This window comes from Neolamprologus multifasciatus, chromosome 9 (genome assembly GCF_963576455.1).
Source record: "Neolamprologus multifasciatus chromosome 9, fNeoMul1.2, whole genome shotgun sequence".
In the NCBI taxonomy this organism is placed as follows: domain Eukaryota; kingdom Metazoa; phylum Chordata; class Actinopteri; order Cichliformes; family Cichlidae; genus Neolamprologus; species Neolamprologus multifasciatus.
The window spans coordinates 1,404,738-1,476,826 of NC_140447.1; the positions used below are offsets into that span (position 1 = coordinate 1,404,738).

Consider the following 72,089-nt stretch of genomic DNA (forward strand, 5'->3'; position numbering starts at 1 on the left):
GGAGGTATTTCTTGGCTCTTGACGGAGGTGGTCGCTTTTTTCTCCTTCTCCCTCTCCCTCCCTTGTCTTTCCTGCTTGGCTTCTCCTGTCTTTTGTCCTGCATATCTCTAACCCTCAGAGAGTCTGATCAACTGGTCCCATAATAAAATGAGATGTTTGCTGCCGGATACTCGATGGTCGGTTGCGTCATGTGTCTGGACACTCTCGATGGAGAACACTAAACAACATCTACCCGTTCGGAACCATGATAACAGAGTTCTGGCTGATTGGAGCTGGCTCGGACCTGGCTTATCGAAGAACAAGAAGCGGCTACAGCTGTTCAAAATCCCACAAGGCCGGCCGACAGGATAGACGATGGGCAGGGCTGTGAGTACTTAGACTGTGTTTATTGAACTCAATATGAATAAGATCTTGAAGAAGAAGAACAAGAATTGAGAGAATTGGTGACCAGTGATGGACATTAGACCAACTGTAAAAATTGGATGCAGTTGTTCACACTAAACCCAAACATTCAACATCCTGGTCCCTCTGGCACCAGCTGGATGCTCAAGGCAAAAGCTAATAATAACAAAATTCTCCCTTGAATAACAAGAGTGTTGTTGTGACTCTCTCCCCCCCTCCTTCAAGGCCACCCGCGTTGATCGAATTGTATTGTATGTACGGTCGGCAAGGTATCTATCTTAATTGCCGCTTGGGGATAAATAAAGTCTCTCTGACTCTGACTGTATCACTATTGGTCAAAAATAAAATAAACAAAACAACACAACTGTCATGGTTGTGTGTATGTGTGTGTGGCCAGAAAGGTTTTCAACGTGGAGGTCTGCCACACCTGTCGGCTATCCGGTCTCACCAGCTTCCACCGATCATCTACATCAGCGGCCACTACTTTACTGAGTGGCTGACCTTCAGTCGACAATGGATAGTTGAGTTGTCGAGTTAGTGAAGCTCCGAGCTATAAGCAGTTACGTTGTTTCCTCGTGTTTTGTGAGTACGTCACTGATCTACCTGTTTTGTGGTTTAACCAGGTTTTGGAGAGGAGTGCATCATGGGAGTGGAGCGATTATGGAATTTTGCATTAGAACTGCTTACCTGGCACGGAGTGGGAGTGGAGAGCATGCCAAGGAAACCAAGGCAACCACCTTTTTGAATTGTCGCGCATTGTTCACTGCTGGGATTGAACCACCAACCTTCTAGTTAGTAGTTGACCAGCTCTACCACCTGAACTATAACCAGATAAAGTTGCCCAAGTTAAAATTATGAGATATGTCTGTCAGTATTGGGAGTAAGAGATGCTCTTCTCTCAAAAGGAGGAAGCAGAGTGTGTTTTTTATACTGTGGAAACCTACACCCATGTATTGCCAATCTGTGATGACCCAACCACACCAACTGGGCACTTGCAACACAAAAGATAAATTCAGCTTACCAGCCCAACAACCAACAGATCAGAGAATCCCCCAACAGGCACTAATAGCGTGTCACAACTCAACATGGAGCATCTACTTGGTCATTTATTCAACACTGTGAGTTCCATGTTAGCATATTTATTTATTTATTTCCTCATGCCCTTCAAAGAGGATTGACCAGATGGAAGTGGCTATAAATTAGAACTTCACACCATAGTTTCAAGTTTGAGAGATCAACCCTATTATCATATAAATCTAAGCCCTCACGGCCTTTGTTGCATCCAGACTGGCCTCCACAAAGGGGTCTGTGGGTGCCAGTAGACAATGGAAAGCTCATTTACTTCTATGAAGCCTCCCCTTGCAGGAAATGAATATCTCATTAGCCTGGTTAACCCCAGAAGTAAATTGTTTTATATCCAGGCAGTGCCATACACATTGAATAGAGCAGTGCTGGATTTGAGCTGGACCATTAAAGCATGGAGTCCAGTTTGCTATCAATTTAAAATGATTGTTCACAGAGAATAAAAGAAAACCCAATTTATTTTTTATTTACGTGTCTTATCGATTTCATATTCGCATGGTTAACCTGGCTACACCTACACTAAAATTAAAATGCTGTTCTTTAAAATTAATTATCCTCTCAGGGATTTGAAATATTCTACAGTGTTCTTTTCATGTCTATAGAAAGTCCCAAGCATGATTTTAAAAAGGTCTTTTGAGAGCAAATCAAATAAATGAAATAATGGGGGGAAAGAAAAAATTGATGATTCAGGTTGTACTATGCTTGCACCAACAATGGGTGTGTATGTAAATGACTGTAAACCACACATCTATGGCACACTAATGAACTGAACACTGCTCAGGTCTATCATTCTACAAAACTAAACAGTTTTATCCTCATTGCTATCATTATCAATTTTATCATTATTATTTATTTATTATTATGTAACAAACACCAATTCAGGGGGTGACAAGCTCGTGGTACCCCTGGTCCCAAGCTCGGATAAATGAGAAGGTTTTTATCAGGAAGGGTATCTTGATCTATCCACCTTAGCAATGGCATGAGAAATAAGGATACAGCCTTCTTTTCTTCTATTAGTCTTCTATTATTATTATCATCATATATCTGTATGCAGTACTATTTATTCATGTGTGTACAGTTATTACCATTATTTCATTAGGGAAAATCTCAGGGATCAGTTTTCGCAGCTCTGCCACAAACATTTACATACAGCAAAATGAACTGAAAAAATGACACATCGATCGTTCATGAAATCTGAAATGAAGTAAAAATAAAAATAAAAAACAAAAACTTCAAAGCTATGGAAACATAAAATGTGCCAGTAAGTGTCATTTCAGGTGAATCAAGAACCTGAAATAATCTCACCTCCAGATCAGTTGAAATTGTGGACCTTACTGACAGATGTTAGTAATGTTAAATAATGTAATAGTTGACAATTTAGTGAATGGGATAGTGTCAAGAGTACTGGTAAGCAGAGATGGGCAATCCGATTACCTTTTTCAAGTAACGAGTAAAGTAAGGGTTTACTATTGCAAAACGGTAATTAGATTACCGTTACTTTCCCGTAGGAACGCTGTGTTACTCCGTTACTAAAACCGTGATTTTTTTTGCGAGAACGTCTCATGACAGTGACGTAAGCGAGTGCGACGTTCGTGACAACAGCTGTGTGCAGATCAACAATGGATCATATATCGAGTGCAGAGAGAGTATGAGCGTGCAGCGTTTAAAGCGTGGAAGTACTGACCTTACTTTGAGTTTGATTCCATAAAAAGTGACAAAAACATTAGTGTCCGTTGTGCGTGGGAAGAAAACTTCTTTTTACAGTGAAAAAAACCCCTAAACTTCCAAACAAGCACCGAGTAGCTACGACGTAATGGGAAACTCACAGAGAAACTCGCGGATTCTTCCACTGACCGCGGCACACCTGCACCAGGGTAAACCTCCGCCTACCCCACTCCTGCTTTACAGGTGAAAATAGAGCAACAGGACCGCTAGTCTTTGACTTTATTTATTTTCTGCTGTGTTTTACTTGCATCTATTTGAAAGACTGAGTGTAAACACAAAATATTTTATTTTATGTGCTGGAATGTGCAGAAAATAGGTTTAAATGTTAAACTAATTTCTTCCAGTCAGAGAATGTTGCCGATAATTACATTTTTGCTTGATGCATAAAGTTAAAAGATTAAAACTAATAAAACAAGTTTTAAAAAGAGACTTTTCCATTTGATTACATTTTGTATGATGATTATGTAGAAAAAGTAGAATTGGGCTGAAAGATCTATCGCTTTATCACCTATTCAGGTTGTAAATCGTGTTTTTAAAATGTAACTAAGTAATTAATTACCTTTGAAAATAAGTAATCAGTAAAGTAACTGGATTACTTTTTGGGAAGGTAATCAGTAATTAGTTACTGATTACTTTTTTCAAGTAACTTGACCAACACTGCTGGTAAGTGGGGTAGTGGGCCTATTGACTATGAAATATCTATGAATTATTGCTGCTCTAAATATAACATTTTTAAAAGACTTCTGAAAATCAAATAAACAAGTGAGGGTTTTAGACTGCTGCATTTATAAGAACATTATAAACCATTTTTTAAATTAAATAACTGATTCATAGACTTTATCTAAATGATTAATTCCCACATAACACTTCTACGCCAGGAGTCATTTAACTTCAATATTAGGTATGAGATATTCTTATCCATCCAATAGCACACTGCGCTGTCAAAGTATGAGGAAAAGATTGCTTTTCGACTGCCTCTTCTGCTTTCTTGAAACAATTCTCGGGTTCTTGTGAGGGTTCTCGTACTCTGCATCCTTTTCATGTCTCATTCATTTTTCCAGGACATTTATGCTGAAACAGACCGTTTGTGCTCGGTGGCATTTTTAAAAGTCACACATGGATTGAGGTAGCTGGATAATCACCTCAGATGTGTCATCTCTCCTGGCATTTCTTGTTTTTTAGTTGTTTGCTGTTTCAAATTGCAAATTAATATTCCTTATGGTATACTGCATGGTATATGAGACATAGCATTTATCAGGAAATTTCAGCCAGCTACTAAGAATTTGATAGTGGTGGTAACTTTCAAATATATTTGAATGATATATTTTCATTCTAAGAATAACCGGTCAAATAAAGTTTAAAAGTAAAATTGTGTTAATGGTTAGCTAAGGAATCCTTAAAAGTGTCACCCCAGTCAGTGACTACAAATTTAGAAACACGGCTGCAAATGCAGGAGGGTGACAAAGGAGGCCAGAAATTGGATTAGCCAGTTGGATGTGATGATAAGCCAGCGAGGACGGCCGGTGCAGCGCCTCGTGGCCCCTCTGATAACAAAGCTAATCCATCCATCTTAACCTCCTGGCCTCTGCTTTGATTCCCCTCATCAAACATCCCACTGCCCTATTGTTAGTGATGTTTGCTGCCTGTCCTGCTGCGGCACTCCGGCCATAACTCTTCACTCTGCAACGCGGTGAGCAGGTCAGCTATTAATTTAGGTGAAGTGCCACTGTGTCTGTGCCTGCTGTTCAGCTTAGCAAGGCGAGCTGAGCTGCTCAGCTGAATGAAAGAGACATGCAGCCATGTCATCGTTCACCTGCCTGCCACCTGTGCTCCTCTGGGCCTTTCTCACATGCACTCATCTTCCAAAAGTGCCCACCGTGACCTGCAAGACAAATTATGATATTATGGCAAAACTATCAGCAGGACATTTACTGTGGCCAAGAGTTAAGCTGGACTCATAAGTCAACTGTAACAGACAGTCGTCAAAGGATGAAAGGGAGGTGGCAGGGCAGGGAAATATGTAAGCTGTAAGAGAAACCTCTTTCAAATGCATGCATGTATATATATGTATATATATAGAGATAGATAGATATAGATATATACAGATATATATACTTGTTTCTGATTGGGCAAATTTGCCTTCCTTTCTTCTTCATTTCATACATCATGTGGTCTGACAAAATCAATAGAACATACTGCTGTGCTCACGAGAAATGTTGTAGCGCTTCATGCCAGTTTATATCTAATGGCAAAGTCAAACTGTATATAGCTTTTAATTGAATTACAATATAAGGTTCAATATTTCACTTTTACTGGAATAGAAACCTTTCTTCTGTTTGTTAGTGTGGTGGCAGATTTCTTTTCTCATGTATTAATCACATATTTATGTTTAATGTCACATTAGTTATAGTAATATCACTTTCTCGCTTTACTATAGTAAGAGCACTCCTGTCACCAGTTTACATGCATGTGGAAAGTTAACACAGTGAGGCCATGGGAGGTTAAACAGATAGTGGGACGCCACGCATAAAACAAGGGAGGAGGTATATAAACCCCCCCCCCCCCCCCCCCCCCCCGTGAGAGGGGCCAACATGCAAGAGTTTGTGGATGTTCTTTGTCTGTGTCTCTGTATATGAGACGTAAGGGCGGTGGCCACAATTCAGAGATGATCCTGGTGTTTCACTGGGATGCTCTCTCCACATTGCAATGTGTTTATTAAACCCACTTCAAATCAAGCTCACTGGGTGTGCTGCAGGTTGTTGTTAAATTTTCCACAACAATTTGGCATTGTCGAGCAGGATTCCTCAGGTGAGTTTTGCTGAATCACAGGCACGCAGTGACTGGCCATCCTGAGGTAAAATTGCCTCAGTCCCACCGTTCCTTTGTTTTCAAAAGGGGGGAACCGCGGGGTGTGCTTCAGCGACTCACACATGCAGGAATTTTTAAAAGAACCAAGGGAGGCATTGCAAACGATCTGCAACGGTGAGCTGTTTTGATTTGGGAGGATTTTCAATCAGACCGACAGGGAAAGCCTCGCTTCCTTACTGCTGCAATTATCGGGTGCAGGTTACTAGAAACTCAGTTTGGGTATTCTAGTGGGTATTCTTTTTGCAGGATCTTAGAAGCTCAACAAGTTGAGCATTGTACTGTATGGTTTTTTAGCACTTTTGCACCAGCAAAAAAAGGCAGAAAGGCTGGACAGCAGACGCGCTTGTTCGTACAATGGAAGCTGGGCCCAGCAAATGGGGGAGTCCCTACAGGTGGTCTGGGTGAAAACCCCATTTTTATTTTTATTTTTTAATTTTATTTTAATTCTCTGACCGTAGAGTTTGGTCTGGTTATTTTTTTGGACAGACCACTGGGAGGGAAACCTCAGGAATACGATGCCTGATTTCAGGACTGTCATGGGAAAGACTCTGTCCTTAGTCTATGGTGTTTAGCACTTTTGCACCAGAAGGAAAAGGCTGAACGGTGAACGCACTTGTCCGCAAAGCTGAGCTCAGCAGTACGGGCAGTAAAGCCGTAGGAGGCATCCCTCCGGGTGGTCCGGGCAAATCCAGGTTTTGATTGCATGATTTTTTTTTTCTCTTTCAGAAATATGGGAAAGAAAACATGGAGTATGAAGTGTGTAGAAACTGAGGAATGCAGTAAAGAGAATATATATGAATATTTGAATATATGAATGAATATTTCACAGCTTCACTTCATGTACATTTTAACCTGAACAACAAGCTTCGAGGACAATCAATCTCTCCCTGAAGACAAAATGCAGTTCGAGAGCAAAGGCGTCAACTTCAAGAGTCAACAAGGTGAACAGAACGCAGCACTGCCCTAAACCCTAAACCTTAAAGGGTTCAGCAGCATTTACCAAGTTCCATAGTGGATGGAAGCATGCGCTCCCGATCACAACCTGAGAGGTTCACCAGCAACATCACTATGTGTGAATGGACTTGAGAAGGCTGTCTGAGTTTCACATTTGCCATACTGGGAGTTCAACTGGCAAAGGAAGTGACTGAAAAGAGTAAAAGACAAAAGGCAAAGCTGAAGAAGAACGGCCCCCTGGGTCTCTGACACGCCACAACCGTGAACTGCTGCAGATGTGGGAGAGAGACCGAAGCTGTGAGAAGTGGGAGCATGGAGGAAAAGGAAGGGTGTTGTTGTTAATGTGAGAGCACATGAAAATTGGGTTGGAAAACGGTGGCCGACTGTCTTGTGGAGGTTGAGAAAGAGTCCGTAGGATCGCAACAAAGGTAAAAATAAAATGCACACAAACACACATAAACAGAGAAATGTGAAGGAAAGGCAGCTTTAAGGACTTTAAGCTGAACTTGCAGCTCCACTGCACACACATCCATTTAACCTTCCTACTAACACACACACATGCAATGAAGATCAGCTTGTTATCTCTCATCAGTGTTAAAATAGGGTAAGTTTAACAGACACTTGTTATCAAACGCTGAGTGTATCAACTGCTGACAATTAACTCTCCAGCTTGCAGGACAACAGTTGAACTCTTTTGAAAGGGAAAAAAAGTTTCTGGTTTGAACAGCCAGTGATCAGACAATACATTTAGTTGTTAATATAGTGAATTATGAGATGCTTTCTGCTTGATTGGTGCAGCACCAGTAATTTCCTGTATGAACCAAATTCTCTTTTGAGATAATATTTTGAACATGCATTTCTGTTGTCCCGTCAACTTAGTGGGTTATGAGCTGATATGCAAATTAGTTAATTGTTACTAGATCAGGGAAAGATGACTGGATTATAAAACAAGTGAATAAGATGCAGCAGAGGGTTGAAATGAGTTTCATGTTTCTGATGTATGGGTGAAGCTTGCACCCAGATATACACTCTGAATACATAAGGACAAACTTCCATCCATCCATCCATTCGCTTCCGCTTATCCTTTTCAGGGTCGCGGGGGACGCTGGAGCCTATCCCAGCTGTCATAGGGCGAGAGGCGGGGTACACCCTGGACAGGTCGCCAGTCTGTCGCAGGGCCAACACACAGGGACAGACAACCATTCGCACTTACATTCACTCGCATATTCACACCTAGTGGCAATTTGGATTATCCAATTAACCTATCCCCACAAGCTGCATGTCTTTGGACGGTGGGAGGAAGCCGGAGTACCCGGAGGAAACCCACGCAAACACGGGGAGAACATGCAAACTCCACACAGAAAGACCCCGGCCTGATGGTGGAATTGAACTCAGGACATTCTTGCTGTGCGGCAACAGTGCTAACCACCTAAGGACAAACTTGTTTTGTGAAATACATGACAACATGTTACACGTTTACTTTTGGAGGAAAAAAAGGAGAAAAGCTAAATGAAATGATCGGGTCTGTGAAAATGAAAAATGAGTGTAAAAAGCACAGACCTGGGGAAGAAATTCAGATTCCAGTGATGAAACTCTGCCATGAAGTGTTTAGGAAGCGTTTAATGGTGAACATTAATGTTGCATGAACTGTGCAGCTGCTAATAAAAAAGGGGAAGAATTTCTCTGTGTATTTAGCAGGTGGAACTATGTTGGTTGGCCCCAGACCTTCCAGAATCGTGTGATATTCTGGAGCACTTGTGGGCAACCAGTAAATATGATGTGGGGAACATGAACAGAAGCAGTGACTGCAGCACATGGCAGGTTCTAATCCCTACAGCATGTTGTGTCACCAGAAAGCAAAACTTTTCCTGTGATTTCTGGCAGATTTGGAGTTTTTTTGTTTTAGTACCAGGCTGATTCTTCCAGTTAGATTTGGTTTGTTTCCTTTTTGTAAGAGAAAGACAGGTTTATTATATATATATATATTATATTTAGACATGTCCTTAACAAGGCCTAATGTGTTTTTTTTCTAACAGTGCACTTAGGAAAAAACCTGCCAGGTATCATCCCTCTGGGAGTGATATTTTGTGTGTTGATGATTTAAAAGCAGGCCTGCAACACTAGGAGTAAAAGTCGCGGGCTAACGTTAATATTTATTGAAAAAAAAAAAATCTTCCTCCAGATATAAGAATGAATCTTTTCTTATGGACTCAAACAAGTTTTGCTGAAAAACTGAATATGGAACGAGCAAAGCTTAATACTAAACAATATATATATTAGCTAGGACGCTGACCATATTAGATGGTAAGTCCTGTGTTTAAAAGGATTGTAGCGATTCAATCCATTTCAAAAGCAATAAGAATTGTTTTTATTTTTGGAATGACGTAATATTGCTGTCAGTGGATACTTAAATTCGTGCACGGCTTTCCACTATCAGCAATGATTGGTACGATTGCATGTGACTGGATGAATGCACATGACTGGACTGTGACTGGACTGATGATGTGGACTAAGTGTGATTGACTTGAGATTGAGTCTAAGGAATGCAGTTATTTTAGGATTAGTCACTTCTAATGCCTAATCCACCCCAAAACAGTGAAAAAAGGGTGGATGTATGTGTTTTAGTTTGCTTGTTTTTGCAGGAGCAGAAGGATGACGGAGACCAGAGGAGGGGGGACTGTAGGTTCACGTGATTGTGTGTGCGACCTGCAGACTTAACCCTTTAGATAGCACTTTTCTGTGTTACTGATTTTTGTGTGAAAGAAACTGCGGTTTTACTGGCTGCTTGTTGGTTATAGTATCACACTGTATTGTTAGAAAATGTTAAATGTTACAGTGGGAAAATGTGTATTCAGTGTGAAACACATACTGTGTTGAAATCAGCATCACTTCTTTCACAGAAAAGGAGGGTTGACCACATGATTTACAGCAGCACCTCTGGAATCTGTTGATCCAGACCTGACCTCTGGACGCTCCGCTGCTAATGTTTTTTTTGTGGAGGATTCGGCACAGACACAGACAGACATGAGTGAAGATGAAGCGGGATTTGCAGTGAACACAGAACACTGTTGAGCTCATAGTGTGAAAACAAGTGAGTGACATTACTTAAGAAAAGTCACTGGTTACAGTAGTTTTGATTAAACACATGAGATGATCCATGGTTTGGGCAAATTATGGCAACAGTAGTGTTTCTAATGATTTGGGGGAATAAACTGCGCATGACACACTTGTGTCTGTTGTGTTGGATGCCTTATTACTCCTACGACCCCACAGTTGTTGTGAAGTTTGTATTTACTCACTGATTTTGGTTTCTAGGTAATTGTGGTGTGGATGCAGGCTCCAGGCAGAGCCAAGAGTTAGATACACTTAACATAGTTTGGATTTAGGAGACAGACACTATCTCTACTTTTAAGATTAGGCTTCAAACTTTCCTTTTTGCTAAAGCATATAGTTAGGGCTGGACCAGGTGACCCTGAATCCTCCCTTAGTTATGCTGCAATAGACGTAGGCTGCCGGGGATTCCCATGATGCATTGGGTTTTTCCTTTCCAGTCACCTTTCTCACTCACTATGTATTAACAGACCTCTCTGTATTGAATCATATCTGTTATTAACCTCTGTCTCTCTTCCACAGCATGTCTTTATCCTGTCTTCCTTCTCTCACCCCAACCGGTCGCAGCAGATGGCCGCCCCTCCCTGAGCCTGGTTCTGCCGGAGGTTTCTTCCTGTTAAAAGGGAGTTTTTCCTTCCCACTGTCGCCAAAGTGCTGCTCATAGGGGGTCATATGATTGTTGGGTTTTTCTCTGTATCTATGAAGCGCCTTGAGGCGACTTTTGTTGTGATTTGGCGCTATAGAAATAAAACTGAATTGAATTGAATTGAACATGATATTAATACTAATTTTATTCTCTAACACAGGGTTTACAGGGCTGGAGCGAAGTTACTCCAGAGGAAAAGCCCTGATGTTGTCTGAGAAATGATCTAACTAACCCTTTTCTTTTGTTATTTTCCTAGTTCTGATGAGTTGACTCATGGGAGAGACCATGTGTCAAAAGAAGGGATTCCAGGTTTAACATGAAACAATGTTTTCTATGTTTTCCATGAGTTTTTTCATGGTGATTTTTCCATGGCTTATTTGTTGGATTAACAGGTCATATACAGGTATTAAACCAATACAGGTGGTACACCCATGTTCAGATGAGGTTTTGATAACCTATAAGTAAAGTTCACTAAACTGAAAGGAAAATGTGGATTGATGTTGGCTGTTATAAGTTTTCCAAATGGTTATAAGTTTTTCCTTCTATTGCTGGAAGAAATTGCTGGAAGAAATCATCCCAAGCCTGGAATCTCCTGACGGAGACTCGGTGCTGATCAGAAGTCTTCAGAAACTCAGCAAGAAGCAGGGACCATTCATAGCACAGCTAACAGGCCAGGCAATGGTTGAGGTCAAAGGTCGTGCAGTTTGGGACCCTACCAGCCATCATGAGAAGATTCCAGAACCACAGCAATAACCATAAAGCTGCGTTGGAACGAGAGGGTGAGGGGTGAAAAAAGCGCCCTCCTCCAACAATGGCGTGCCAAGCTCCAACTCAGCGACTGCAGAGCAGACTCCGTGGCACCTAAGAGGGATCAGCGAATGAATGCAGATCACACCTGCTTAAACAGCCAATCAGTTTCCCTGGAAAGCTTAGTATGTTTTTAAGTTAAGGAGGTCGTTGGTGTGACGTTAAAAATCATGTTATAAATGATATGCATTTACATGACTCTTTGAACATCACAGACTCTGTTAGAGTCCTGAGCCTGAGTAAAAGTGATTGGAGTAATTATAGCATGCACGTTTTACAGCAACTTAACTAATAATTGCTTGTGTATATTTTGTAGGGTAGCTAGACTGATTTTCTAGCATGTCAGTTCCTGATGCTTAAGTGCATTATAGGCCCTCATTGTCTGAGTAAACATAGTAACAACAGTTGTGAGTTCTTTTGACATGTGTATGGAACTTTGACACATTGTTTGACTCCCTAAAGGTAAAGATTTGGGTTCATCACATTTCATTGAGGGATTTTGATAGGTCTCAAACATGCTGGAAGCACCTAATGTTAGGGTCCCTCGGTCGTCGACCCAGTGTTTTGTATTTTTGGTTCTTTGATTTTGTTATTTCATTATATTGTAGCTTTGCTTTAGTTTTAGGATTATTCTTAGTTTAGGTTCTCCGGGTGGGGTTTGGTTAGAGTTTTAGTGTTCTGGTTTTCTGTCTGTGTTCCATAGTTGCTGTCTCCCCTGTCTGCAGTATCCCCACACAGCAAATTCAAAAGTGTTAAATGTTTTGGTGTTAGTAGTCTTAGAGTTAATTTTACTCTAAGTAGAGTCACATGCTTTTAATGTAACTCTGAGGTGTAAAATGATAGTAGTTAAAATCGAGTGTTAAAAATGAGTGTTTCTATTTCAAATCTGGAGGTGTTACAATGGAAACATTAACTCTTGACCTCTTAACTCTGAACTCCTACAGGGGCTATGACACCAATAGAGTAAATTCACAGACTCCGCCCCCAGCACGGCTCCAATCGAAGCTGAAGTGAAGCCGTTTCAGAACATTTTGCTCTACATATTTGAGTTGTTTGCCATGCTTGGTAAGTCATGTTTTCAAAGATTGTTTCAATTATTATTATTAGCTTTTACTTCTGTGGCTCTTTGGAGTTGAGACAAAGCTGTGTGAAAGGCATTAGCCATGTTGCTCGGTGATAGCATAATATTCTGTTTTAGCTAGCTGAAAGGTATTGTTTGCGGGCAAATACCACAGCCTTGGTCAAATACACTTAAAACAATGTCTAGAATGTGAAATGTTGATATAATGGTGCTACTTGAAGCCTGAAAACTATCTCCCATAAAAAACGAGCAAACAGCAGTAGCAGATGTCCTGACTGGTTCTACGTTAGCGTTTAGATCCCTCCAGAGTTTTGTGCACACGGTTTAGGTAAAAATGAAAAAGGTTGAGGTTTTACATTTAGTTCAGTATTACCTGTTGTCTGTGTCCTTGTCTTTTGGGAAAATACTTTACACAAGTAATGGCTCAAAAAGGATTCCTTTTTTTTTTACTGTGCTGCAATTGATTTGTGCCATTAATTAGTGTCAACTAATTTTTATTCAATCTCCACATAGGATATGCTTGTGAAGATGGAATATGGGGGAGAGCAGAAGTGCGCTGAAGTTCCACAAAGTGATGAATGAAGGACATGCATATTGTATTTTGTATTTATTGAAATAAGTGATGAGAATGCTGTTATTTGCATTTACCAGCTCACCTATGTCAGACCTTTTGATAAACAAAATTCTAATGAAAGTGAGAACATGTACACTGTTACATCTTTCAGAAAATGTTTTGAAATTGTGGTGCACAGTTCAGAATAAATGTTTTTCAAAAACCAGTGCGTCTTTTAGTAAATGTTTATTTCCAAAAGAAATTTCTAGAAGTTCAGAACAGTAAAATTCCCGCTTTTTAGAATTAAGTAGAAGATAACTCTTACGTAGTTAAACTAAAATACTCTTTGAGAGTTGTGTTAAAGTGTTAAATTATCAACTCCAGAGAGATTTGGTGTTTAACACTAAATCAGAGTTAACATACCAACTCTCCAAAAAGAGTTAAATTAACACTCTCTGGTGTGGACCCATATAGACACTTTAAAAGTGTTGAAATCAAATCTGACAGTGTTAATTTGGACATGCTGGATTTGCTGTGCACGTCCAGTCAGTGTCTGTGTCTGCCCTGGTCCCACGTCTCTGTTCCCTTTGTTATAGTGCTTGCCTGTGAGTCTGTGTTATGTTTCCTGTTTTACTTTGAAAGTCCATGTCTCATGTTAATGCGTCTGGTTTTGCTTCCCCTTGTCTCGTTAGGCCTGATTTGCCCCAGCTGTGTCTCCCTCCTGTTGCCCATTCCCTGATTGCTCCCTCTATGTATTTAAGCCCCGTGTTTCAGTTTGTCAGTGTCACAATCTACTCTTATCTACGCTCACGCGTGCTATATGTTTTGGTTTTCCTGCCTGCGCTAATGTTTTTACTATGGAAGTTTGTTACTTTGAGTTCAGCATTAAAGCTGTTTTTTGAGTTCACGTCTGTCTCCGGAGTCTGCACTTTGGGTCCTATTCCTGTCTGCACACAGCCGTTCCATAACACCTAAAGAATGAGGTAGTTCTTCCAGAGTTAAATGTGGTTGTTTTGGTTTCCCCAATCACTGATGTGGGCACAGTAAAGATAATTGTAAATACCTTTGAGAGGGTTTACACTGTTTAAATGGGTCGATTGCCCTACAATAGTAAGGAGTGCAGTACTATGCATAGATAGAGAGGCAAGATCTATCAATCTGTTGTAAAATTTAGCTCAGAAGTGTTTGATATAGGTTGGCTGTGTGGAAATACATGGTTTTACTCTAGAACTCGAGAAGCACTAACACCAGTGTTAGTATATGTTGTATTAATTTACCTACAGGTTCAGACATTCACTGTCCTTGATGGCAAACATCTGGACAAGTAAAATAAGAATGGCACAAAGGAGTGCGTGTGATGTTTGGTGAGGCATGTGTGCCTCAATCCCTAATAAAACTGGGGATGAGGGTTTTTTACAGAAACAGTTAATAAAATGGGAAACATGGGTTGAATGGATTTAATGATAAACTGGGAAAATATATCACACACTGAAAGACTTCCTTATCTAAACAACAGGTTCTTATGAAAGAGCAGCTTGATGTAACTAAGGTGGAAGTTTTCTTTTGCAGATGAAAAACAAATGCTGTTTCATTTCTGTATATGATCTCATATTGTGTTTTCTTTTGTGATATAACTGCCATCCTTCAAAATTAGGGTGGAGACTCAGATGAGAAGATGATCATAAAATGTGAATTTGTTTTTTCCTTCTGACTATAGGGAGGATGCACATTGTGAATTCTTTGAGTACGCAACAGTGCTGATGTTCAGTAGTTAGACAAGAAATCTCCATGTGTTTTTATGTGATTCTTAATTATTTTCAATTCTTATTATTTTTTCATTTTTTGCCTGTCCCGTTTGGATCTTTAACCATCAGAATTGTTGTCTGAAGGCCAAGAAAGATGCCAAGCAGATTTACTTTACCAAGTGGATCATAATGGCCTTGCCATATTGGTCCATTTGATCGACCTTTATTATAATTATGTATTTATTTGATTTCCGGTTGTAACAGAAAGGACAGAGATGACTGGGGGATAAGATAAGGGAGAAAGAAAGAATGAAAGAGAGGGAGAGAAAGAAAAATAGAAGGGAGAAGGGATGGTGAGAAGAAAAAACAAAAAGAAAAACAAACAAAACACCTGGATCACCTTTATGGAGATAAAAAAAACAGAAGAGAAAACAAACAAAAAAGAGTAACATAATAAATACAACACCATCACAATAAACTAGCTAACAGTACATACTAAATATTAAATGTTATTGTGCAGCATGCAAGATCGACAGCGCACAATGTGCTTTGAGGTAGCAGCCAAGAAAGGTGTAGTTTGTGTCTGTGAACACCCGTGTGTACACCCGTGTGCACAATTGTGTGGATCAGCATGCTTGCATTAAAAAGGTTTCTCCATGTAATGAACTGCTAGGGAGTGTGGGGAGCATTGACTGTAGAAAACATGGACGACGCGACCCCGCCTCCTACCATTGTGCAAAAATGAAGCCAAAATACCCCGCTTGTGGAGGCTGCCATCTTGCAAATTTGGAGCCAGAGTCTGCGCAGTAGTGACTTGAGGTGGAGCGACTGTGTAACGCTCCCGCCCACACACCCGCTGGACATGACCGCAAACACGCCCCCCTACACTTTTTACGGAGCCCGGCTGCTCGAGTTTTTTGGCTGGTTTACCGCGACTGACAACTCGTTTATTTAAGGTAAATACAACCATGTCACTGTTATAAAAAAGACACACAGCTTATCATCTTATAGTTCTAAAATCACTCTGTTGTTAATTCGTTAGTTAGATTAGCCGCTAGCATACGCACTGTGTTGGAGGCTTGTTGCTAGCTAGTTAGCGATGCTACACACCTGCTACTCTTAATAGTCTTCAACACTTATGTTTTTTTTTTATCCATTTTTAGACAGCGATGAGATCATCTGCACACTCTACAGAGGCCCAGAGTTACTGTTAATATCAAAAATATAATGCTGTCCTTTGAGATTTTAACATAAGACTGTGAGTGTAATGGATCTAAAACTGTTTAAATCTTCAGAGCCCTCTACAGCCTGGTAACATGGAGACTTTAAAAACATCAGCAGAACGTTTCAGTAGTGTAGTCTAATTTGTTCTTTTCATTTAATAATAGAGTCCATATTATATCAACAGCTTCATTCACCCTGGAGAGAAACTAGTGAAGGAGACCATCAGGACCAAGCTGGGTTTCCTGGGTCCAGAGGTTTGGAGAAACTTCTTGCCTTTCTTTCATCACAGCTGTCTTGTGCCATAAGTTCTGTTGACCCGCTGGAAGAGGCATCATTTAAGAAACACCAGGAAGACTGAAGCTCATGGTATTGATCAAGCAGGACTCATGATCTTCACCAGCAGCTCCCTCACAGGGAAATCTTCAGCACTCCTCCGTAGGCCCGCCCCATGAGATGATAAACCCAGCATTTCATCAACACTGTGATGAGACCTTTGGTTTGTGTAATGTTATAAATACTCAGATACTCCCCAGAGGCTCCGGACTTTCACATAAAGATATTATATTCAGTCCTGTAGAAAGTTATATATTTAAAAATATGTGATCCTCTCTGGTTACACTGGTATGAATAACTCTGAATCACTTTATGGTAAATAACACACTATGTGTAAAAAAAACTGAAAAAATTCCAGATGACAAGTTTGTAGTTCAACATACAAGTGACGACCTTTGACCTTCATCAGGTTTTATTTAATTGTGTTAGAGAAAATCTCATATGCTCTTCATGCAGCTGAGTACATCAAGTGTTTAAAAGGGAAGCTGTGCAGGTCTGAGATCAGCAGTTCTCTGAAACACCAAGGTCCTGTTAATGCTGATGTATAGTGACACAGTTACATGAGTGATTAATCCTTCTGTTTTTTTGTCTTTAACTTTATCAATAAAACAGCTGCAGCTTTCACTACAGCACGTGTGGTACTTTAACCTTTGTACTGTTTTCATCAGTTCATTTTGCAGTCAACATGTGAACATGTTGGATGATCTGTCTGCTGTCACTCGATGGGGCTGAGGTCTGAATCTGAGGGCAGCTCCTGTAATCACAAAGACAACAGAACCATCAAACTCAGATACAAATTTATCCCTCAATATTGAAATAAAGCTGATTCTTCTGTCCTCACACACTCAGGATCTGAAGTTCTTCTCTTACATTTTTTTCAGTATTACAGTACACTACAGTACTTTAATCCATAGTTCCTGATTAATGAGGAGTTACTGAAGTACAAGCTTTTAAAAATGGTGTTACTGTCTTTACAGATGTGGCAAGAGACTGAAAACATGTTGTTGTTTGCACACATTTAATATTCAGCTCTGCACAGGAGCTGAAGCAGGGTGCAGCCTGTTGCTTTAACACTATAATATTTGTAATAAAAGTACAGTAACAGTAATTAGTGACTGAGCAGCCCGGGGCGTTTCTCTAGATTTCTTTAGTAAATTCATTCACCTGCACAGCTAAACGAACCCTGACAGCCGAGTGCTCATTTTAGCTAGCTAGGTCTCAGGAGCGAGCTAAGGACGGTAGTTACGGATTAGCTTACAAACACGTTTAACTTACCGAAAAAGTGCAGCGGGGCCTCGGGTCCTTCTGTCGGGTAGTCCAGTTTACTGAAGAACACTTCAGGCTGTCAGGTTAAAACACTCGGTCGTGTTTTCGTAGCGTAAACGCTGGGTGTCCTCTCAGAGCCTACGCTCTATCTGCTATTCGCGAACAGAGATACGCAAGTTTCTCTGTGACTGCAGCTGTCAGTCAAAGCTCTTATGATGACGTTTCACCCCAATTTAACATCACCGCGGTAGGAATTAGAATCAAACTTATGGGAAAGGAGACCACTTGAACATCAATCAGCGTGATGAGAACTATTGAAAACAAAAGAATCTTTGGAAAAAAATTATCTAAGGAGAATTAATTTATATTAGTCTGACCCCAGTCCCACCCCGCCTCCTCCTAACATGGAGGAGGCGGGGTTTATGACCTATACTGCAGCCAGACACCAGGGGGCGATAGAGACGTTTTGGCTTCATTTTTGGGGAGCTGTCGCGTCGTCCATGTTTTCTACAGTCAATGGTGGGGAGCCAAAGCCCCGTCCCCCAGGGCATGAAGCAGAAATGGAGGAGATCCAGACCCCAGACATCCAGAGGCCCCAGAGTACAAGAATCCAAGGAGGACCATCAGAGGGGCAACCGTGCCACCCTCCTGGGAAGAGCTGAGGAGAGCCCCAAACGAGAGGTGTTACGACTGTTGTCATAATTATATGTAAATTTGAGTGTGCAGGTGCTCCTCCGTGATTGGTGCATCCAGGGTGGATGGCTCGCACCGATTGGCTAAGGACCGCGAGGCAGCGGATAAGAAGACACCGCCAGGGACTGCCAGGTCATTCATCCTCGGCCCAACCCAACCGGCAGACCGTTCACTGTGTCACTGTGTTGGTTAATGTAAGAGCACGTAGGGGTGGACCGCCTTTTTTGTTTGATCAGTTTTCTCCTGTTTTTGTTAGGCAGGGAGGAAAGTGATTGTCGTTTGAGTTAGTTCTTTTGAGTAGGTAAGTTGTATTTATTCCTGAGATAGGCGACCTTTTGTTTGTTGTTTTGGCCTTGGGTTCACCCTGAAGTTACGATATGCTCCCTTCCTTTGTTTAACTGCACTCATTGTAAATAAATCACTGTCACAAAGTATTAAGTGTGTGACGTGCTGCTTGGGGTTGGACGGGGATGGATCACCCTTTATGTTGTGGTCTGGCCGCGCCTAGACGGGCCATAACAGAGGTCACCCAGCAGCCACGGAGCAGAGGCCAGAGGGGGTTGCAGTGACGTGCCCGCGGGCTCTGCCGGCAGCCGTGCCAGAGGGACCGAGCCCCAGGCCGAGAGGCTGAGGGCACCCCACCCCCGAAGTGGCCCGAGCGAGCCCCAGGCTCCAGGCCCTGACAAGCAGCCACCAAGGAGTGAGCCGGTGTGGTAGGTAGTGTTACCCTTTTCCCTGGGGTGGAGAGAAGCAGACCGCCCCGACGCCTCAGCAGCAGGGAGGCCTTGAGAGTGTGAGTAATGTGAATGTCTAAGTTGTGGGATAAAATTGAGGCACAGGCAGCCAGAAGGGGACAGAGGGGGGGATGCCTCCCCTGCACCCTGGTGACACACCTTTACCCCAAGGCCCTGCATGTGTGGGTGATTGTGGTGGAGCGGGAAGAGGGAGGCAGCTGGAGATGGGGAGGGAGGGAAGGGAGGGGTCCTAGGGCCAGCTCCCCCGCTGACCCCAGTAGGCACCCCCATACTCTGCAACCCACCAGGGAAAGGGGGCCCAGGCCCATCTGGACCGGGGCCCAGTTCAGCAGCGCCGCCTGGCCCCACAGAGCCCGGGACAGCCCACCCGACCCCACCACAGAGAAAACTGCACCCACCCCGTCATCCACTCATCTTCCAGACTACACAAGACAATAGACGCCCAGGCCCATGTAACAGCCTCCCCCACCAGTTGAAGAGCCCCCCAGGTGGCTCGATGCACTGGCGGCACCCTGCGCCAGGGCTGGGCCCCCATACACCCCCCTGCCCAAAACCCCGGCAACACACCAAACAGGACCTAAGCCCCAGAGACGGAGCACCCCCAGAACCCCACGCCCGTCCAGGACCCACCCAGGGGCAGCCAGGCTACCAGGTCAGTAACCCACGTCCATCAGCACAGACCCTCCCCTAGCCCCGCTGCACGCAACCACGAGGAAACCGTCACCTAAGAGCCAACAGAGCCCTTAATAGGCCATGACCGCAACCCCGGGTTGAGCCCTCCAAGGAAGTTGCTCCTGGGGAATCCCCCGAAGCCCCAAGCCTGTTCCTACCCCCACACCAATCACAACAGCGAAGGTGGGACCAAACTATGACCCCCCACCCCCACTAGGTGATGAAGCTGATCAAAGGAGCCCAGAGCAATTGATCTGATGTGGTGGCAGAGGCTTTATCAAGACTAATGTAATCTAATAGATAATTTCTATATTGGTTAGAGTTAAGATTATTTTTATTTTTCCAGTTCATGAGGACTGTTTTCTTGGCTATGCATAGGGCAGTGAAAACCATATGGGCTATATTCTTTTCTGTAGTGACATTATCTAAGCTGCCCAACAAACACACTAAAGGGGAAGTTGGAATGTTACATTTCAGACACTTCGATAGGTCTTCACATATCTCGCGCCAAAACTTCTGAACTGGTGGACAGAACCAAAGAGCGTGGATATAATTGTCCGGTGAATTGGTTTGGCAGTGTGAGCAGTTGTTGGTAGACATAAAGCCCATCTTGAACATCCAATGACCTGTATAGTGCACTTATCCGATACCGGTGCCAAAACGGTACTTTTGAAACGGTGCCGGTGCTTAAACGGTGCTCGAACCGGTGCTTAAAGAATAAAGAACACAAACTTCGTCCAAAAACCTCTTGTGTTTTTTTTTTTTCCCAATAATTTTTTTTAAGCAAAATTATAACAAAGTTAGCCCTTTCTGTCAATAAAAAACGTCTTTGGTTGGCAGTGTTGGGAAGGTTACTTTTAAAATGTATTCCATTACAGAATACAGAATACATGCCCCAAAATGTATTCTGTAACGTATTCCGTTACGTTACTCAATGAGAGTAACGTATTCTGAATACTTTGGATTACTTAATATATTATCATGCTGTTTACAACTACATGAATGTACTATTGCTGTGATTTATTACTGTTACTGAAGGTCCGCGGCTCCGAACCGTAGTAAAGGGACCTCTGGCTAATACGGTGGGTTCATGTCGGGCTCGTAGCTGAAAACTAGCTTTACTTTGTTGTCTGGGTCAACTTTGCTAGCGAGAGACAGAGAGAGGCGTTGAAAGGCTGCTCCAACAGAACTTATTGTTTTTGGAGGAAAACACGAACACGGTGTACAGTCGAGTCTTAATAGCTTACTTACAACTGGGCTCATCAGGCTCTCTTCTTGGCTGCAGTGGTTATTATTATATTTACATGCTTCCAGCTCCCGTTTTTGCTCGATGACAGCTCGTACTTTTCCTTTTTCTCCCTCCCTTGCTCACAGACACATAACGTGTATGGCAGTCCATTCTCCCTGCAGCACGGACTACACTGCCTATGATGCTACATTCTTTAGAGCTATACTTGTAGCATTCTGCCTATTAGCTTAGCACAACAACAACAGGCGCTGTCTCACCCAGGAAACACGCAGAGAGAGAGAGAGCGTCACCCTGTAACCATGGCAACCGTAACGCTGCCGCCTGGAACAACAGAACGTAGCTGTCAAACAAAACCCAAACAGTCCTGACCCGCCACAATATGAAACAGGGAAGTACCGCCGTGTAATCCATTTATTTCAACAAAGTAACTGTATTCTAAATACCACCTTTTTAAACGGTAACTGTAACGGAATACAGTTACTCATATTTTGTATTTTAAATACGTAACGGCGGTACATGTATTCCGTTACTCCCCACTGTTGGTTGGAACCAGTGCTTAAACAATTGAAAACAAAAACTTTGTCATGAAACCTGTGATGTTAGCAGTTTTTTTGCAAGAAGATAATCATATCAGCCTTTTCTGGAGCTATACGGCATCGCTCTTGGCTGGTGGCGTGCCCAGCACAAGAGAAAACTCTTTCAGAAGGCGTTGATGAGGCTGGGACACACAAGTATTTTTCTGATAGGGCAGATAAATTGGGGAGTGTATCCCTCTTACTCCACCACCAGGACACAGGGTCTTGTCCAGAGGTAATTCCTGGCAGTCTTTTGTATATTTGAAGCTCCTTCTGTACCTGCTCTGTGATTGAGGGGACTCTACCCGCTTGAGAAGCAGCCTGTTGAAGCTCTCTGTCTTCATCCTCAAACAGCTTTTCTAAGGGTGACTTCTGGACCTTACTTAGCTGAAAAACAACAAAAAAAGATGTGTGAGGTTTGCAAAATAAATAAAGATCACTTTTAGAATGTAGTGGTTGTGTTAGAAAAAATCTGAAAATACATATTTTTCTGGCTTGTCCATGTCAGCATCATCCACCTCGCTGTGTGCTTTGGGGTCCTCAGTGGGAGGCTATGGACACACAGATAGTAAAAGAGCATTCCTTCAACATAGAAACTACATCATGATGCAAAAGGACAAGATTGTACACACACAATGAAAATACCTGTGCAACTGCTGCCTTCTCCAACCTGTCCCAGATGTCGGTAGCTGCCTCACCACCTAGCCTGCCTTTAAAACGTGGGTCCATCATCGTGGCCTCCTTCAGAAATTTCTGAAGGTTTTCATCCTTTAAGTAAAACAAGATATAACATAGGAGCTGATACTGAAAAAAGGTAACCCTATTTTTCATGCGCATTGACATTGTCTGCAAATATCTGATATCCTTTCTGCAGACTACCCCAGACTTTCTCTTTTATTGAAGAGGTGAAAACACTGTCTTCATCACATCGTCTGAAATGTGCCTCCAGCTTGGCCAGGATGGGGATGATTTGGCTGCATGTGGGTGACTTGTCACCTGAGACACACATGGTTGACGTGTACAGGACTTGCATGCACTTAATAAACTCCTCTGCCTTGATTAAATCAGTGTGGGTGAACCTTTCTAGCCTGTTGAAAAATATTCACAATGTTAAAGGTAACTGACGTAATTTAGCTCTTGCAAGTGATGCTCATGTCATTCACCTACTTGTCCTTCTCCATAGGCTTCCTCAGCCGTTGATCCAGAGCAGCTGCCTGGATTGCATCAAACTGCTCCATAAATCTCTCCACCATTAGGAAGAGAGAATTCCAGCGCGTCTTAACGTCAAGAATTACATTATGCTCTGGCAAATCTAAAGCACAGATAGACACAAACATATTTTAAATTTCTATAAAAAAAGGTAATATGAATAACAATACTTCTTGATATGTAACTGCATGTGCTACTTACTCAGGATTCGCTGCTTTTCTCTGAGCACAGTTTTGCTCAAGGATGAACGGATTTTGGCACACCAGCTGGAAACTGCAGGAATGTCACCCTTTGAGCGGCCAGGTTGAGGGTATGAGCAAAGCATCCCACTTTTAAGAAGTCCAATTTTTTCAAAGCAACATCTATGTTGCAGGCATTGTCTACAGTGGCAGCAATTATTTTCCCTCCCAAGTGAAACTGCTCCACAACGCTTGATATTTCTTTAGCGACAACTGGACCTGTTTGTGACTCATAAACTCCTTCAGTGCTAAGCACATTCTGCTTCATTTTGCCTTTGTAGATGTAGTGAACAGTCACTGTGAGGAAATGGTCCTGAGCAATACTGGTCCATCCATCACAGGTGATAGCGACCTTGTTAACCTGTGCCAAATTCTGGATGAGGTTGCTTTTCTCCACGCAATACCAAGCAGATATAAGTGTGTTGGGTAGATCATCCCTGGATGGGGGTTGATACCTCGGATTAAGGGCAGAGGACATCTCCCTGAATTAAAAAAAATAAAAAATATAAAAAGAAAGTGTTTTTGACTTGAAATTTAATTCTTTTTTTTCAGATAAAATAAATAAAACATATAAACCAGCTCCCAGAATAAACAGAAAATACATTTGAATTTTCATTAATTTTTTTCTTCCAGATAAAAAATAAAAACATATAGCTCACCTTTTATTCAAATATAGTTTACTTATAATATTTAGAGAAGACTTACAAAGCTAAGCAGCTATGAACATATTAACCTTTACAGTATTATACAGTCTATTTTTTTATGTCAGAGTAATACAACATTTTTCACCTGAATGATGGTGACTCCACCGTTGAAAATGGATGGAGATCTTTGACCATAAATTTTGTCACTGCCCTATGAATTTCGTCCACTTTTTCTTTCGTCATTTTAGCCTTTTTGGCCAGGGTGAAGGGAGTATCTGCCATCAAACAAGAAGACAGCCACATGTAACTATGACGGTGTTTGCTAGTTCACCTTACATGCATTAATTTAATAACGTTGTTAGCTTACTCAACTTAAATTACACACGTTCTTGGATGTTGATAACTCCGAGAACAGGCACCACACCCGCAATAGATGTGCTCGGTGTGATGTCTTGCTGCAAGTTATCAAATGCGGTGCATTTCTCGGCTTTTAAAAAAACGCTATGCGACGCCATGTGTTTCATTAGATTTGAGGTGTTACCTCCTTTGCACATTATTACCTTTAAGCACTTGTTGCAGGCTGCTGAGTTTATATCTTTTGCTGTGAAGTACAGCCACACTCTCGAGCGCTTCGCCTTCGGCATTTTAGCTCTGCTCTAAAAAAAAAACCGTACGTACCTGGGCCCGCCTACTATCCTTGGAAAGGAAGTGATTGGCTAGATTTCTCAGGGAAAAAAAGCACCGAAATGAAGCACCGAATTGTGCGCAGCTTTTCGGTCTGGTTACTACCATTTATGTCAGAACCGGTTCCACAATGGCACCGGACACCGGTACCCATCCCTAGCCACCTGAATATAATATAATATAATACACCTGTATAGTGCACTCTATGTAGTATTTTGTATTAAATTAATTGAAGACTGGGATTTCTAATTAGATGAAAGGTTTTTAAGCAAATCTGAGACCAGAGGTTTTGGTCTAAGTTAACTGATAAATCCGCTTCCCATTTTGCAATAGGAAGTAATATTGATTCATCTGTTTTAGAAAGCATTCTGTATATTTTGGAAAGTAATTTGGGGGTTTTAAGAGTAAGAAATTGAACCACACTTGGTGGTGTTTGTAGTTCAGCTTGACCCGGTTTAAATTTCTTTTTTACTATGGATTTAATTTGTTGATATTCTAAAAGTCTTTTCTTGTTGATCCCATATTGTGTAACTAGTCTGTCAAATGGAATAAAGTCTGTTCCTTCTAATATATGTTCTACATATTTGATTCCTTTACCACTCCAATCTGAAAAGTTTATCATATTATTGTTTTATAATATGTCAGGGTTGTTCCAGATAGGTGTACGTTTGCATGGGATTAATGAAGACTCTGTTATTTTTAGAAACTCCCACCATGCTGTCAGAGAAGAGCTGATGTTGATGCTTTTAAAGCATTCATGTTGTTTGATGTTTGAGCTGATAAATGGGAGGTCTGAATTTTCTAGATTATTACATAGTGCCTGTTCGACATCTATCCAGGGTGTTTTAACCATCTAGAGATGAACTGAAGCCTGTTGACTAAAAAAGTAATGATTAAAGTTAGGCAGATGTGGATGTGGTGTGGATTTAAAAGTGTGTGCTTTTCTGTTTTTCTGCTGTCCTAACTGACTGTTTGAGGCGGAGCTTGCGTCTAGCTCTTTGACAGGTGGACCCCAGCCCTGTAACAAGACATTATCTGATTTTCCCACAGTTTAGCACAATGATTGAGGTAAGTTTACATATATTTCAGTATTGGCTTATTAATCACGCTACTAACCAGTCACATTGTATTGGGCGTTACTATAAATAGAAGTTGCCATCTGAGCATCCCTGACTCTCTCACCTGTTGCCGTGCTTGTCGCTGCTGCCTCAGCATTGCACTTTTGTTGATTGGTATTTCTCCTGTTTTGCAGAGTGAAGCTTTCCATTGATCACTGATGATTGTGTTTGTAGGTTGTAGCTGCAGAAGCCTCCTGTTGGCCACTTTGTTTGCAAATTGGGCAACGGCGTGTGATCGGTACATTATTTTGAGTTGTGACAATCTTAGCCTTCTATTATTCTCTTTTGCTTTAAATGCTAATTGTATGATGCACTGCAGGAGGTCTGGGCCTGAGTGGGCGGCTATTAGCCTTATAGCGGGACTGCTACTGCTTCTTCGGGTTGCATTTACAGGAGTCCTGCTGCTTTGCCTTTTTGGATTCCTTTTTCTGCCTTGTGTTTATTGCACTTTGTCTCTGTCTTTTCTTTTTGCTTTGTTTTGTCGTCTCACTAGAAGTTGGATGTTTAAGCGGTTGAGCCGTACATGCAATATGTGGAAGTCGGTTAATGTGCATGAATGATTCTGTTGGAGCAGTTGTATGTGTAACAACTTGGAGTAATACTGTGAAGTTATTGGCTCTATATCGAATGTTTAATTTATTTGTTTCTGCATTTGTTTTCTGAATGTTTTGATTTGTAGATTCTAGCTGCAGATCACTGGTGTGTTTCTGCAGAAGAGCCAAATGCACAGAGAGTGTATTTGTTTTTGTTTTTGTTTTTGTTTGAATATATTAATAACTTGTTTCTATTATTCAGAAGCAGAAGGCCTAAAGTGGAGGTGACTGGGTGCCTTGGTGGTGGTGGGACCTTCTGTGTGCTGTGCTTATTTATGCACCCTTGGTCTGAGCTGCACCATAGTGTGTGTGTGTGTGTGTGTGTGTGTGTGTGTGTGTGAAGGTGAGCTGCACATATGAGTTGGTGATTTTTCTCGACCTGTCCTCATCTAGCATCCCATTAACACACTGGTGAGCCATAGCTCTTAATTTTACAGTACATGTACAACTTATTCATGTGGTATTGTGGTATTTTAAATAAACTGTTTGTTTTTACACTGAACTACGTCTCTGTCCTGAGTATAACGGACCTAAGTACCTTCTTGACAATTAGCATAGGCTCAACTCTGTATTCTCTGGGTGAAATTCCCACAGTGGCATTGTGGGGTTTTCATTAAATTGTAAAAGCTTTGAGCTTCTAATTGCAATGCCGGCATTTTAGTGTGTGACAACATTGGTTCTTTGGTCTTTTCCGTATTTACTGTCCACCACCCTGTGCTGCTACATATACAGTCAAACCACTTGGGACAAGCTCCAAGTTAACATAATGTCACTGTATAAGCACTCTATAAGTGTCCACTGTGTAAGCAGGATCACTTGATCACTGTCATTTGGGCTTTTAGTGAGAGGATACATCATACAGCTTTACAGCAATGCAAGAAGATGAATGAATGACATGAAAATTTCATCTAATGATCTTGTTTACTTAATTGTTAAAAGTCAGAATTGGGATTTAAATTATAATTCAATCCATTTCCCAGCCCTGTTATTGATTAATGCTGTAGCACTATGAAAAATTACACTTGTCAATTTTAGTGTTACAACAGTAAACTGTGTGGTTGGTTTTGGGGGATTTTGTGATGGATTATGTCTTGCAGACATTGTAGATCTGGGTCTGGCCACCTTGAGTATGTCATAAGTTTGTTTCTTGATTAGTCGGAGAACAGAACCTGAGAATAGTAGAGTTACACTGTGCAACATAAATACAGAGAACGTTACTGCTGAGTGCCTGAAACACAATGCATGATGCTGACAGATTAAGACAAACTAGACCAAATTCTTTGGTAATATTGTGTTATAATAACCCATTTAACACAATTTTCAGAAAACGGTACCTCTGACTTTTCCACCTTGGTCTTATGCTATCACTTTGAAAATTTTGTCAACTCAACAAGTCAAATCAGAGTTGACGGAGCGACTAAACCCAGCAAATATTTGGCTCATCTTCTTGAATCTGAATCAGGACATAGTCATAGCCAAGTTTTTGTTAGAAAATAGAGATTAAATTAACAGAAATATTAACAATTCTTTGAAAACGGTCTATTGGATTGCTATACAGCTATGAATCAGAATCAGATAAACTGCAAGATGTACTTGAAGAAATATAACTGTTTTTCGAGGATTTAAATCTACCTATTTTCTCAGTTGCTCAAATCAAATTCGCCCATTACTAAGATAGGGGCACTTTTAGCTCTTCAAAGTCTTCAGTCAGGCAAATCACTGGAGTGACTTAGTGACTCCAGTCACTAATAAATGACTGGAGAGTCAAAAGTGCCTTGTCTGTGAGTTATAGTTACACTGCTTGAAGGTTGAAGGTTCATGAATACTATTAACCCTCTCAGGCTCAAATTAAACTTTTTGTTGCTAATGCACAACCAAGTCCTGCAGTGGTACTTCTGAGTAAAAAAAAAACTCATAAAATATGTATGTGGGGTAATCAGGTTGTTAGTTGCAACTGTTGCAAATCGGCAACGCCTGCCTCAAGAGTAGGGATGGGTACCGGTATCCGGTGCCATGATGGCACTGGTTCTGACATAAACGGTAGTAACCAGACCGAAAAGCAGCGCACATTTCGGTGCTTTATTTCGGTGCTTTTTTTTCCTGAGCTGTGATACACTTTCTTCTTCCTTACATTTGTATTGGCGGTTGGCAAACAACTGAAAGGTGCATTACCGCCACCAACTGGTATGGAATGATACACTTTAGATTCTAGCCAATCATTTTACGTTTCCGAGGATAGTAGGCGGGCCCAGGTGCGTACGTTCTTTTAGAGCAGAGCTACAGATTAAAAATGCCCAAGGCGAAGCGGTCAAAAGTCTGGTTGTACTTCACAGCAAAAGATGCAAACTCAGCAGCTGCAACAAGTGCTTTAAGCTGATACTGTGATACTGTCAAAGGAAGTAACACCTCAAATCTGATGAAACACCTGGCGACCCATAGCGTTTTTTTTAAAAGCCGAGAAATGCGCCGTATTTGATAAATTGTTGCGAGACCTCACACCGAGCACATCTACTGCGGGTGTGGTGCCTGTTATCGGACCCGGAGTTAGCAACATCCCCCAAAAACCCGAAGAGGAGAGTCCTGGCCCCTAGCCATCCCAGTGTAGCAGAAATGATGAGGATGATGATGCAGCAGCAACTGTTCTTCTCTGCGTGAGTAGCTTAATGTTGTTCGTGTGTAATTTACGTTGAGTAGGCTAACCACGTTATTACATTAATGCATGTAAGGTGAACTTGCAAACATCATCATAGCTACATGCTGCTGTCTTCTTGTTTGATGGCAGATACTTCCTTCACCCTGGCCAAAAAGGCTAAAATGACCAAAGAAAAAGTGGAAAACAGTTAAACATGAGAGGTTTTTGGACAAAGTTTGTGTTTTTTCCATTGTTTAAGCTGCTTCCAGCCAAGAGTGATACCATATATGCCCCATAGCTGCAGAAAAGGCTAACATTGTTATCTTAAAAAAAAAAAAAACAGCTGAACATGAGAGGTTTTTGGACCACTTTTGTGTTTTCCATTCTTTAAGCACCGGTTTGAGCACCGTTTAAGCACCGGCACCGTTTCAAAAGTACCGGTTTGGCACCGGTATCGGATAAAACCTAAACGATACCCATCCCTACTCAAGAGGGTTAATAATTATTAATTATTATGATTATTCTTTGTCATATGCAAAACACTAACAGTGGTCATTTCTTCCGATATGGTAAAGATCTTTGATCATGCTGAGTGGAAATACATGTTTATGTTTTGTATTCATTTGTTTTGGGAGAAAACTTTATTAAATGGGTTAAACTCTTGTACATCAACTCTTCAGCATTCATCACTAATGGGCTTGTTGTGAAACTGCTTTCACCTCCACTGCTCAACCTTGCAAGGCCGCACTCTTATTCCTCCCTTTTTGTCATGTTCTAACTATGTGAGCTCTTTATTTGTGGACCCAAAGAAGAGAGACAGAAGCCAACGGTCAAAGAAAAAATGTAATGCCTACTGAGCAAAAGACTAGGAAACACTCGGATATAAATTTGTTCGACACCAAACTGAAGTAGGGTACCTGCAGCTCTAAGGAACAACGAACAGAGGGAGAGACGGAGGCAATATATAGACACACCAAATAATGATAATTCTGCAAGAACGGTAGTAATGGCAAAGATGTCATTCCTTTAAGAAGTTAAGTTGTTAATTTTTTATCAATTTTTTCTAGTTTGACGTAAGATTTGACAAAAAAAGTATTGCAAATTCATTTCAGGGGTTTTATTAGTTTTATAGCATTTTTAGACCGCTTCATTACAGATAAAAACGTTAAAATGCACATTAGAATAAACTAATCAAAGGGTATAATAAATAACTTTAGGAATGGATACAAATTCATTTTGCAGAAACAGGCTTACATTTTAAAAGCTTCTCCCCTGGACGTGTGCTTGCTCACAGGGATTTGTGTGATTGTTGGAGCTTCTCTGTGCTGCGGGCTCTTTACTTTACAAGATTAAGTGCCTTGAGGTGATTGCTGTTGTGATTTGGCACTATATGCATAAAACTGCATTTTTGGAGGAATCTCTTTAAAAACTGAGCACTGATCTAGGGAAAGGGAAAATATTGTATCTTTTATATCTTGGAAAAATGACAAGACTGACCACTAAAACAAAATTCTTATGGAATACTTTCCTCTGGACCAGCTTACTTCATTCCTCAAGAGTTTAAACAAATTTGGGCTCCAATATCTTTGTTTTGCATTGGTGACTGAAAAAAATACAGCACCAATACAGCCTTGTATTTATCATACTTAGCTATAAAACAGTAGTTTATTCCATTAAATATCTGTCTTTAAACTTTATTCTCTAATTTCCAGGTTGGTTAGGTTACATATTTTGATAGTTTTTGTGGTTTCACTATTTCCTAAATTGATATGTTAATAAAAAGTTTCTATTCTTTATTAGTTCTTTTGGGTATTTTAATGTTTTTCATCATTTCGTTAGAAGAGGAAATTAAACCTGGTTAGGAATGCTAGTTTTCTTTTTGTCTGTATTGCTATTCAACACAATTGGATTGGAAGCGGTCATTATTTCTAAAAACCTCCAAGGAGAGGCATCCAGGAGGCATTTTAATCAGATGCCCTAACCACTTCAAGTGGCTCCTCTCCACACAACAGAGCAGTACCTCTCCTCCAAGATCTTTCTGGATGTGCTCCTCACCCCGCCTCTAAAGCTGAGCCAAGTCCCCGTCCAGGGAAATTCATTTCAGTCCCCTTTATTCAATTCTTTCAGTCATTACCCGGATTTCATTACCACAGGTGAGAGTTGGAATGTAGATTGACTCGTAAATTGAAAGCTTTGACCTTCAGTTCACCTTTTTTTCACCACAATAGTTTAATATGACACCCGCATTACGGCTATACCACACCAATCTACTGGTTCAACTCGTGCCTTCCTGTCACTTGTGCATACAAGTACCTATATAAATACTATACTATATCAAAGATAATTAATAAAAAACATTACTTGTAGTTGTTTGTTTTTTTATCTATAAGGTGCAGACTCTTTTGGCACAGTTGATATAGATAAACAACCAATATGTGGTTGACGTGAAGTATTCTATAAATTGCAATATCGTTGCTATAGCAGCACCTTGCGTTTACATTCCCTAGAGCTCACAATAACAAGACTAGTATGAGGATGTCTAGCAGCAAGAGCAGTGTGAACCTCAGAATGAAAATTGAATTGAACAGGAAATTACTTCACCGAAAACCACCCATAAGGTGCAAAAAAAGAAACAACAACCTTGTTCCACCACTTAAAACAAAAGAACACCACAGAATACAACCAGACTTTGAAGGAGGGGATACTACCAGCTCGTCATGTGGCCAAAATATAAAGAAATGATTCCACCAAGCGTTGCTGGAATAGTCATCGAGTGCACTTAACTGCAGTCCATGTTACAGGAAGCACTAGAAAGATGGAAATTGCAGGCATAGTGGTAAAGCAGAGTTTTAGGCAGCAGCTTATAAAGCTCAAGATACAACATCCCAGTTAGATAATATGTTTGCATCCAGGCTCCGAACAAGTTTTTAATCATTGTTAAACTAAAGGGTTAAGCAGTTATTTCAAATTTTTCAGGGAAAACACTACTTGGGTACTGGCATGGCGAAGGACACTGTCTATGGACACGCACACACATACATATACTGATACTGATAAGCACTCACTGACACATCACCCTCCCTACCCCGGATCCAACGCCACCTCCAACGCTTACCTCCCCTCTGATGTGGACATCGGGTCAGCTGGAGGCGCAGTCAAAGATTGCAGCGGTCCCAGATCAGATGTACACACTGGAACTCTTTCCCATGTTGCTGTCTGTGTTTATTGTGCTATGGTATGTTGATATCTGTGCATTCCTGTATTATCCTTTTGTGTTGCACATTTCGATGTTTTTTTCCTCGCTACCTAGCCTGACCTGTCTCCCCAATGTGATGTTTGTGTATTTTATGTACGGTCGGCAAGGTCTGTCATCTCGGTTGTGGGCAAAAGACCTGCAACTGACAAATAAAGGCTATCTCATCCCATCTCATCATTTCAGTGGATTCACATTTCCAGTTAGGATATTATTGAAATATTGTCAAAATTTTTTAGGCTATATCGCCCACCCTTACTAGACAGCTCAACAACAAAAAGCACAGAAGACAACCAGAGTATATCATTGCACAAGTCTTTCCTTGATTGAGAAGAAAAACAACGTTGACATAATAACATTTAAATGAATAACACTGTCAGATAGATAGGAATATATAATGAGTATACATGCAGAGAGTGTATAAACACTGTGCAGGCCACGGGTTTCACACGAAAGAAGATCTGAACCAGTTTAAGGGGCAGTCGATGATAAGTAGTCATTGTCTACAAACAGTGTTGGGGAGTAACGGAATACATGTACCGCCGTTACGTATTTAAAATACAAAATATTAGTAAGTGTATTCCGTTACAGTTACCGTTTAAAAAGGTGGTATTTAGAATACAGTTACTTTGTTGAAATAAATGGATTACACGGCGGTACTTTCCTGTTTCATATTGTGGCGGGTCAGGACTGTTTCGTTTTGTTTGACAGCTACGTTCTGTTCCAGGCGGCAGCGTTGCGGTTGCCATGGTTACAGGGTGACGCTCTTGCTCTGCGTGTTTCCTGGGTGAGAGAGGCCTTTTTGTTGTTGTGCTAAGCTAATAAGCAGAATGCAGAATGTAGCATCATGGGCAAAGTTGACCCAGACAACAAAGTAAAGCTATTTTTCGGCTACGAGCCGACACAGAACCCACCGTATTAGCCAGAGGTCCCTTTACTACGGTTCGGAGCCGCGGACCTTCAGTAACAGTAATAAATCACAGCAATAGTACATTCATGTAGTTGTAAAGAACATGATAATATATTAAGTAATCCAAAGTATTCAGAATACGTTACTCTCATTGAGTAACGTAACGGAATACGTTACAGAATACATTTTGGGGCATGTATTCTGTAATCTGTAATGGAATACATTTTAAAAGTAACCTTCCCAACACTGTCTATAAAGAATTTCCATCCAAGCTTTTTTTTTTTATTAACATTCCTTATATAATGTTGTATTTAAAATTCCTAACTCCTAAACAGTTGATGCAATATTTGTTATTACAAATACCTTAAATTAAAGTATAAATCTTCAATCACATCTTGATGGGGTTTTTTTAATGTGGTGTTGTCAAGATGACAAAATAAATTCATTATTGTCCACAAGTCTCGTCTGCCGTTCCATTTCTCTGAACTGACATTATATCTTCGGGGAGCTAGGCTTGAAAAAAGCAACCTAAATAGAGCTGTCAAGTGTCTTTTTCATTAAAGTGAATTTAGCATGATTAGATAAATTGATGTGATCACCGCTGCACTGCCAGACTGCATCCTGTGACTTTCTTAATCAGCCTGCAGAGCTGTAGCCTTTTTACGGTCATTAGATGCTTGTAATCATCAGGCTGCATTTGTCTCAGAAGGACGGAGCATGTTCTTTTGAAGTGTGACTGCTACATTCCTCTGCTCAGTCGGCTTAAATGTGGCATGTGCAGCATCCACCAGCCCTGTCATGACTTCATTAATCCTAACTGGAACAGTCACTAGTTAGTTTACTGAAACCGAACTAAAGCAGAGTCACTCTTAATGAAGTGAGACTTTCATCAATAGGACTCCTGCTTCCCCCCCAGCCTCTTGCTCCATGAAATACCCCCCAGGTAGCTGCTCCTGACAGCTGCTCCCTTGTTTGAACATCAATTTCATTTTCAGCACTCCTTTGCCCCTGCCTCACCAAATCCCACAACAATTATAACAGATAAAGTGTTCTGAGGGGGAATGCTGCTAATGAAATGTGGCCTTTAGGGCCACTCATTCACAGTTGTGTGCCAGTGCTCTAGAATTGCTTCAGGCTAATAGTGTGTCACCAGCTTACAGTGCTGTCAACATCCACAGGACTTTGTGTTAACCTTCGTGGGGAAAAAACAAACAAACCTTTGAGCATTTTTCATTTCACAAAGGGGGATCCTTCTTTTTACCAGTGATTTTAGGATTTTATTGGATTCTCATCGACATAGACGCAAGTGCAATCTAAACTTTGAAGAGCTTGGAAAGAAAAGCGTCTGGACTTCTTTAAGTTGCTTGAAGACGTTTCCCCCCTCAGCCGAGAAACTTCTTCAGTTCTAGGATCAAATGGTGGCGAGTCCCAGATCTGGTACCTGTGACTGGGGACTCTCCACCATTTGACTCAGAGTCACCGACTATCAATAACATTATTTTTAAAAAAAGAAGAAAAAAAAAGAGATAATACTTATATAGCAAAGGCAGGCCCTGCACACACAACTCATTATACAATCAATCAATCTAGGCTTTCCCTTAGCAATAGGGTAAGTAGCTCAGTCATGCGAGACAGACTTTGAGTATAGCCACTGCCAGTGTTGGTCAAGTTACTTGAAAAAAGTAATCAGTAACTAATTACTGATTACTTCCCCAAAAAAGTAATCCAGTTACTTTACTGATTACTTATTTTCAAAAGTAATTAATTACTTAGTTACTTAGTTACTTTTTAAAAACACGATTTACTGAATGGCTGAATAGGTGATTAGTATTAGTTTTAATCTTTTAACTTTATGCATCAAGCAAAAATTTAATTATATGCAACATTCTCTGACTGGAAGAAATTTGTTTAATATTTAAACCTATTTTCTGCACATTCCAGCACATAATATTATTATTTTTTGTGTGTTTACACTCAGTCTTTCAAATAGATGCAAGTAAAACACAGCAGAAAATAAATAAAGTCAAAGACTAGCAGTCCTGTTGCTCTATTTTCACCTGTAAAGCAGGAGTGGGGTAGGCGGAGGTTTACCCTGTTGCAGGTGTGCAGCGGTCAGTGGAAGAATCCGCGAGTTTCTCTGTGAGTTTCCCATTAAGTCGTAGCTACTCGGTGCTTGTTTAGGGTTTTTTTTTCGCTGTAAATAGAAGTTTTCTTCCCACGCACAATGGACACTAATGTTTTTGTCACTTTTTATGGAATCAAACTCAAAGTAAGGTCAGTACTTCCACGTTTTAACCCTTTAAGACCTACCATAGAACCGAGGCCGCCAGAGCTTATATTATATTTTTACATGCTGTGGAGCCATTTTTGGGAGCATTTCAAGTTGCTATACATCAATACAACCATTACAGCCTAAATTTTAATAATATGTCTGCATTAAGTGCATAGTAATTACATAAATTGCAAAAAAGTGCAATAAACTACAAAAAAATTGAAAATCATTTTTGTTTTTTAACATATATTTCTAGTTAGAGAAATTTAAGAGGCTTATCCCTCAAAACTGTAAATACAAAAAAGTTGCACAAAATAGTTTCCCACCACAGGAAATTTATTTTGAGTGTCTTCATAGTTTTATTTTTGAAATACACCAATTTTTATACACTGCAGGAAAAACGAAAATAAATATTATAGTGCAAATTTGCTAAAAAGCAGCATATGCATCAAAATAAACTATTTCCAGCAGTGCAATATGAGTCCTAAGCATCCCAGAAATGACACACAAAGTCATAAAGTCAAAGATAACTTTTAAAAACACCAGTATAGGCTCATGAGGCCTTGATGGTAAAAAACTACATTTCCGCGAAAATGACGTCACTTCCGGTTTCAGGCAGGTCATGGTGGACATGCGATAGTTCGCGCTGATGGACGTAGGAAGTGTTACAAACAGCCGATCGGATCGGCAAAGTGTGTTTCTGGAATATTATGTTTTTGTTGCTGCAAGTGCTTTTTATGCAGTTTTTGCAAAACTATATGTGGAAGGAAACTGTGACCGAGGACAAGCTGATGGCATAAGATGTAAGTACAACTCCTCCGGTTTCATATGCAAAAAAAATTATTGTGCTAGCTTACACGGTTGCAGTTCTACCGGGATTTAAAAATAGTTACGCAAAACGGAGCGTGCCCGCTCTGACCGGTTTTAAAGGGTTAAACGCTGCACGCTCACATTCTCTGCCGCACTCGATATATTGTCCGTTGTTGATCTGCACACAGCTGTTGTCACGAACGTCGCACTTCCTTACGTCACTGTCATGAGACATTCTAGCAAAAAATCACAGTTTTAGTAACACAGTAACGCAGCGTTCCAACGGGAAAGTAACGGTAATCTAATTACCGTTTTTGCATTAGTAATCCCTTACTTTACTCGTTACTTGAAAAAAGTAATCGGATTACAGTAACGCATTACAAGTTACAAGTAATGCGTTACTGCCCATCTCTGGCCACTGCTTTTCACATCAAAAGGAGCCAGTTGTGGTGGTTCATCTACTAGAATGCCTCCTGGATGCCTCCTAGGTGAGGAATTCCAGGCATCTCCCTGGTAGGACATTACCAGGGAGACGCCTCGGGACAAACCTACTTTAGGACTTGCTGAGATTGGTGGAGCATGCAGTTAGCTTCTTTAGCCAGTAGGTGTAAATCATTTCACAGCCTGATGCTAACCAACTCTTCATACTTTAGACTCTTTCTTGTCTGTCATTGTGATGGTCCTGTTCAAGGAAGCTGCTGTGGTCTGTTCTTAGATCCACTTGCAACTGAGCATTGCTGTTTTATGTTGTGCCCTTCTCCCATATGCTCTTGCAGTATTGCTCTGTTTCAGCCTTGGTGTTGGTGTCCTAATATTTTTGCCTTGCATCTGAGAACAGTGGAAAACAGCTGCTTTATTCTCCTGGAAACCCAGAAGACACAGAGAGGAAAAAAAGGTTCCAGACCCAGAATGTTCCTCATGATATAGAATTATACTTGTTACAATGTAGTAAGTATTTACATCCTTCCATCCATCCACTTCTCTTTTTCAGGGGGCACTGGAGCCTATCCCAGCTGTCATAGGGCAAGCAGCAGGGTACATCCTGGACAGGTGGCCAGTCTGTCACAGAGTTAACACATAGAGACAGACAACCATTGACTCACATTCACACCTATAGGCAATTTAGATTAATCAAACAAGCAATCAAGCAAACTCCACACAGAAAGACCCCGACCTGAAGGTGGACTTGAATTCAGGACCTTCTTCCTGTGCAGCAACAGTGCTAACCACCGTGCCACCATGCCGCCTATTTTACATCATTACTTCTTGATATTACCCGTTACAGTGTAAAGGAAAAGGTGCAAATGTGTTCCTTTTACTGCACTTATTTACCTTTTTTTAATGTCATTTTTCAACAATTGACGTCAACAGCACAGCACGGACAAATGCACCGTATAACCTCACTTTCTCACTCGATACATCCCAATACCAAAAACAAATACTCTTAATTATGACCTGAAGTTTTGGTTTTTCACAGAGAAATGTTTCTTACTGAAGCTGTGTAAGTGAAAGCTTTTATTAAACTCAAAGTGTTCAGATTCAAATCATGAGGAAATAAGAGAAATGAAATGCGTTCCTGTCCTATTTACAACCTTGCTTATACTCCAACAGCAATTTCTATTCATTCTGATGTTCAACAGGCACCTTAAGGCAGCATTGAAATTTTTCGTTTATAAATCTGAGATTTACTTGTACAAAAGTCTGCATGTCACTGCCAGTTCAGTAGGAAATATTAAATGAACATCGCTCTGACTGCAGCAGTAAGAGTGATGCATTGGTGACAGTCATGTACTGCTCAGGATATGTGATTTTCAGTCAAGTATTTGGAGCAGTATGGCTGCACTAACCCTCAGAATAACTCCCCCCATGTAGTCCAGCCCCCCTGCGGCTCTGACAAACCTGTACTTTAACAACTAAGCTAAACCCACAGTTCTGCAGCAGTCTCTTGGAGATTGTGTTTTTTTTCTGTTCCCAGCATTTCAAAAAAAACTGCTGTTAGAAAAAAAATGCTGTAAATATCCGTTAGAGTGATTGTTCACAAGTTCAAAATCCCTTTTCCTTTTGCTGCCATTACGGATTTTAATGAATAGCCCCTCATCTCATTACCACAACAAAATGTCATTACTGCATGAATGTGTTATTTACTTCCAATTATGTATTTGTCTTTGCAAAATCAGACTTTTTAATTAGCGCCCCCCTGTGATCAGGTCATTTTGTAATGTGAAAACCTTATTAGGCATAAATACATTTGCAGAGACAGGTTGCTGACTGAAACAGCTTTTTTTTCTGACAGGAAAAAATCACAGTGAATGTAGCATTAGCGTTCAGAATGAGGACTGATTAAGAGCAATCCATTTAAACAATTCATATGTGATATTTAAGGAAACGAATAAAAACAGAAGAAACGATATTTTCAGATTTCATGTGCTGAAGGGCAATCAGAGCAATGTTTTTGAAAACTAGTGCTCTGTAGTATAAATGGTAAATCGTTTACCAGTGGAAAAATGATTATGGGCAGACACTATAGACAAATTACCAAGAAAGCATTTTATTGGTGGAGCAACTTTGTTTGGCACCCAGAGGGTTTTCAGAATGTGTCTCTTAAGTGTTTTTAAATATTATTCAAAAGCCTTCCTTTGGATGAAAACTGCATATATGAAAACTGCCATTAAGGCTTTGCATAAGGCCATAGACTGTGGGCATTTATAGCTGTCATATTTGCAGGGAGATAGAAGGACCTATTGCAGTGTATGAGTATTTAACATGTTTATTTACAAACTGTGAATATCTGACAGTAGAATCAAACTGGTAAATGCAGAATGCAGAGATAAATGGACACACAATGAATCTACCTGGGCCTGAAGGGGAGGGAGAGCCCAAAAGGCATAAACCCGGGGTTTTTCTAAGTGGGGGGACACAAAGAACACACATGTTGGTAGATTCAACTGCAATAAAACTCAATGATCTGTCAAACGTAGTGAGCAAAGGTCTTAAATATTGCGGAGGATGAAAGACTGGGCAGCAGGTGTGTGTCATACCTCTGCTGGTACTCCCAGCCTGGTGGCTGCAGGTAAGAGAGACTGACAGAAAGAGAGGTAGAGCAAGAAGAAGACAAATGAAGGAAAAAGGGACCACAGGAGAGGGGGGACCTCGAGATTATGGAGAACATGAGACAGTTTCTGCATAGATGTAAGTGCTGAATGAGGTGTCATGTAACAGAAATGATTCCCCGTGGATCGTGGTATATATACATGCAGTTTCCTGCACACAGCTGGGGTCCGGAGAGAGGCAGTATGCTGGGTCCAGGTGGCTCTTAGGATCCCCAGGGCAAGAATGCACAGATGGAAATGGAGATGTGATGATGGCTCAAACCTCACTGAATTAAACACATGGACAGCTTTACTTGCCAAGAACTTAATCAGCCGAAGATGAAGTCTTGGGGACAAAGTTGCACATTTGGCATACTCTAGGGTTTTTACTGGTACTTTGTTGTGTTCCATCAATATTCAGTGAGTTGGAGAGCTGAAAGAAATTGTGCGTCAGGTAATTAGAAGCCAAAAGCATCAAATATGGCTTTGTAACATGAAAGCATGAATCGGCAATTCTTAAACTTAAAATATTGATGTAAGATATCAAGGTTACATACAGTGTTAACCAGTCAGCATGTCAACATCTTCACAATGACAAATACAAGGATACTGAAGCCGTCATGGTCCCTCAGTCCTCGCTGGACAGTCTACCATTTGCCATCCTTCCCTCCTCTCTTCTATCTTCTATCTGTGTGTGTGTGTGTGTGTGGCAAGGTGTTTCTGCGCAGTGTACCAGGGGCACGGAGAAAGGTTGTCGTACCATAGGCACCAGGAGTGTGTGTGTACCATGTTTAGACATCTTTGTGAGGACCAAACATTGGAATGCTACTATACTTGTGGGGATCAAAAGTACCTTAAAATGCCCTAGGTTTAGGGAAACCATTAGGTCCTCACTACAATATGAAAACAAGTGCGTGTGTGTATGTGTGTGTGTGTGTGTATTTTGGGGTTGTTTGTGCAGGGATGGGACTCATCCCAGGTCCCTGCCCTCATCCTCCACACACATGTTTGTGATCCCACACCTGTTTCTAATGTACTTAAGGGAATTTCCGATCATCATTCTTCTCTGGATTGTTGAACAAACTACGGTTAGTAAAGCCCCCACTCCTTCAACCCTGGTACTCTGCTTGTCCCTAAGAGCAAACATACCTGTGCTTCCTTGTGCACAGAGCCCTGTGGAAAACCTGTTGTGGCATGTGGTGGGCAGTGCTTTTTATTTGTTAGAGAGGCTCTGTAAAAACACTTAGACAAACTTGCCTTGTGGAGTCTGGACTATAACTAGCCTCGCTCTTGTGTTTGAGAGTGTGCAGCATTTACTGAAAATAAACTCACCTGAACCTGTGAGTCCTGCTGGTTGAATCCACCTGTCGCACAATTTCTGTGGCAGATATTTTGCAGATATATTATCAGATATTGTCAGTAACTACTATGACTCCTATGTAAGCCTGCACGAGTCTCTTGTCATCTAAAACAGCGGTCCCCAACCCGGTACCGGTCCGTGAGTCGTTTGGTACCGGGCCGCGAGAGTTGAGGCTCAGGTGTGAAATGTATAGTTTTTGGGGTTTTTATCGGTTTTCAGCGTTATTTTGTTATCGTTTTTATCGTTTACTCAGTTTTCCTGGGTCTTTTCACGTGTGTTATGAATAAATCTTCTTTTTTTCGGTACCGGTACTAGTTTTATTTTGTTGTATTTATCCGCGACACCTTAAAGGCCGGTCCATGAAAATATTGTCGGGCATAAACTGGTCCGTGGCGCAAAAAAGGTTAGAGACCGCTCATCTAAAAGATGATTTCCAATGTAGATTACATTTAAAATCTGTTTCTGACAAAAGATTCAAGTAGATTATTTTAAAGATAGAGGCCCATTTGGAGTTTACCTCATCCCATAGCCTCACCCACTGTTCACACCATGTTGATGGTTCTACTTCAGGTCACAGTAAAAGTGACTGGGTTTCAGACTAATACAAATGTCTGACAGCATGATGGATAGGATCCCCTCAGAGACAGATGCATGCCCAAGATGTAACACAAATCTAGTACAAGGAGAAGACACTCTCTGAAATCTCATGGGAGGTGGGGTTAAAGTGAGTGAGTTTAAGAGTCAACTGGGAAGAAAATGGAGGACCAGACAAGCTGAACATAAAGATAATGTTTTAAGTTGTAGCAACACAATGATGCACTACTCTTTCAGTGAAGGAGTGTCATGTGGGATGACTTTGAAGCCAGTCCACAGTAGTTTGTGATATCATCCTCCCTGAGTCATAAACAAATGAAAAATAGTTCTGATCGGTGACTCCCACTAACCTGCAATTGCTTTGAAGAAATGTGCATTTCCTGAGTGAGTGTTTGCTGGAGAGTACTTGGCAGCTAGTCACAGTCGGTGCCGTGGGGGTCACTTTCCCAAAGTTAATGGATGCTTTAGCACTCACTTTCACTGCACCTGCCAGCAACCTCCAACAAGTGCTCACATTTTTCATACCAACTGATTGTATCAAACTCTTTTAGACCTGTGTGGACCAGAGATGGGCAGTAACGCGTTACTGTAATCCGATTACTTTTTTCAAGTAACGAGTAAAGTAAGGGATTACTATTGCAAAAACGGTAATTAGATTACCGTTACTTTCCCGTAGGAACGCTGCGTTACTGCGTTACTAAAACCGTGATTTTTTGCTAGAATGTCTCATGACAGTGACGTAAGCGAGTGCGACGTTCGTGACAACAGCTGTGTGCAGATCAACAATGGATCATATATCGAGTGCAGAGAGAGTATGAGCGTGCAGCGTTTAAAGCGTGGAAGTACTGACCTTACTTTGAGTTTGATTCCATAAAAAGTGACAAAAACATTAGTGTCCGTTGTGCGTGGGAAGAAAACTTCTTTTTACAATGAAAAAACCCCTAAACTTCCAAACAAGCTCCGAGTAGCTACGACGTAATGGGAAACTCACAGAGAAACTCGCAGATTCTTCCACTGACCGCTGCAGCACACCTGCACCAGGCACCAGGGTAAGAGTGAGTGTAAACACAAATATATATATATATATATTTATATATATATATATATATATATATATATATATATATATATATATATATATATTTATTATGTGCTGGAATGTGCAGAAAATAGGTTTAAATATTAAACTAATTTCTTCCAGTCAGAGAATTTTGCATATAATTACATTTTTGCTTGATGCATAAAGTTAAAAGATTAAAACTAATAAAACAAGTTTTAAAAAGAGACTTTTCCATTTGATTACATTTTGTATGATGATTATGTAGAAAAAGTAGAATTGGGCTGAAAGATCTATCGCTTTATCACCTATTCAGGTTGTAAATCGTGTTTTTAAAAAGTAACTAAGTAACTAAGTAAATAATTACTTTTGAAAATAAGTAATCAGTAAAGTAACGGGATTACTTTTTGGGGGAAGTAATCAGTAATTAGTTACTGATTACTTTTTTCAAGTAACTTGACCAACACTGTGTGTGACTGATATGAACCCAAACAGAGTTTGAATGATATCAATTTTTGTATCTTCTATTATCATGTGTGTTATCATGTCCCTCTTTTGGTTTACTTCCTGTCTTTTTTTTAAAGTTACTTCTGTTATTTCCCCTCTCTGTTCCTTTTCTCCCTGTTATTTGTTTTATTTAGTTCACCATTCCTTATTATCCTTAGCTTGTGGTTTTGGAGTTTAGGTGTGTAGGTGAATGTATATTTAGAGAAAAATCACATATTCAGCCATTGTTTTTGTTCCTGAGAGTTTAAGGAAACAAGGATACTGAAGTCGTCATGGTCCCTCAGTCCTCGCTGGACAGTCTACCATTTGCCATCCTTCCCTCCTCTCTTCTATCTGTGTGTGTGTGTGTGTGTACCATGTTTAGATATCTTTGTGAGGACCAAACACTGGAATGCTACTATACTTGTGGGGACCAACAGTACCTTATGGGACTGTCAAAATATTTCCAAGATCAGTAATAACCCCTCAAGCTCAAGTAACAGGTTTTCATCTGATAGCATAAACAGCACTGCTGTTGTGAAATTTCAAGACAAGAGAAAGTCCCTTCACCAGCTCTGGAAACACAAACAGAATGATGTATCACTGAGGTTACCACATCTCTCCTTGATGTCCATTTTTTTTCTCAGCAGTATATCACTTCAACATGGAGATAAAACTCACAGTCAATGCAGAGACGCAGAGGCTTTTAGCAGCATGACAACATGTTCTACTACAATGCAAACAGAAGATGATGATAGATATGTCAATGAAACAAAATCCCCTCCCCTGCCAGTTGGATATGTCTATGTCCGTCCTTAGAGATGTCGAGGAAGTGTGGGGCCCGCCCCCTGGGGGGGGGGGGGGGGGGTGAAAAGGGGAAAAAAAAAACCCAAACAAAGCTTGGACACTGCTAGCACGGGGCCCCCACACAAACGCAAAGCAGGAGATGAAGCATTGCTGAATATGTTTCCAAACCAACTTCATTTTAAGCCAAAGACTAGAAAATATGTAGAAGCAAATCTTCCCTTTGGTTTCACCTGCACAAGTAAGTAAGTAAGTAAGTAAACTTTATTTATATAGCACCTTTCACAGACATATGTCACAAAGTGCTTTACAAGGTAAAAACATAATACAGTCATAAATACATCATAAAAACCCTGGTCTAATTAAAAGCTTTTTGAAATAAAAATGTCTTTAGCTGCTTTTTGAAGGTCTCCACTGAGTCCAAACCCCGTAGAAATAGGGGAAGTGCATTCCACAGTCTGGGTGCAACAGCTTGGAAAGATCGGTCCCCTCGGGTTTTAAAACGAGTGTGGGGGACCACTAAAAGATTTTGGTTTGCTGACCTCAGGTTACGAGTGGAGGTATGTGTATGAATCAGATCAGCAATGTAGGGGGGTGCCTGTCTCTGTAATGCTCTAAAAGTTAAACCTAGAATTTTTAAATGGAACCTGAATCTGATTGGTAGCCAGTGCAGCGACTTTAACACAGGGGTCATATGAGCACCCTTGTTCGAGCGGGTCAGTAGCCTCGCTGCAGAGTTTTGAACAACCTGTAGGCGGGATAGCCCTTTCATGTTTAGACAAGTAAACAGGCTGTTACAGTAGTCAAGTCTTGTAGAGATAAAAGCATGTATTATCATCTCGAGTTCACTTGTTGACACGATGGATCTAAGTTTAGAAATGTTCCTCAGGTGAAAAAAGCAGGTTCTTACTGTCTGATTTAGATGTCCCTCCAAAGAAAAAGCTTCATCAAAAATGACACCTAAGTCACCCAGTCGCCATTTAATATCAGGTATTGCACTGCCTGGTGCAATAATCAAAGTTTCTGTTTTGTCTGGGTTTAGCTGTAAGCAGTTATTGTTCAACCATTGTTTAATGTTGGTTAAACAGTCAATCAGATTGGAGAGCTTATGAGCTTCAGCAGGCTTAGACGAATAATATAGCTGAATATCGTCAGCAAAAAGATGGTAAGATACTTCAGGAAACTGCTGTATTATCTGACTTAAAGGAAGAATGTATATTAAAAACAGAATAGGTCCCAGCACAGAGCCCTGAGGAACTCCACACAACAACTCTGTAGATTCTGACATGATCTGGTTTGCAGACACACTAAAACTCCTTTCAGATATATAAGATGAAAACCAGTCTAAAACAGAGCCAGACATCCCAACCAGGTCTCTCAGTCTGTTTATCAGGATGGTATGGTTGACTGTATCAAAGGCTGAGGTAAGGTCTAACAAGACTAGGACTGTGTATTCTCCGGAGTCTGCTGACATCATAATATCATTAGTTACTTTCAGTAGTGCTGTCTCAGTGGAATGCAATTTACGGAACCCAGATTGAAAACGGTCATGGATGTTATATTTCTCCAAGTATGCCGTAAGGTGGACAGCTACTGCCTTCTCAAGGAGTTTTGACATAAATGGGAGTTTGGAGATAGGTCTTAAATTTTGAAGTAGTGTTGGGTCCAGGTTGGGTTTTTTGAGCCTTGGTTCCACAATGGCATGTTTAAAAATGCTGGGGAACACCCCAGTCTGAAGAGAAACATTAAAAAGGTTCACAACCCAAGGACCAATGGTGTCAAAGGCATTAATAAAAAGCTTAGTGGGGATAATGTCTGAGGGGCTTGAGGATGGCTTCATTTTGTCAACCAGGGCTGCTATTTCCTCATATGTTACAGTTGTAAAAGTTGACCAGGAGTACAATGGGAGTGCCTGACTCGGAGAACAAGAAAGCTTTGGGGAAAATTTAGCATTGACGTCGTTAATCTTATCAACAAAAAATCGGAGGAGTTTATTACTATCTACTATAGAGTGTACATCTAAAGGTACCACATCTGGGGAGACAATAGCACTAACTTTGTCAAAAAGAAACTTGGGATTTCTCTTGTTTTTTGTTATGAGCCTAGAAAAATATTCAGATCTAACAGTTTTCACTGTGTCGTTTAAGGAGAGCATGAGATCTCGAAGATGGAGCCTGTGTACGTCAAGTTTGGTTTTCTTCCATAGTTGTTCTATTTTGCGGCATATTCTCCTTAAGTTTAAGATAGTCTCATTTATCCAAGGGCATGTCTTCTTTTGTAAAGCCGAGCTTGTTTTAATAGGTGCCACTTGATCCAAAATGGATGTGCATTCCCTATTAAAAGACTGAATAAGAACATTTACATCGTTTCCGGTAAAAAGTGGAGACCTGTCAAACATAATGGAGAACCTCTCAGCAGTAGTCTCAGTTATTATGCGTCTATGAGTTTTTAACTTCACAGGCGTCTGTTTAGAGCTAAAATTAAGTTCAACAAAGATACAGTTATGATCACTCAAATGTACATCCTCAGCAAACACATTGCCAATGTTGAGGCCCAAGGAAAAAACAAGGTCCAAGGTATGGCCTTTTAAATGGGTTGGACCAGAGACATGTTGGACAAAGTTAAAAGACTCAGATATAGATAGAAGTTCAGCTGCAGAGTTAGATGAGGCATCATCAATATGAATGTTAAAATCCCCAAGAATGAAAACTTTCTCCAGCTTGATAATAGAAGATAAGAAGTCCATAAAATCCTTTAAGAACTCAGTAGCAGGGCCAGGAGGGCGATAGACTAAAACACAATAAAAGATGTTCGTAGAGCCCACCTTAATTGTTTGCGACTCAAAGGAAGAATAGTTTTCAGTTTGCATACCTCTGCAGATGAAACTGTCCTTAAAGACAACGGCAAGACCTCCACCACAGCGACCTAAACGGGGGGCGCCCAAGTAAGAGCAGTCTGCAGGACGCAGTTCGTTTAGGTCAGGGGTGTCCAAACTTTTTTCACTGAGGGCCACATACATAAAAACATAGGAGGGGCTGGGCCACTTACTAGAAATTAGGTGTATAACCTTAACTTTAGTGTATTAAAGTTAGAAAAATCACTTACATGTGGTCGAATATATTATATTGTTGAATATAATTAAAGACAAAACTGCCTTCATCACAGCTTTCCATAAATGGATCTTTATTGATTTATTCAGAAAAAGCTTTGGTAGCTCATTCTCAGAACAGCCTCAGATTTCTTCTTAGACAGAAGATTTACAGCACAGAGAAAAAACAATAAAGGGGAAAATGGGACGGGCACATTTCAAGTTTGTTATTTAAGTTATTAGGCTTAGCAACACACCTATTAACGTTCGTTTGAAACCGTTATCAACATTAACAGACCGAACTGGACTTAATAACAGGAGTGCATATAATTTTAGTAAATTATTCTGGTGAGTATCAGCTGCGCTGGGTATGTAAATCGGGACATCCAGCCGCGGTGCTGATCGCCACTCGTGCCAAAAATCCAGACAAATGTCACTTGATCAAGGAGCAAATCTGCATCAGATGAGATCAGCTGACTTTGCGTCTACGTGGGCAGTGCACAGCGGTGTGTACTCTGTGTGTTAACAAGAAAAGCGCATATAAGAAAGTGGTGTGCAAAAGCAGGGTAGTGACAGAATTGATGCGCATTATTGATATTTGAAGCATGTGTACCTGCACATTAACACACGGGTACTGTGGAATATATTTTTTACTCACCTAAAGTGCTCGTCCACTCCCCACAAAAAAATAGCAGCTGTGCGGTGTCTGTGGCATCGGTGCTCTTATCGCATGCGATGGAGTAAAGATCAAAAGCACAGCTTTATCAGACAGTTGCAGTTTAATGTTGGCTGACAAGTCTTCAACAACTGGATTTCTGGACATGCTGACGTTGTTGACGGGCGCATTATTTCGGTGACTTTAACGAGGCCGTGTTTTATGAGGTCTCCATCTGAAAAAGGCTTGCCATGTCTTGCGATGAGTTGGGCGACCTCATAGCTGCTATTGTAGCCTTTTCCTGGACCTTTTGAGCACGAAAAAATGACTGTTGCTGACCCCGCAGGAGAGATACCCTTTGCTTTAATTTCTGCTCTCGCTCAGCACCAGTGTAGGATGCATAGGCCTGATGTTTGGTTTCATAATGACGTCGTACATTATACTCTTTCATAACTGCCATAATTTCAGTGCAGATCAAACAGACACACTTCCCCTTGAATTCTTTTAAGAAATATTCACTCTCCCACCATGTCTGAAATTTTCTGCATTCACTTTCTACCTTTCGCTTCTTTGGTTCTGCCATGTTTAGTAACTTGGGCTAAATTTCTTCTGTGATTGTCCTTTTTGGTGGAGCAACTGCCTCGATCGACAGTAGCTCCCCCTGGTGTTAAATCTAAGAAGTGCAATACACTCAAGCAAAAGTTGAAGTGCGGGCCATATTCGATTCTATTTATAAAATTACTTGCGGGCCAATTAAAAATGGATCGCGGGCCGGAGTTTGGACACCCCTGGTTTAGGTGAACAAATTCGCCATCCCTCTGCCATGTTTCGGTGAGAAACAGAAAGTCCAGGCTTTTCCTTGTGAAGAGCTCATCCTCAGAAGGATTTGTTTGCGCATGGAGCGGGCGTTCAAGAGCGCAATCCGATTAAAAGCTGGTAGCGCAGGTTTCCCATCAGCTTGTCGGAGTGGAATTGACAGCAAACACCGTGTCCGCACGCGAGGTCTCCAGCAGCGCCACGGAACCGGCGGGGCCAACCACCGGTTGTGCAATGCGGGCTGTGAGGGCGCAGTGGTGGGGGGATAATCGGCAAAATCCAGAGCATCAGATGGGCAGGATCCACGCTGTAGTGGCTGCAAGTACGTGTTTCCAATCAAATTCGGAAGGGTAACTGGTAGCAGAAACCGGGGACGCCTCCAGACGAGTCGGGAGATCTCCGATCTGTAGGCTCGTCTGATGTGTACCTGGATGCCGGCCCTACAGCCTCTTTTCCTCGATTTCTTCTTGGAATTGCTTAGGGCACGTTTCGCCGGTAGCAAGAAGTAATCCGGTGAGGTGGAAGATTGCACAAATGGTGGGGGGAAAGTTTTTCTATAACTGTCCCAGTCATCATAAAGATGTTCCATAGACTCTTTGATGTGGAGCAAGGAAGAACGGTCGTAAATCACAGCAGCATAGCTCCATATATTAAACGTCAGGGCTGATATAAAAACATAACATACAATACAGCGTAGGCAGGTAGACGTCGAGCCGAGCAAAGGCGCCATCTTCCTGTCACAGTCAGCTGTCACAGTCCAAGTGCAAAGGTAGGTCTCCCTGCAGGATTGGTTTTCCCTGCATCGGGAGCAGGGGTTGGGCTCTCCAAATCACGGACAAACAGTATCCCACATTCTTGATTTTTAGTTCACAAACACTTGTTGTAATGACTAACTACTCCTGACATTTTGGAGATGTTTGCTCTTTATACAGTAAAGTTACAGTGGGATACAAATAATATCAGGCTGATCCTGCCACAGTTTGTTCCTCGGTTCAAATCACAGACAAACAGGATCCCACAGCTGTTTATGTTTTTGAACCCAATTTGCAGAGGCATTTTTTTGAAAAATGATTGAATATTGAATATTATTACACAGGAAAATAACAACTACATGTAAAATAATTACACCGTGACTCCTCTGCCTTTGTAAATGGAGGGACAGTAACTGCATGTAAAACCTGAAGATAGAGACAAAATACTGTTAATCTGACTATCTGCCATTCTGCAGTTCCTCTCATGTAAACAATAACGTGGCGCACAGCGTGACGTGAAAAAAGGCACATACCTTTGACGTTGTGTGACGAACTCTGTATTCCTCGTCCACACGTAAACGCAAAAAAGGAGTTTTAAAAAATCTCAGTTTTCGGTGATTCGAAACGCCGTTTCCGTGTGGACGAAACAGCTGCGTTTTCAAAAATACCCGTGTAGGTGCAGACGTAGCGTAAAAGAGTTAGTAGTTTATTTTATTACTACCTGTAATTTATTGCAGATTACTTGTGTTTGCTTAATTGTTTACTAAATGTTTGAGGTGTGAAATAAACCGCAATGGAGCAAAATATAGGTGTGTGTGCGTGTGCCGGGGGGCGCAAACATTTTTTATGTAAAACAAAGGGGGGCCCAGCAAAAAAAGTTTGGGAACCACTGCTGTTCATTATGAAAGGAATTTGCATTCACTTCACCGTACAGACCAAGCTGCTAATACACACATGGCTTATCACATAAACATCTGTGGTAAAGCTAGTAGTAAATAGTCTAGCATGTTATGCGCTAGTGTGTATTAAATTGTCTTTTTTCCATCTATGCCATGTATGGTTTGGTTGCTCATGGGGTTATTTATCACAAGTAAAATGACTTCTTAATATTAATAATATTAAAGCTAAAAACAAAGGGATTGAAAAAGTGAACTGCTAATAGCAGATTTACAGATTTAGCTGCTAGCTATCCGTTGCAACCTGTGTGATATCTTTTATTAAAACGTTACCTCGTAAATAACAAAGACTATGAATTTGATAAAGCAGTTTGTGCCTTTTTATCTTTAAAATGACACATAGTTCCTACTAAAATAAAAAGTAAACAAACTGTTACTTGTATTCTTCTTTTATCACTGTAGGATTAAGCTCTGCCTTCTGCTTTGTTTGATATTTTTGCAGCAAGCCATTTTTATTAGATGTCGTTCAGTTCTTTTGCTGGGTTGCAGATTCACAGACTAAACAATATGAAGATCAGTTCTGTAATAAAATAACTGCAAAATAGATGTGAAAATAATTTATATATTTGAGTTTCTTAAATGTGGTTTAGAAATTTTAGAAAGTCCACATCACACTCATATTTTCAATGAGATTTTTTTTTTAAAGAAATTTCAAAGAAATTATTATTTTTTTCCTGCTTCTTTCCTATAGTTCACTATATAGGAACACCACATTTCCAGAAAACAGTTCACTAATGACTTGATTGAATGGGCCTAATGTGACATATGACGAACATGTGACTTGCCAAGAGGTTGCTATGGTGATGATGGGGATATCAATCACAAGTTACTACTTAGTCAGTGTACTCCTAGTGCCAGTCCCAAGCCCAGTTAAATGGGGAGGGTTGTGTCAGGAAGGGCATCTGGTGCAAAATCTTTGCCAAATCATCACATTTATGGGTTATCAAGAATTTGATTTTCCAAACTGGCAAGAGTACAGAAAGGTTAGGTGTACAGCACAGTGAGAGGTTGCAAAGGAAAAAGCTGATAGCTGTATGCCAGGCTGGACGCCAAGTAAGGAGAAAATGACTTATATCGACTGGCTAGGCAGGAAATAATGTGCAACAGATACGAGATAAGAGAGATACGATAAACCTTTATTAGTTCCACACATGGGAAATGTTTTGATCGTGGCAGAAAGTATAAGAGCAGAAAAAATTAAGAGAAAAACAAACAAACAAACAATAGAATAGAATAATATAAACAGAATATACATAACAGAAAAGAATACTATATACAACAGAATAAGTACTATACAAATAGAATAAAATACTTTGTTACATTGGGAAAATTGCACGTGTGTGTGTGTGTGTCTCTGCACGTTTGTGGTCCTCTGCAGAGACCGTGTTGTAGAGTCTGACAGCAGTTGGAAGGAAAGACCTGCGAAATCTCTCCGTCCCACACTGTGGGTACCGCAGCCACTGAAGGAGCTACTCAGTGCTGTCAGAGTCTCCTGCACGGGGTGGGAGATGTTGTCCAACAGGGATGACAGCTTAGCCACTATTCTCCTGTCACTCACCACCTCCACTGGGTCCAGAGGGCATCCTAGAACAGAGCTGGCCCTCTGGATCAGCCCGTTCAGTCTCTTCCTGTCCCCAGCAGAGATGCCACAAAGTCATGGGTCAGTTCTCCTTGTGGTCCCCATCAGTGATGAGGTTGACTATTGCAGAGTCCTCAGAAAACTTCTGCAGGAAGCACTGGGTGGAGTTGTGGGAGAAGTCTGCAGTGCAGATGGTGAAGAGGAACGGAGCCAGAACCGTTCCCTGTGGGGCCCCCGTACTGCAGACGACCCAGTCCGACACACAGCCCTGAGTTCTCACATACTGTGGTCGGTCGGTGAGGTAGTCCAGAATCCAGGTAGTGAGCTGATGGTCCGCACCTGAGTTCTCCAGCTTGTCCTTCAGGACTGTGGGAAGAATGGTATTGAAGGCACTGGAGAAATCAAAGGACATGATTCTCACGGTGCTCCCAGGTGAGAGAGGGAACGATGTAGGAGGTGACGGAAGATAGAGAACCAGCTTCAGCAGAATAATGTTAGTGAAGTCTGGAGAGCCTTGGAACCATCTCGGGCCACAAAGATCAAAACTCTCTGCCGGTGGGGGGATGTGAGGTGGGCAAATGAACTGAATTCCTTCTTTAACAGGTTTGATTCATCCAGGATGCAGCTTCAACATCTGCTGCAGACTCACCCACCCCCACTGCTGCTGTTCCACCTCTGATGCCTCCGCCACTTCACACCTGACAGCACCCACTCTGCTCACTACTCCCCACTCCCGACCACCGCATCCAGCACACAACCAACACACTACTCCAGCCTGCCTCTCTCGACCATCCAGGTTAGGAGGGAACTGAGGAGGATCAGAGCCAGGAAGGCAGCGGGTCCAGATGGAATCAGATCAAGGGTGGTCAAAGTCCTGCATAGGGGTGATGGAGCACATCTTCAACCTGAGCCTGAGGCTGGGGAGAGTTCCACAGGTCTGGCAAACCTCTTGTGTTGCACCAGTGCCAAAGACTCCACGTCCCACGGACCTCAATAGCTACAGGCCGGTGGCTCTGACATCCCACCTGATGAACACCCTGGCACAGCTTTGGCCCCTGGTAAATGGTAAATGGACTGGTTCTTATATAGCACTTTTCTACTCTATCCGAGCACTCAAAGCGCTTTATACAGCTAATTCATTCACCCAATCACACCCATTCACCCATTTCTTCAGTGGATTATGGCTTTCTCACTGTCTTCTGTTTGTTCATATAATCTCAGACTGATTCACATACTTTTTAGATCCAAGCTCTGTAGGGACTTCATCATCTGTGGCAGGACTCCTTTTTTTCTTATGGCTGAAGATGCATGTTTTTCTTCGTGACTTTGGCAGTGTATTAGGGATCACTGTCATGCTACAGATGCAACCGTGATGGTATTGATGACAACAAATCCAAAGTGCACAGGACTATAGAGTGCAGCCTACATTTCAAAAAACATTGTTGAAAAATTCATATTATGTAGCACATTGCAATCATTACTTTACATGGGAGTCTGAAAGTTAAACCTGTACCAATCATTGGCTGGAATTCTGAATGACACCAGCTCTGATTACAGAATGTTTTAAAGTATAAAGGCTTGTGATTACTGTTGTTGTCATCAGTGTGCATGCAGTTGTTGTGGAAGTTTTCATTAAATAAAGCCTGCTGACGAGCGGTAGCTAACATTCTTTAATCAAAACACACAAAGAACAGACAACCAAGTTGGTGGAGAGCCTGCATGACCGCGGGGCAGACGGTCAGCAGAGTCTCTCCGAGTCTAGCATGGCTCTCAGTTAAATACCTTCTCCAGGAACAAAAGGCAGTACACAGCTGTTTCACACCTTAAGGTTCACACTCCCTTGCTACCTCCCAGAGTCCTCGAAGAGACAAAAGACTCTTCCTGTGGAGCTGTCTGCTTCTCCCAACTTCCTTACTGGACCCCCACCATTTGTCTTACTGTGTCAGACATGTTAAAATCCAGTGGCACCAAGGCATCATACAATAAAATAATGTCATTAATACATAAGTAAAAGAAATTCCTATACACAGTGCAAAATGATGGCTTATTGCCTTTTCTATCACTTATGATGCAACATGCACGAACCTACTCGCCACTGTTAGGGCACAAGTTGTACAGTGATGTATTTAAGCCTACACTTCAATCTATGTTGTCACTGATACTACTTGTCCTGTTCGTGAACCATTTAAAGAGCACAATTTGAGGTGAGCCTTTATGATCTTTTCATTCAGCATTGGTTCTCTTTCTAGAACTCTCCTATGCATGCAGTCTTTCCATTGAAATCATGAACATTGGCTTTAACTCAGGCAAAGGACACCTGCAGTTCTTCACATGCTGCTCTGTGGTTTTTTGTGATGTCCTGCATGAAGAGGAGGCCAGTCATTCTTGGGAAGGTTCACCACTGTTCCAGGTTCTCTTCATTTGTGGATGATGGTTCTCACCATGGTTTGCTAGATGGCTTTGTAATCCTTTCCAGACTGATAGATATCAATGACAGATATTTCTTTAGATTATGACATGATGTGTTGTCATAATTGCATTTGTGAAAACACAAGCTGATTTACTATCATTTGCGACAAGTTATTGTTAGTTGCACCAATATTTAACACTGATAAAAGTTTTATTTTTTGCGTTTGATATTGAAACTAAATGACTGTGCCTGTGTTTAGAAAATAGCACATAACTTTTATAAATCACCCATAAAACTAATCATGCTTATGACTACAATTTGGGGATTGCACCCACACACTTTTTTGGCCCTTTTTAGTAAATTTGGCTTATAGGGGAACAGTCGTGGTCACGTTAGTGATCCTCTCAGCTACTGTGAACTTTAGCTTGTGTGAGATTTGTGACTTGGAGTAATTTCCCTCTCTTGTGTAATAGTTTTCCTCCCCGGATCTGTGACCTTCCCGCTGTATGGACGTGTGTGTGTTGTAACAAGAAGAAGAGAATGAGTGCGCGAGAGTTTTCCCTTGGACCCTCGGAACTCCGAATTTCCCCCCCACTGTATATATTCTGCACTGGTGTTGTAAATAAACTCTGTGTTTGGAAACGTCAACCTGTTCTGCGCTTAAATCCCTGCAATCGATTGTGACAGGAACACCAGCACAACTGGTACCCTCCAACAATCAGCAATCCTGCCCTGGCTGCCCTGCCATATATTATGTTTTTGCATAATTCTGTGTGTAATAATGTGTAATAATGAGAAATGATACAGGGAAAAAGCTTAATGAAACTGATTTAATACTTAGTACAAAAGCCTTTGTTGGTCAAGTTGCCTCCGGCATGGAGAAACTACACGCATGCGCTGCTCAGGTGTGATTTTGACCCATCTTCATCATCCTGGTAGATGGTAGCAGATTTTTATCAAGAATGTCTTGGTACATTTTCTATTCATTCTTTAGTTCAGTTTTATGAAGCATACCAGTGCTGTATGCTGATGATGCCTCACTTCCAGATTATGGCCCCAACAGTGCTCACTACAACCTTCAGTAGTTTTGAAACTCTTCTACAACCAATGCCATCAGTATGTTTTGCAATAATACAGTTGCTAAGGTCTTGAGAGAGCTCATTGGTTTTACCCATCATGTTTGTTGGCAATGACACATCTGTTTATAGGCCATCAGTTGAACCAGCTGATATTAATTTGCACTTAGTGGCAGGATTGCGATTGGGGTGTCTGGCCCATTGCTACGGGCCATTCGATCCCTATACAACCGTTGCAAGAGCTTGGTTTGCATTGCCGGCAATAAGTCGGACTCGTTCCCAGTGGGTGATGGGCTCCGCCAGGGCTGCCCTTTGTCACCGATTCTGTTCATAATTTTTATGGACAGGATTTCTAGGCGCAGCCAAGTGGCGGAGGGCTTTCACTTCGGTGGCCTCAGAATCTCATCTCTGCTTTTCGCAGATGATGTGGTTCTGTTGGCTTCATCGGGTGAAGGCCTCCAGCTCGCATTGGAATGGTTTGCAGCCGAGTGTGAAGCAGTGGGAATGAGGATCAGCACCTCCAAATCTGAGGCCATGGTTCTCAGCCGGAAAAGGGTGGAGTGCCCACTCCGGGTCGGGGATGAGTTCCTGCCCCAAGTGGAGGAGTTCAAGTATCTCGGGGTCTTGTTCGTACCCACGAGCTGTGGGTAGTGGCGGAAATGAGCTTCCTCCGAAGGGTGGCTGGCCTCTCCCTTAGAGATAGGGTGAGAAGTTCAGCCGGGAGGGGCTCAGAGTAGAGCCGCTGCTCCTCCACATCGAAAGGAGCCAGTTGAGGTGGTTCAGGCATCTGACAAGGATGCCCCCTGGGCGCCTTCTGGGTGAGGTGTTCCGGGCATGTCCCACCGGGAGGAGGTGGTTTATGGTTAGGAAGACAGATAGAATCTTCTGTGTATATTTCTTTAAAATATTTTTTTTCTTTAATACCCGGCTAAGGTATATATTCTCTTTTATTACTTTGGGCTTGATTTTTGTTACTGACTGTATGAACTAGTGAAGGCTGAAGAACTGAATTAGCAATAAGTAGCCTATGGTATGATGTCCCTGCTAGGTAAAAGGCAACATAAGAAAATACCAGCAAACTGAAAAAAAATAAAATAAAAATAAAAAACGCTCTTAAAGCACATAAATGAATAAAGCACAACGGAAATGGAAACTATGGCAACCACCCCCACACAAAAAAAAAATCACTAAAGAAAATATTAATATTAAAGTGACAAGATAACAGTAAACGACTAGCACAATTGTATCTACAGGGTGGGCCATTTATATGGATACACCGTAATAAAATGGGAATGGTTGGTGATATTAAAGTCCTGTTTGTGGCACATTAGTATATGTGAGGGGGCAAACTCCTCAAGATGGGTGGTGACCATGGTGGCCATTTAGAAGTCGGCCATCTTGGATACAACTTTTGTTTTTTCAATAGGAAGAGGGCCATGTGACACATCAAACTTATTGGTAATATCACAAGAAAAACAATGGTGTGCTTGGTTTCAGCGTAACTTTATTCTTTCATGAGTTATTTACAAGTTTCTGACCACTTCTAAAATGTGTTCAATGTGCTGCCCATTGTGGTGGATTGTCAATGCAACCCTCTTCTCCCACTCTTCACACACTGATAGCAACGCCGCAGGAGAAATGCCAGCACAGGCATCCAGTATCCGTAGTTTCAGGTACTGCACATCTCGTATCTTCACACCATAGACAATTGCCTTCAGATGACCCCAAAGATAAAAGTCTAAGGGGGTCAGATTGGGGGCCATTCATCTGGCCCACGACGACCAATCCACTTTCTAGGAAACTATTCATCTAGCAATGCTCGGACCTGGCACCCATAATGTGGTGGTGCACCATCTTGCTGTAAAAACTCAGGGAGCGTGCCAGCTTCAGTGCATAAAGAGGAAAACACATCATCATGTAGCAATTTCAAATATCCAGTGGCCTTGAGGTTTCCATTGATGAAGAATGGACCCACTATCGTTGTACCCCATATACCACACCAAACCATCACTTTTGTTGTTCCAACAGTCTTGGAGGGATCCATCCAATGTGGGTTAGTGTCAGACCAATAGCGGTGGTTTTGTTTGTTAACTTCACCATTCACATAAAAGTTTGCCTCATCACTGAACAAAATCTTCTGCGTGAACTGAGGGTCCTGTTCCAATTTTTGTTTTGCCCATTCTGCAAATTCTGTGCGCCGATCTGGGTCATCCTTGTTGCGATACTGCAGTAGCTGGAGTTTGTAAGGGTGCCATTTGTGAGTAGTATCCGCCAAAGGGATGTTCGACTAATGCCACTCTCCAGTGACATGCGGCAAGTGCTACGCTGTGGGCTCTTGCTGAATGAAGCTAGGACAGCCACTGATGTTTCTTCATTAGTGACAGTTTTCTTGTGTCCACGTTTTGGCAAATCCAACACTGATCTTATGCTGCTAGGGGACTTCCCATGATACAAGGAGTGTTTCTTCTTCACTAATCTCTTTTCACTGTGTTTATAAAGCACTGCTTTGTTTAATTAGTAAATGTTAAACTCTGCTTATCTCTCCCATTATGTAACTTTTGTCCTGTCTCTCTCTCTGCTCTCTTCTTTCCTCTCACCCTCAACCAGTCGTGGTTGAGGGACAGGTGTCTCTAGGAAAAGAGATTTTAATCTTAATGAGACTTTAAGTGCTTTGATGTGACTGTTGTTGTTAATTGGTACTATATAAATAAAAATGAATTTAAAAAATAGTTTGCATGTTCTCCCTGTAGCTGCATTGGTTCTCTCCATACTTTGGTTTCCCTCCACAGTCTAAAGACTCATATTGTAGGTGGATTGTGATTATTGGCCATGTGAATGTGGGTGATTGTCCAGACTGTACCCTACCTCTCACCATTTGACTGGTAAGAAAATAAATGGGATATTTATTAAATAAAAGTGCCTTAAAAAACATATTAGACCTCTGTGGAAGTTTTAAAGTCAATTAACAATAGAAACACATTTTCTAAGGTGGAGAGAGACTGGGTTAGACTGACAAGAGCTTGGATCAATCACTTTTAAGTTGAATGTCTTTAGAAAAGAGCCTCACCTGGTTAGAGCTAGTCGCCATCGGTATCAGATCGATGCTAGCCTGGTGAGATAGATTCTTTACTTGAAATTCTGCTCTGGTTTACAATGCTGTGCTTTCGGCAGAGACGAAACAGCCAGGTCGCCGGATTCGCCGCTGGTGTGAGCACAGAGCAGGCACACTTTGCTCCCCCTCCCCCCCTCTTGTGCGCTGTCACACATCGTGACTTAGACGCCTTGGGGATTGTTAAGTTGTTTACATATTAATTATATATATATTTCAGTTTTATTATAGTTTCTCATCATTAATTGTTTTCATTTGTTTACTGGTTTCCGTGCACTTTTTATTTTAGAAAAATCTTTAAAAAACAAAAACTTGATAACTTTTTCATGCATTTTCATGCTTCGCATCATCATTTCTTCCTACAATAATCACACGTTTGCTGTAACAGTACATTGAACGGCAGTAGCGCTCCCGCTGCCAGCTGTACACATCACCACCACCAAAAACACCACAAGCAGAGCACATTCTTAAGCCGGCGAGGCGTAGATGACGTGCAGGCGAGTCCATCTGCAGTGACATCGCAGAGCACGCCCCGCCACATATCCCGATCGCCCGCCTGAGGCCATTTGGCCTAACTGAGCCGCTGAGCAGGCGATGGAATAGACCCGGACCATCGGCGCTCCAGGCCCAGCGACGGGGAAGTGTCCACTCTGGCGGTCGCCCGAGCATCCAGCGGGGCCGGTGACGAGGTGGTTCCGGGGGCCGCCCGAGCCTCCAGCCGGCACGCAGGACCACACACGCAGCGTACCGGCCTATGTTGGAAGAGAGGTTCGGACCGGACAGCACGCCGCCCTTGGACAGCACCCCGCACACACCGACCTCTGTCTCCAGCTTGGCAGGTCCCGCTGGCGCGCCAGCCTCCGCCTCACCCCGGTCATTCTGGTGCGCTGTCCACCCTTACAGTAATCAATTGCTGTAACAGTACAACGGTCGCAGCTCTCCCGCTACCAGCGGGACATAACCACTAAAAGCAACAACAACACAAGCAGAGCACAGGTTTGAAGCTGGCGAGGCGTGATTGTAGATGGACTCACCTGCAGTGGCATCGCAGACCATGCATAATAAAGCATTTTCTATGTCATTATAAACTTTGTCCTAAATATATCCTGGGTTTTAACTATTTAATAATAAAAAAAGAAACCTCAAAAAACTCTTGAGGTCATGAAAATGAATTGAGATTTAGCAATTCAATGATGCATCCACCTTATTTATTGAAAAGTATCACTATTGGTATCGGGGATACTGGCCCGTATTTACTTGGTATCGGATCAATACCAAAATATGCACAGGTGTGATTGTAGATGACGTGCAGGTTTATCATCTACAATATGTTCCAATACTAGTTAGAACCTCTAACTAGTTCTAGTTCTAACTCCTTTAGAAGTTAGTTTGGCCAGGTACCTGTTTTGATTTTCAGTCCTTAAGAGTGCCAAATCACCAAATCTTTCCACACCATATGGTGTGATGTTTTATGGATGGAAATTTTATTTTGACTTGACCCTAACACTGGAAACAGAAGTAGCTAGTAACATAAATAGGCTTAAAACGGAGAAAAAGGGAGAAACCCAGTGGCAGATGAGGTCATAGTATTGCATCTTTACTCAGGTTAAGGGAAATTGATGGTCCAGGTGTATGGGTTGGTCAGGGCACAGCAGGCAACTTCCAACTGGTCGAGTTTGCCGATTAGTTTGTGGATGGACAACAGAGGACAAACCCATTTGTACCCCCAAACCTGAATAAAAGTCTTTAGAGAGCTAAACTGAGATTCATGATTTGAGAAATGGATAACATGGAGTGAACAAAGGTGTCTGCAGTTTGTTGAGCAGAAACACTAAAAGGGCTGCCTTGGAAAAGCAATCTATGGCATTTAGTGTCCCAGAGATTCCTTTGGAGGGAGGCAGACCAGTTACCAACTCCAAATGAAAACAAGGATGTGATGGAACCGGAGGGGGGTTGATTGAGTAACTGGAGGTGAATGGGAGGGCTAATAAGGAGAATCCAAATGCCATTACTGGATATTCAGAATGGCCCAATGGTGTATTAAATGCAGTCTTCCACTTGATGCCCACTAATGTTAGAGAAAATGATCACCTCCTGCAGGAGTTCAAAAGCAGAATTTGAAAGACAGCAGGAATTTATTTTTGATGGTGATGTTGTTTAACTCACAGTAATCTATAAAGGTGAGTTTTATCCTTTTTTTCTACAAAGAAGAAACCAGGACCCAGTGGGGAGGATGAAAGTTGAGTCCAAGTTATATTTTTCATAGAATAGATGAGAATAGAAATATCCTTTATTGTCCCTCATGGGTAAATTCAGGTGTTCCAGCAGCATGCAGATTAAAAAAACAACAATTTACATCATAATGAAAAAAAGACTGTACCGTTAATAAGTTATTAAACATTTTTAAAAATTAAAATAAAACAGAAAATGGAAAAACTGTCCAAATAGCAGCAGGGACATATAAACGACTATAAAATAACTATAATATAAACAGGTTATTGCATTTGTTGGGAGCAGCAATGGTTATAAAGTCTAACAGCTGCTGAGAGGAAGGACCTGCAATAACACTCCTTTGTGCACCTAGGATGCAGAAGTCTGTCACTGAGGGAGCTCTCTAGTTCAGCTTTATGCATGAGGTGGGAGACATTGTCCAAGAGTGATGCCATTTTTGCCAAAGATCTTCTCTCCTACCACCTGCAATGGGTCAAGGGGGCATCATAGGACCATCCATCCACAGCTTCCCACCGTGGGTGGGCCAGGTTATACAAATGAGTGGATAGTAATGAAGTTCCTCTCTCGGTCCTGTCGTGCTTTGTCTAGAATCTAGATCCCCAAAGACAGAGCGCGACTCCTTTTGACATTCTCCAAACTGCTCCACTACTCAGCGGTTTTTCTCTATTCTAAATTTGGAGTCTGATTTATGCAGATATGACACTGGTGGCTAATGCGTCCTTCATAGATTCAACCACAGATGAGCTTTCTCCACAATAACAACACTTTGTCCCACTTTCTCTTTTCTCCCACATGCACAGGTTAATGTCACTGACTGAACAAGAGTGGGGCAGGAAGATTAATGCACCGGGAAGGGATCTGCAGTGGAGGAGGATAACCAGGGTAAGTATAACAGGTAGTGTTATCAAAATAAGAAATCACACAACCAAATGACAGTCTGGTGAAGAGCAACGCCAAGAACACGACAATTTCAACCAATGAATAGGTGCGCCAACAGCAGCCTTGGTAGCCACACCTACTTCTAGGATGAGGTAAGCAGAGTTACCTCTTAATTGTTTAAGAGTTGCTTCTTAACTCAGATAAAACTGAGGTCATTGTACTCGGCGCTGAAAAGCTTAGAAATATGGTATCTAAGCAGATTCTTACTCTGGATGGCATTACCTTGGCCTCCAGTAACACTGTGAGGAACCTTGGAGTCATTTTTGACCAGGATATGTCCTTCAACGCACATATTAAACAAATATGTAAGACTGCGTTCTTCCATTTGTGCAACATCTCTAAAATTAGAAATATCCTGTCTCAGAGTGACGCTGAAAAACTAGTTCATGCATTTATTACTTCCAGGCTGGACTACTGCAATTCATTATTATCAGGATGTCCAAAAAACTCACTGAAAAGCCTTCAGTTAATCCAAAATGCTGCAGCAAGAGTCCTGACAGGGACTAGAAAGAGAGAGCATATTTCTCCTGTTTTGGCTTCCCTTCATTGGCTTCCTGTTAAATCCAGAATTGAATTCAAAATCCTGCTCCTCACATACAAGGTCTTAAATAATCAGGCCCCATCTTATCTTAATGACCTTGTAGTACCATATCACCCTATTAGAGCACTTCGCTCTCGCTCTGCAGGCCTACTTGTTGTTCCTAGAGTATTTAAAAGTAGAATGGGAGGCAGAGCCTTCAGTTTTCAGGCCCCTCTTCTGTGGAACCAGCTTCCAGTTTGGATTCAGGAGACAGACACTATCTCTACTTTTAAGATTAGGCTTCAAACTTTCCTTTTTGCTAAAGCATATAGTTAGGGCTGGACCAGGTGACCCTGAATCCTCCCTTAGTTATGCTGCAATAGGTGTAGGCTGCCGGGGGATTCCCATGATGCATTGAGTTTTTCCTTTCCAGTCACCTTTCTCACTCACTATGTGTTAACAGACCTCTCTGTATTGAATCATATCTGTTATTAACCTCTGTCTCTCTTCCACAGCATGTCTTTTATCCTGTCTTCCTTCTCTCACCCCAACCAATCACAGCAGATGGCCCCGCCCCTCCCTGTTCCTGGTTCTGCTGGAGGTTTCTTCCTGTGAAAAAGGAGTTTTTCCTTCCCACTGTCGCCAAAGTGCTGCTCATAGGGGGTCATATGATTGTTGGGCTTTTCTCTGTATCTATGAAGCGCCTTGAGGTGACTTTTGTTGTGATTTGGCGCTATATAAATAAAATTGAATTGAATTGAATTGAATTAATCGAAACACACACACAAGAGGCACTGAATTAATATCTTCAGTGGAATTTAGTGTAAGTCCTCTGATTCACACCACCACTGTCCTTCATGCCACCTGGTATTTTTTTCTACATTTTCTGCTACTTTGAATGCTGACTAGTTAAATTAAAAACAAAACAAAACTGGGTTGAGTAACATGAAGCAATAACTAAAGCAACATGAGAAGCATTGGCTTCACATGACAATTTTTGTTGCTTTTAACAGTCTCAAAGGCTTTACTGAACTACAAAGAAGCGGCTTAGCTTAACTAAAGGAGCAATAAGAGTACAAACACAGAGACCGATTGTTTCATTTTGCCCGTGGTGACAGTGCACAGCTACAACATGTAGATGCACCACGTAAGCTCAGTAATGGACGATCTCTTTAGAGAATCAATAACAAATGGCACGTAACTGTTCTGGTGCCATGCAGAATGTCAAGATCCTCATAACCTTCTCCCTCCTCTCTCCTGTTGATCTCTAAGCCCAGCTTCCAGCACCACTCCTTGCAAGGATGCTATCCCATACTCATGGTAGTATAGCTCAAGATGTTTGTTATTCAGTCAGCTTTGTGCTCACCTGTCTGTCTATAGACAACCACATCTATCAAGCTTGCTCTAAACTTTAGCTAATTTCTTTTTACATAAACTCCCAATCCACGTTCTCTCCAGGATAAAATACTATAGTAGGGCAAAAAGGTGCAAAGTTACTCAATTCCTTTTCTCCGTTGTTCAGTGTAGTATTATGTACATAGTAAAACAAGGGACATTAAAAATGTCAGAGATAAAAGCTGACATGTTGTCACTTGTCAGGGGCCTTAAATATCAGCAGTTGACTTTGGAGATTATCTGACAGAGTCATTTGCATACAGACACATCCGACAAAATCAGTGAAGGAACGAGCTCTACTCTGATTCACTTTTTCAAATGTCGGTGAAATCTACATGAAGAAGAGGATCCACGTGACAGAGAAATGTCAATCACATCAAATTGATACCACATATGATCAATGGTTTCAGATACTGCTTCAGTAGTATCTGCATTATCAAACCAGTTCGTCCTCCAGTCTTTGATGAATAATTAACCTTTCGATGCCACTTTTAACCTTGTTTTTTTCTCCAGGTTTAAAACTACTTCCATTTCTCTAATGTTTATTTTTCAAATTTTACCTTTATTAGATAGGACAGCACAGATAATGACAGGGAAATATGGAGAGAGTCAGGGTGAATGATACACAGAAAATGGTCTGGGACTGAGCCTGGGCCCATACAGGGGAGCACTAGACTACAGTAGAAAGGCCTCTTGCTCAGCTAGATGAACTTTCATTTGAACTTTAAGTACCTTGAATGAGTGAAATTACATATGACATAAAGTGTACCACCTGCAATATATTAGCTTGTTTGGTTTTCCGTTAGCAAGACTTCTATGTCTGGCAAGTCTTTTGTGACACCGTCAGTGTTGGGAAGGTTACTTTTAAAATGTATTCCATTACAGATTACAGATTACATGCCCCAAAATGTATTCTGTAACGTATTCCGTTACGTTACTCAATGAGAGTAACGTATTCTGAATACTTTGGATTACTTAATATATTATCATGCTGTTTACAACTACATGAATGTACTATTGCTGTGATTTATTACTGTTACTGAAGGTCCGCGGCTCCGAACCGTAGTAAAGGGACCTCTGGCTGATACGGTGGGTTCTGTGTCGGCTCGTAGCTGAAAACTAGCTTTACTTTGTTGTCTGGGTCAACTTTGCTAGCAGAGACAGAGAGAGGCATTGAAAGGCTGCTCCAACAGAACTTATTGTTTTCGGAGGAAAACACGAACACGGTGTACAGTCGAGTCTTAATAGCTTACTTACAACTGGGCTCGTCAGGCTCTCTTCTTGGCTGCAGTGGTTATTATTATATTTACATGCTTCCAGCTCCCGTTTCTGCTCGATGACAGCTCGTACTTTTCCTTTTTCTCCCTCCCTCGCTCACAGACACATAACGTGTATGGCAGTCCATTCTCCCTGCAGCACGGACTACACTGCCCATGATGCTACATTCTTTAGAGCTATACCTGTAGCATTCTGCCTGTTAGCTTAGCACAAGAACAACAGGCGCTCTCTCACCCAGGAAACACGCAGAGAGAGAGCGTCACCCTGTAACCATGGCAACCGTAACGCTGCCGCCTGGAACAACAGAACGTAGCTGTCAAACAAAACCCAAACAGTCCTGACCCGCCACAATATGAAACAGGGAAGTACCGCCGTGTAATCCATTTATTTCAACAAAGTAACTGTATTCTAAATACCACCTTTTTAAACGGTAACTGTAACGGAATACAGTTACTCATATTTTGTATTTTAAATACGGAACGGCGGTTCATGTATTCCGTTACTCCCCAACACTGGATACCGTGGACAACTCTTTTGACAGAAATAACTTCTTTGGGCAATTTTTCAGTTTCACAACAGTGCATGATGTAATCATAAACCTTTACAGGTGTGCAGTTGAAACTGACAAAGATATTTCGTTGCAGTCTTTCATTATGGGAGACCAAGATCAAAAGCTTGACCAAGTGTGCAACTGGACATACTGCGCGATCCACTCAGCAATGCACAGCACATTGTAGCACAGAGCTATCCTAACTAGAAATAACATCAGTGCTGCCATCTGTTAGAGGAACTGGAACTGGAACTTTTCTATTTCACTTCAACAACACTAGAAATGTAGGCATCCCAGCCATGTGTGTGTGTTTATGCATATATATTTCCATGTTTACATCCTGTTCAACTGAAGGGGAAAGGGGAAATAAGTCACTGATATGCAGAGGAAAGATAACCCTCCAAGACCCTAAATCCATCAGCTGAACTCTCACAACTAACACATTTTACCCAGAAAAAGTCTGCATATGTTCTGGTGTTATTCTCAGCAGAGATAAATGCGTAAGCTGACATCAGTGACAAAGTTTATACCATAACTACACGTTATGTAAGCTCTCCACAAAATAGCTTTCAGATAGAAGATGTGAGCTTCTCAGAATGATAAACTGACTATCAGCTGCATCCTATTTGTGTTCTCATCTTTCTTTTCATCTTCTGTGCCAGTTACCATTTTTATCAGTTAATTATTTGCTATTAATTCATTCATTTTTTAATATCTATTCTCTGCAGATATCCCATTAAAAATAACACTTTACTAAATGCATGCTGGAAAAGTGAGAAATCTCTTTACTTATGTCATTTTATTTGGAATGTCAGATTAAGGTGCGATTAAAACACATAAATTACCCAGCTAATCAATATTAAATTTGCTCAGTGACCTCAGAGATGACCTGGAGCCTGCACCAAAAAAGAGTCATGCAATAAGAGTGGCAACAAAACTTCTGGCAACTCTGCTATTTTTGGTATCAGGTTCTTTTTGACAAAAATTTCACAGCCTGCATTTTCAGCCTTGTCCCAGGTCCTGATGTCACTGATGAGAAGGGTGCAGAAGTACATCTCCGTCGCCAGCGGCACGAATGCCCTTTATCAAGTAAAGCAGGAGTTTCAACTCATTACACGATTCCCAAATATCCTGATAGCAACTGACGGAAAACATATATTGTAAATCCTTTCATCCAAAATTAAGCACGTGATAAAAAGTAAACACACTAAATTAATTAATGAAACTAATTAAGTCTTCAAATCCACAGACATGACTAACATTGCACCAAATTGTATCAGTCTGATAATGATGTCTTGGTTTTTTAGAATAGAAAACTAACCTGGAGAGTATTTTAGACTTTTAGTTAAGTTTCTATAAGTAAGTATCTATATTTTAATAGAAGAATACAACAGAACACAATGTAAAAATATTGTATTTACAGACAACATTACTTATGCCTGTTAGTAATGTAGTGGGGTGGCTGTAGCTCAGGTGGCAGAGCAGATCAGCCACTAACCAGAAGGTCGGTGGTTTGATCCCAGTCTGCATGCCAAATTCAATTCATTTCAATTCAATTTTATTTATATAGCGCCAAATCACAACAAAAGTCGCCTCAGGGCGCTTCATAGATACAGAGAAAAACCCAACAATCATATGACCCCCTATGAGCAGCACTTTGGCGACAGTGGGAAGGAAAAACTCCCTTTTAACAGGAAGAAACCTCCGGCAGAACCAGGCTCAGGGAGGGGCGGGGCCATCTGCTGCGACCGGTTGGGGTGAGAGAAGGAAGACAGGATAAAAGACATATATCCTTGGGCAAGATACTAACCCCATGTTGCTCTCCGATGCATTCATCGGAGTGTGAATGTGTATGAATCGTAGATACTTAGCACTAAAGACATCAGAAAAAAGTGCTTGTGTGAATGGGTGTGATTGGGTGAATGAATTAGTTGTATAAAGCGCTTTGAGTGCTCAGAAAGAGTAGAAAAGCTCTATATAAGAACCAGTCCATTTACCATTATAACAGCTCTCTGCTAGATTGCCAATTTACACATCACAGTTGTCTCAGGGTCACTGCACTGGCTGTTTTACCCTTTGGTACTGAAAGTGCTGAGTTCATATGTTGAAATCAATTTTAACATATGAACACTGGGGAACACTGAAATCAGTGTCTGCAGTAACTCCATTAAAATAAACCATGTTTCAAAATAACAGTCAAAACCACATCTTGTTAACAGAATTACCAGAAATTTTATGAATTTAAACAAGTGTGGGAATAACATGCACACAGCACATCATGTATATTGTACGGTAAACATGACCTATTTTTGATACTTTCTGGCTTCTCTTTGGCCTCCAGCAGACTTCTTGTCATCCAGGGTGAATGGAGCTGAAACTCTTAGTTCTGGTTATATTACCAAGGATGCTCAGTTGCGTTTCATGTGTGATCCTGTAGTAAACTAGCCTCCAATTTTACCAAAGCAGCTACTGCTGCTGTCAGCTTTTATGTCTAGGTCACATTTGCTTTTACAGCTTCCTAACATCCAATACACATGCTGATACAAGTGGGAGTTGACTCACCAAGTTTGGCAAGCTCTCTTGTAATGCTGATGTCTGCATTTGTTGGCTTTAAGTAATTCCTTGTCAATATCAGTAGGAGCGGGTGGGTTTTTTGATTTGTAGAATTCACTCTGGAGCTGTGGGCCTCCGTTGGCTCCAGCATAAGAATCTGCTCAGCTGGAATGTTCAAAGCAGTTGAAGTTTCCCTTATTCAAGTCTAAAACATAGGTTCAAAAGACCATAATGTGATCTTGGAATATGCATGGAGAATATATTTAAGTACATTATTTATCTTGTGTACTTTTAACCAACCACATCTAGGAATTCAGTACTCTCAAGTCGTTTTACTTGTTCCAGAGTGAAGTGTTTCCTTCCAAAATAGTAACAGTAGTAGTAACATTTTCTTCCAAAGTAGTCAAGGGTATTTCATCCACAAGACCTCCACCAGTTTCCTTACCTGATTTTGTGTGTTATCTAGAACAGTGTTTCCCAACCTTTTGGAGCCATGGCACATATTTCACATTAGAAAAATCACACAGCACAGAAAGCATATTAATCATTTTTCCCTGCACATCAAGTATAGCAGAACTGGCTCGGTTTGTCCCCAGTATACCTTTTTTGATTTCTTCTGACCACTACTCATGCCAGGGCCTTCATCTGGGTCGGAATTTTCTCCAGGTCAGATTGACTACTTTCTCTTTAAATATTTATCTATCGCTATTACATGCTGCATGGTCTCACAGCATGACTATTATGTAATTTCTTCTTCGTCTTCTTTTGTTTTACCAGGCGTTGGCAAACCATTTAATTAGAGCAGTTAGTTGTACTGCCCTCTAGTGGAAGAGAATGTGATTACTCTGCCCGTTACTCACGTTTGGAGTACTAATCAGGTGGAACCAGTAATCTTGCACGGCACACCTGATCATTTCTCACGGCACGCCTATGTGCTGTGGCACAGTGGTTGAGAAACACTGGACTAGAACATGCCACCTTTTTAAACTTCAGTGCAGAGCTCTCACCCATCCACTGCATTCACCTTTTCAAAACAGACTCTCAAACAGTTATCACATGATCTTACTGACCATTCCGATATTGGAGCACAGAATCAAACATGCTGCATTCATGAACTAGGACCTCCAGAATGTGTGCAGTTTTTTCCTTTTGCTGCCTCTCATTAATTGTTGACATTTAAACATGGTTCTTATTTTCATAGGGTTACCTTACAGTGTGCATTTTCTGTGCTCCCTAAGCAATGAATTCAACTCACAATTGAATTAAAAATACTGGCACCTGCCAGTACTACCCCTCAGCCTCCAAGTATACATATATGGTATCAATTTCAAAATCCAACGTTGCCTTGTTCTGGAGTTATTGCATTCACAAGATTTTCAGAAAACTTGAACTTATTTACATTTGTTTGAAATTCTTAGTAAATGCACCGTTGCTATTAACATGAAAGACCTGGGCGACTTCCTTCTTGAGTTATCGAATTTAAAAGATTTTCAGAAAACGACCTCTGACCTTGACCCAGGTTTCAAACTCATCCGAGATATTTAGTAGCTGCACCTAACAAAATCCTCTTGTTCTCAAATGATCAAATTCACAAACTTGGATGTTCATGCTGCCCACTGCCTGCAGGTATGGATGATGAAAATACCCCATCATCCTTTAATGGCCAAAGAGTAAGGGTAATGGGGCAAGAAGAGTGACAGTAAGCTTGTTTCTATGCATATTTAGTATTTAGAGGAAAAGATCATTAACAAGGTAGCTGTGAAAACTCAAACAATGGACAAAAATGATGAAAATGTGATGCTTGCCTCAGCACTCCACACAGATCTGATGTTCTCATCTCTTCAGTGGAAGCTGAAGACACTCCTGAGTGGAGTTTCAGTCACATGCATCATGTATGTTATTATTTATTCAAGCTGTTTTGCAAGTCTGTTTCTATTCACTAAACATATGTGATTTCTGAGCACTCGCAGTTTTGCTTCTTTACTGTAAACATAAAATGAGCTGCTAAATCAGCCAGAATGGCCCTCAGACTATCCCAATGCCCTATTTTACTATTTCAAAGTGGGCCTATTTGGCTCAGTATTTATATTTTTGATATTTGATGTTTAAATAATTGTTATTTTTCTCATACTATTTATCTTTTTCTAAGGGGGTAGCTAAGGTCTCTTTCCCCTCACAGTGTGGGAAAATAATCACAACTCACAAATATTTCTATAGCATACATATAAATATGTCAAATATAAATATGTAAATATGTATAAATTCTCCAGTACATTTTCTTAGTGTACAGGTTGTGATCAGCTGACCTGGGTTACTGATGGAAATCAGCCAGGACAACTCATAGAACATCTGCTAGATGGTATAAAGTTGGTATAATGGTGGAATTCAGTCAATGACTCTAAGCATCACCAGCTAAAAATCACATGAATCTCAGCTACACTTGATGTAACCTAACTCTGAGCTTTAAACCACAGTCATTGTGCACCAGTCATACACTGTTGTTTAAGGTTGCATGAAAAACCTCTGGAAGTTAGTGCAGGATACACAGGTTAGTTTGCTGTACTGTAATGCATTTAAAGCAAAGAACAAAATTAGTCTACCTCAGATTGTTTTGCATGTTTCACAATATAAATAAACATAATATCACATGTACAGACCCAATATCTGATTTAAAAACAAGGACTTGCATTTAAACTTTACATTTACAGTTTATCGGAGCCTTACCTTTAAATCCAACCTCTCTTCTTCCTCTCCTGTCCTGTCTTTCTTATATTTCTCCATCTCTGAGTGAAGTTAGCTCTTTCTTTACTCCCCCTCTTCTCTGAAATACAGCAGCTGCACCTTAAGCTAGCAACACACTGCCTGACATACGGCACACAAACAGTTTGTGTGTTCGTTGATGTTTGTTGAGCTGATAGAAATGCTGCATTTGAAATTACCTGCCAGTTAAAAAACATTATTCCCTTTATGCTCGCTCCTCTTCTATATTGGTAGCTAGATGCCGAAGTACAACAACTGCAACTTATGGACACCTGTAGTCTTTCCAGTGTTGTGGCAAAACTAACAAACCAAAAAAAAAAACCAAACAGGCAACTTTAACTCTGGCTTTGGAACATGTCATCTCCTTTTTATGCGCCATCCCCTGGTGATTAATAAATGAAAAGGACTGCCACTCAAATCAGTTTGATGTTTGAAGTGATGTGAAATAATACCTCCTTCAAAACATCAAACCAAAAGTAACAAGCCTGTTTTGAAAATGTAAGGAGAAGAAAGTACAGATACAGTGGGGCAAAAAAGTATTTAGTCAGCCACCGATTGTGCAAGTTCCCCCACTTAAAATGATGACAGAGGTCAGTAATTTGCACCAGAGGTACACTTCAACTGTGAGAGACAGAATGTGAAAAAAAAAATCCATGAATTCACATGGTAGGATTTGTAAAGAATTTATTCGTAAATCAGGGTGGAAAATAAGTATTTGGTCACCTCAAACAAGGAAAATCCCTGGCTCTCACAGACCTGTAACGTCTTCTGTAAGAAGCTTTTCTGTCCCCCACTCGTTACCTGTATGAATGGCACCTGTTTGACCTCATCATCTGTATAAAAGACACCTGTCCACAGCCTCAACCAGTCAGACTCCAAACTCCGCCATGGCCAAGACCAAAGAGCTTTCGAAGGACACCAGGAAAAGAATTGTAGACCTGCACCAGACTGGGAAGAGTGAATCTACAATAGGCAAGCAGCTTGGTGTGAAAAAATCAACTGTGGGAGCAATCATCAGAAAATGGAAGACATACAAGACCACTGATAATCTCCCTCGATCTGGGGCTCCACGCAAGATCTCATCCCGTGGGGTCAAAATGATCATGAGAACGGTGAGCAAAGATCCCAGAACCACACGGGGGGACCTGGTGAATGACCTGCAGAGAGCTGGGACCAAAGTAACAAAGGTCACCATCAGTAACACACTACAACGGCAGGGAATCAAATCCCGCAGTGCCAGACGTGTTCCGCTGCTGAAGCCAGTGCATGTCCAGGCCCGTCTGAAGTTTGCCAGAGAGCACATGGATGATACAGCAGAGGATTGGGAGAATGTCATGTGGTCAGATGAAACCAAAGTAGAACTTTTTGGTATAAACTCAACTCGTCGTGTTTGGAGGAAGAAGAATACTGAGTTGCATCCCAAGAACACCATACCTACTGTGAAGCATGGGGGTGGAAACATCATGCTATGGGGCTGTTTTTCTGCCAAGGGGACAGGACGACTGATCCGTGTTAAGGACAGAATGAATGGGGCCAAGTATCATGAGATTTTGAGCCAAAACCTCCTTCCATCAGTGAGAACTTTGAAGATGAAACGAGGCTGGGTCTTCCAACATGACAATGATCCAAAACACACCGCCCGGGCAACAAAGGAGTGGCTCCGTAAGAAGCATTTGAAAGTCCTGGAGTGGCCTAGCCAGTCTCCAGACCTCAACCCCATAGAAAATCTGTGGCGGGAGTTGAAAGTCCGTGTTGCTCGGCGACAGCCCCAAAACATCACTGCTCTTGAGAAGATCTGCATGGAGGAATGGGCCAAAATACCAGCTACTGTGTGTGCAAACCTGGTAAAGACCTATAGTAAACGTTTGACCTCTGTTATTGCCAACAAAGGTTATGTTACAAAGTATTGAGTTGTATTTTTGTTA

At 41.3% G+C, this 72,089-nt stretch overlaps 1 pseudogene across 1 annotated transcript; it reads right to left on the reverse strand.

Annotated features, from left to right (window-relative positions):
• Positions 1-21,993: 21,993 nt before the first annotated feature.
• On the reverse strand, positions 21,994-58,993 carry LOC146510749 (uncharacterized; annotated as a pseudogene). Its single transcript, XR_014876159.1, has 5 exons — positions 58,972-58,993; positions 58,312-58,833; positions 23,153-23,672; positions 22,910-23,054; positions 21,994-22,830 (listed from the first exon to the last, which is right to left on the reverse strand). The product of XR_014876159.1 is annotated as an uncharacterized LOC146510749 (transcript).
• Between the last annotated feature and the right edge of the window lie 13,096 nt (positions 58,994-72,089).